At 31.4% G+C, this 56,129-nt stretch overlaps 4 protein-coding genes across 5 annotated transcripts; all 4 read left to right on the forward strand.

Annotated features, from left to right (window-relative positions):
- The first annotated feature begins 190 nt into the window (after window positions 1-190).
- Window positions 191-2,400, forward strand: LOC106415765 (auxin-responsive protein IAA9-like). The gene is made up of 5 exons (XM_048760918.1): window positions 191-1,308; window positions 1,383-1,605; window positions 1,700-1,841; window positions 1,929-1,990; window positions 2,078-2,400. The coding sequence occupies exons 1-5, from the start codon at window positions 901-903 to the stop codon at window positions 2,119-2,121; spliced, it is 879 nt and encodes a 292-aa protein (XP_048616875.1). The 5' UTR covers window positions 191-900; the 3' UTR covers window positions 2,122-2,400.
- A 4,131-nt stretch (window positions 2,401-6,531) lies between these two features.
- Window positions 6,532-9,271, forward strand: LOC106405841 (probable E3 ubiquitin-protein ligase WAVH2). The gene is made up of 2 exons (XM_048760919.1): window positions 6,532-7,034; window positions 7,253-9,271. The coding sequence occupies exons 1-2, from the start codon at window positions 6,636-6,638 to the stop codon at window positions 8,978-8,980; spliced, it is 2,127 nt and encodes a 708-aa protein (XP_048616876.1). The 5' UTR covers window positions 6,532-6,635; the 3' UTR covers window positions 8,981-9,271.
- Window positions 9,272-13,565: 4,294 nt separating this feature from the next.
- LOC125588937 (phosphoenolpyruvate carboxykinase (ATP) 2-like) lies at window positions 13,566-19,440 on the forward strand. Of its 2 annotated transcripts, XM_048760922.1 has the most exons (10): window positions 13,572-15,745; window positions 15,879-16,173; window positions 16,424-16,596; window positions 16,690-16,843; window positions 17,115-17,199; window positions 17,307-17,880; window positions 17,965-18,209; window positions 18,288-18,457; window positions 18,550-18,718; window positions 18,833-19,440. In XM_048760922.1, exons 2-10 carry the CDS (start codon window positions 15,884-15,886, stop codon window positions 18,974-18,976), a joined length of 2,004 nt encoding a protein of 667 aa, XP_048616879.1. In that variant the 5' UTR covers window positions 13,572-15,745; window positions 15,879-15,883; the 3' UTR covers window positions 18,977-19,440. The 2 variants fall into 2 exon arrangements, with proteins under 2 accessions (XP_048616878.1, XP_048616879.1); XM_048760921.1 differs by having other exon boundaries at window positions 13,566-15,745; window positions 16,424-16,843.
- A 5,946-nt stretch (window positions 19,441-25,386) lies between these two features.
- LOC125588939 (transcription factor RAX3-like) lies at window positions 25,387-27,495 on the forward strand. The gene is made up of 3 exons (XM_048760925.1): window positions 25,387-26,241; window positions 26,362-26,491; window positions 26,591-27,495. Exons 1-3 carry the CDS (start codon window positions 26,106-26,108, stop codon window positions 27,438-27,440), a joined length of 1,116 nt encoding a protein of 371 aa, XP_048616882.1. The 5' UTR covers window positions 25,387-26,105; the 3' UTR covers window positions 27,441-27,495.
- Window positions 27,496-56,129: the final 28,634 nt, after the last annotated feature.

Below are 56,129 nucleotides of genomic sequence, written 5' to 3' on the forward strand. Positions count from 1 at the left end.
CCTTTACACTAGATTTGGGAAAAAACAACCGGAACCAAAGAACCAAACTAGAACCGAACCGAAATATCCGAAACTAGAACAAGATACTCGAACAGTTCCTATAATTTTATATCTGAAATAGCCGAACTGAACTAAAAACCGAACATGTACCCCAATATATAAAAATATTAATTATATAGACATACATAACTATATATATATATATTTTTAATTTAAAGTATATGAAAATGGTTGAGGATAACTAAATTATTATAAAGTATCTGAACTATCCGAAACTACCCGGATAATTTTATCTGAAATATCCAAAATATCCAAAAAAATTGTCTAATTCATCCTAATTATTTGATATTTTACCCTAAATAGCCGATATTATATCCAAATTATCTGAACTCTGAATCCGAACCGGATCCAAATGAGAACCAAAATTTTCCGAGCATTTTCTGGTTCCTAGTTTTACTATCCGTACCGAACCGAATCTGAAACTATTTGTACCGAACCGAAACTATCCGAACCGAACCGAACTGAAAATAGGTCAAGTAGTAAATGAATCTTTTAGCCCCCTACTCAAACTACCCGAAATATCTGAACCGAACCGAGTCCAGGCCTAGTTCACACTACGCTTCTCCAATCCCCTTCACAAGGGTAATATCGTCATCAAAGCAAAAGGGCAGGATCGGAACCATCCCCTTTCGGGTGGAGCAAGAAAGTGGTTTAATTAAAAGAGGATCCGACAATAAATCAACGGCTCAAACAACTCACCACAGATCCTACGGTCCTCATCTCTCCTCTCGATTAAATCTCATCCGTCGGATCAGAATCCATCACCATTTAGATTCTGAAGCGTGATTTAGGCGAAGAGTGAATCCTCGCATTTCTATTTTAGGAAACCCTAATTTTGATATGGTTTCTATTTTAGGAAACCTTTTAAAGAAATGTTACTGGAGGAAGAGCTGCAGAGTTCATCACCAGCTAGCGTCTCGGGAGCATAACTACCTGGGCCTCTCTGACTGTTCCTCTTCCTCTGTTGGAAGCTCGACTCTCTCTGGCCTTGATGACAAAGCTGCTATTAGCCTGAAAGCTACGGAGCTGACGCTTGGCCTTCCTGCCAGAGAGACCGATGAGAAGCCTTTCTTTCCTTTGGTTCCTTCCAAAGATGAGGTTTCCTTGAAGAAAAGAGGCTTCTCTGATGCAATGGATAAGTCTAAAAGTTCGGTTTATACTGAGAAAAACTGGATGTTTCCTGAAGGGGTAGCAGCTAACCAATGTGTAATGAAGAAGGAGGCGACGCAGAACATGCCCAAGGGACAGGTAATGTAGCTTCTTTTGCTTGAGTTTTGATATGCAGAAGGGTAAGTTTTTGATTTCTTTTCTTCAGGGCACAGATTGTTGGTTGGCCTCCAGTGAGATCCTACAGGAAGAACACGTTGGCCACCACTTGTAAGAACAGTGATGAGGTTGATGGGAAGCCAGGTTCCGCGGCGGCCCTCTTCGTGAAGGTCAGCATGGATGGTGCTCCTTATCTGAGGAAAGTTGACCTGAGGAGCTACACTAACTACATGGAGCTTTCTTCAGCCTTGGAGAAAATGTTCACCACTTTTACTCTTGGTGAGATGTTTCTCTGTGATTTTGCTAATGATTGCCTTGTTAGAATTCTCATGGTAGATCGATTAGTGAGTGCAATGGATTATTTTGTGTTTAGGTCAATGTGGAGCTAACGGAGCTGCAGGGAAGGATAAGCTCTGTGAGACCAAACTCAAGGATCTTCTGAATGGAAAAGACTATGTGCTCACGTATGAGGACAAGGATGGAGACTGGATGCTTGTTGGAGATGTTCCATGGGAGTAAGTTTTATGTTTTTGGAATAAAATCTAAACATGCATTAGAAAGATACTAATTGGGATTTGATTATTCTGATAAAAAAACTACAGGATGTTTATTGATGTCTGCAAGAAGCTGAAGATAATGAAAGGCTCTGATGCCATTGGTTTAGGTGAGTCTTTGTTTCCACTTGTTAACATGTTTAATGTGATAATCGCAATGTCTTGTTATATGATCGATATCGTGATGTTTTTTGCAGCTGCAGCTCCGAGAGCAATGGAGAAATCGAAGATGAGAGCTTGAAAATGAGAAGCTTTCAAGTTATACTGATTATGTGCGGTTGAAATATCTCTTTTGGTGGTGTTTTAAAAAATTTCAAAACATCTTTAGCTTCTGAATTTTTTTTCTATTATAAAAACTACGTATGTAAGAAATGAAGAAGAATTGACTACGCTTTAGCCGAAACAGTAAAGTGGTCGCTGTTTCTACTTTCTAGAGTCTGGTCTATGTTTGGTTTGATTTGATTTCGATGTGTGGTTTGACTTTTCTATTTTGGGATATTAATGTAATGTTATTCTGCCTCTCCGCCTTCTTTAGTTATCAGCTTCGTTTTGTTATAATTATCCGGCTTTGTCGTAAACAGAGTTATGTTTAAGTTCAAAAATAACTTAAATTAGATAGGATTATTTTAAATATGAAACACCCAATTAGAATTTATTCAATTTGGTTCGGATACACTACATTTGGTTTCAGGTCAGATTCTCAATTAGTGAAACTATTCAGGTGACACAAAATTTCGGTTTAGTTTGTTTATACGATAGCATTTTTTTCTTGTCCACCTCCAGTTACGTATTAGGATTGATGCAGCAGACGACATGTTATTTTTGTCTGGTTTGAAAAGCTGATTGTCAAGAATGGAACCCGCAGGTTTTGTTTGCATGCATGCATTCGCAAAAACAATTTTGAATATCGATCCCTACTTAAATCGTGGAGGTGGGTTATTAAATTGTAAAACATTTACATGTGGAAGAGCGTTAAACCAAAATGCATACGTTAAACCAAAAGCATATATAGGATGGAAGGCATCACCAATGGAAATCAATTAGCTGTTCAAGTTAACTATCCAGTTCTAAACTTCTAATTGGTTTTCTCAAATCTGCCACTATAACTTTTGTGGATATCTACGTCTATCTTATTATATCAAGAAAAGATGCAGAGAAATTAATGCCTATATCTTCTGGCAGTCGGTTTGATATGCTGCTAAATTATTGGCGCAAGTAGATCCTTGAACCAACATTAATAATCCTCCTCGAAGACCCAAATGCTACGAGACAAAGGAAGAAAGGTTTGCGCAGGGAAGTGTTTGATATCGTGACTTAAAAATTTAACTTTCCATGAAACTCTTGACCAAACCTAAAAAACAAAACTTCATGAGTGTTAAACTCGTGAAAGTTAAACTCTCCAAGATGAATATATCATAGATTTCAAAAGCGGTATCAGTTTGAAATTCAGTGAGTACATTTTACCCAGATTTTAATAGTGCATTGAACTCCATCGTTTCACAAAATAATCAAAGATACATGAACATATTGATGGGATATGGACTGTATTATAATAAATACTCTCTCATCCTTCTCAAATTATTTTCTGTACCCAAATTAAGATGCGAACGTAGTGCGCATTAGACTTTGGCAATGGTGGTTTGCTTATTAATAATTGTTTTATAAACAAATATTTCCATGATATCATTTATTGCCCATTTTTATAATTTCCATTAGCGTTGACAAAACAGCATATAGGTTATAGTTTTATCATCCTTTGAAATAAACCCTACCCCAATGATAGGTTATATTCCAAGTACCAAATTTCAAAGATGCATTAATTAATCAATTCCAGCGCATAAATTCGATCGAGATAATTAAATACTCATATACTCTAATAACAAAAGAATCTACTGGTCGAATTTAAATCGTTCTTGTTACTTTTATCCAAAGAATTGGATAGATGTGTGATTCTTATAGCTTCATGTGAAGCCTAGCAGTATGCGCATAAACAAATAGTCATTGCTTGTGAATCTCATTTAATTCGATTCGATGCACTGACTTCGAATGGGACGGACTATATAGTTTTATATAAGTTGATCAACTATATAGTATTACTGAACATTTCTAAAATTAAATATGACAAAGACTTAGGGAATGACATGTCAAATTTGTCTCCAAAAATATGAAATGAAGTATGCTTCTAAACGATGGAACGTGGCGTTACCTTTAACACTCATTTATATTGGTTTCCAAACTATCTCTATGTACACAACTATTTATATACAGATGAAACCAACAATCACAAAATGCCAACTAAAATGTTAAAATGGTAACTTGTGAACATATTGTTTTGGTTGATACTAGGAATGTATTCAAACCTTGTAGCAGTAAAAGGGTAAACTCAGACATATCAATGTCATTATCAGGTGTTTAAAAAAAATTATAGTACATTAGATTTATCAATCAATCTCACATGAATCTAATAATACATATACATACGAACATATAAATCAACACAGATAAACTATATACAAACGAACAAATTGTTTACACCTTTTCCCCACGTAAGCGGTACAAATCGCGTTCTCTCACCTTGGCTCTTCTCATTTGATAATAATATATATGTATGGTTAGCACTAGGCGTTCCATTAACCACCCAATATGTTTGACCCAAAGTTTAGAACATAACAGTTCAAACGCACACTGTTGGATTCAAGTTCTAGAAAAACATATTAACTTTGTATTCGCTCTGGGATGAACCTAGTGCTAATAAGTGCGTATAAATCATATAAATGAATTTTCATAAATGCATATACGATCAACAGAATGAATGTGTGTTTTTATTTGGTAGACCTTCGACAACCCACCGAATTGATGGTATCCATGTATTTCTTATCAGCTATCAATCATGGGAGGTCGTGATCTATTTATTTATGGACAAAATAGTATCAGCATTATTATTGTTCAATTTTTCTTTTTCGTTTTGGAAGGTTTGATTATCAACTTTGTCCGGATAGTAACCAAAGTGTGTATACTTGTGATGTGTAGCGCATTAAAAGATCTCATTCAATTTTATAAAACCTAGTTAAGTTATTTACGAAGTAATATTTTCGTTTTCTAATGGATAGTCAATAATTCCATGGCGTGCACGCATGAAGTCATGTGATGTTCATACAAGGGTAGCAACTTAACCTACCAAGCAATTTACAAATCCTTACTTAGTATTTTAATTTAGCCATAACTAGTTAGTTTTAATCCGTATTGTTTCCTTCATTCATTCATGTGGCTCATCTGCAAAATTCCAAAATACTCAAAGCCACAAACTTTAATAATGTATGCTTTGGAGTTTATACCACTGATCTAGTAATATGGAGTTAGTTTAGGCACTGATCATCAGCCAGTAGATCTAATGGGTATTCGAAAAGATTTTAAAAGGGATAGTTAGAACTTAGAACTATCCCAGTCAAAGGAAACCACCATTTTTGCCATAGCAAGAATTCAAAAGTTTGCTGGACCAGTCTAATCTTTATGTCATATCATTAGCTCTTGTCGTCACCATATAATTTATTATTATTTGGAGCATTCGAAATGTGGACAAATTTAAATTATTTTGTTTGTAATAATAAATGCACTTCTACCTTTCTCCTTCAAACATACAAAATTTTCACATATAGTCCAAAACCAAAAACGTTAATTAAGTTAATCTGTTCAGTCAGTATATAGATGCTATATAATATAGTTAAAGTTAGATAAGCTAAACTCAAATGGAAGTAAAACAGTAGAAGTGAATGTGGAAAGATACTTGACTTTGACAGAGGGTACAGACACAGTCAGAAAAATAAATGACTCTAGACCTACAGAACTCTGGTCATCTGCTAATTACGACGCAGTTCTGAAAAATCTCTCTGCAATCTTCATTTTTATTTATATATTCTTTTGTAATTTTTAGAACATGCTTCACCGTTTGTTGCTCAGATTCTATTTCTAACATCACGTGCCACATGAACAATGTTTGACTTCTCTTTTTTCGGCAAAACAAAATATCAGAACAACTAGACAAAGTCGAGAAAGTAAGGTTTAGTTTCTTCTACACTGAACCACATTGGAAGGTAAATATGAATCCAAATACGTCAGGTTATAATTGTTTAGTGTTGAGATATAATAATCAATTCATCAAGTTAAATTTGGTTATCAAAAAAATAAGTGAAAATTTTACAAGCAAATGGAACAAAGATTTACATGCATGCAATTTTTTTTTCCATGCAAATGGAACAAAGATCGCCGGGTCTTTAGTCAAATGAAAATCCCATATGCATATGGTCGGTTCCATCGTTGACCTTTTTTTATTTTATCGTCCATCCCAATGAAAACCATTTGAAAGATCAAACCCAAATATAAAAGTATGTAATATGACCTTCATAAACAAAGATTATAGTTTAAAAAATAGGAAGGGGACGTAACAAATCAGTGATTATTTTTCTTCGAGGCAAGAAACTATGAAAGATTTACATGCAAAATGCAAACAAAAGCCATTTCAGACGCATGAAGTCATAATTTTCACCTTTTAATATTGCTTACAATAAAAAATAATTAAATGTTTCTAAATGTCAGTAAAGAAGAAATATCTTTCTCTCTCTCGTCTTTATCTTATTTAATATCTCCATCTTCCTTATGATCAATGCCCAAAGCTCCCTTCATCTTCTATATAATCACTTAGAGAAAAAAAGAGTGGAAGATAGAAAGAACTTTTTTTCTTCATTTGTTTAGCTGAAAATGGTGTTTGGTTGGAGAAAAGCGTTCTGCACATCCTTTCCTAGTAATCAAGACAAATCTCATCAATCATCATCAGACCTTCTCCACACTGATCCACCTATTCCCACACCAAGACTCCGATCAAAGTTCGGTTTTTTCTCAAACCCATCAACTCCCCGCCTCCGATCTCGCGGCGGAGGTGGTGGAAACGGATGCCGCTCCGTCGCTTCAACCGCAGCCGCTACTCCATCTCTTCCCACTAGTCCCAGACTCCAATGCAGGACTACAAGCAATGCTACTCCGAGGACAAGTAACCCCTCGACTCCTAAGTTTCTCTCTAACCCTTCTTCTCCCAAATCATCTTCTCCTTCCTCCCACGCCGGCGTCTCTCTCCTCCGTGCTACACTTCTCCTCAACCACGTAAGAAGCATTATGATTTTTTTTTTAAAAAAATTTCTAATTAGTTTTATTTTCTTTTTAATTTTAGAGTCTTCAGCATACTAATCTAAATCTCTGTTTTGTAATAAGTATACTAATCTAAATCTCTGTTCTGTAATAACTATGCTAAATAAAGGCTGTTTTGTAATAAGTATATTAATCTAAAAGTACTAATCTAAAGCTCTTTGTTTGGGATGCAGAGTAATAGTAACAGATGTGGGATATGTCTACAGAGAGTTCACTCCGACCAAATCAATTCGACGGCGATTTTCACGGCGGAGTGTTCACATTCGTTCCACCTCTCTTGCGCCGTTAGATTACAAGACAAGCGCTGTCCTTTCTGTTCCACCGCGTGGAGTCACGCTCCGAGGAAAGATCCCCCGACTGCGAATTTCGGATCCGACCCGATTAGAAAACCCGGGATCCGAGAAATCAAAACCGGGAAGTCGCTGAGAGTGTACAACGACGACGAGCCGTTAGCTTACTCGCCCGTCTCTCTCGCTCGGTTCAACACTATACTAGAATCAGACGAAAACGACGACGTAGAGGAAGACGACGAGTTCCCCGGATTCTTCCCCGATTCTTCGATCACGCCGGCGGCTTCGATCTCCGGGAACCTCGAGGTTCAATTGCTGCCGGAATCCGCCGTGGTGGAGACCGGGAAAAGGATCGAGACGCACGCCGTCGTCATGAAAGTGAAGGCCTCGCCGATGAGGGACGCCGTTAGAGCGCGGCGGCCGTCGATTGATCTGGTGACGGTTCTCGATCTGAGCGGCGGCGGAGCGAATTTGCCGACGGTTAAGCACGCGATGAGGCTGGTGATCTCTCTCCTCCGGGAGATGGATCGGCTCTCGATCGTCGTGTTCTCGGCGGGGTCGAAACGGTTGATGCCGTTACGGCGGATGACGGCGAAGGGACGGGGGTCGGCGAGGAGGATCGTGGACTCGCTCGGCGGAGTTGAAGCCACCGGCGGCGGAGGGATGAGCGTTAGCGACGCGTTGAAGAAAGCGGTTAAAGTCGTTGAGGATCGGCGGGAGAGGAATCCAACGGCGAGCGTTTTGGTTTTATCCGACGGTCAGGATCAACCGGAGGCGGTTTTGAAAGCTAGGCTAAGCTCCACGCGCGTGCCGTTCGTCGTTTCCACCACTCGCTTGTCTCGTCCAATGATCTTTGTTCACTCGGTTTGGATCGCGTCTCCAAGCGCGTTGCAGTACGCGCCTCTTCGGGACGCGTTCACGGAGCGAGTCGCTGCTTTGTTCAACGTGGTTTTGCATGACGTGAAGCTTAATCTAGGTTTGGTCTCCGCATCCCCGTTGACCGAGATCTCAGCGGTTTACTCTTTAACGGGCAGACCCGAGAGTTTCGGATCCGGGTCGGCCGTTGTCGTCGGGGATCTGTTCGCGGAGGAGGAGAGAGAATATCTCGTTGAGCTCAGAGTACCGACTTCTTCGAGCGGGTCCCACCGTGTGATGTCCGTACGGTCTTCGGTCGTTGACCCCGCGACGCTTCAGCCGTTTCCTTGTCCGAACGAAAAACGGTTTTTGATCCCGCGGCCACAGACCGTCCGATTCGTCTCTGCTAGCATCGAACGGTTGAGGAGTCGACACTCTGTCTGCCGCGCTGTAGCTGAGTCACGTAAGATGATTGAGCGTGGTGATTTAGCCGGAGCCTATGAGGTTTTAACAGCGGCTCGGTCAAACGCGTTGGATGAGAATGATAGCTTAAAGAGCTTGGACGCTGAGTTAGCCGAGCTAAACCGGTTGAAACCGAGAGACGGTACAGCAAACCGAGCCGAAGAGGAGAAAACCGAGCAACTGACGCCGACTTCGGCTTGGAGAGCCGCTGAGAAATTGGCGAAAGTGGCTATCATGAGGAAGCATTTAAACCGAGTCAGCGACATGCACGGCTTGGAAAACGCCAGATTTTAAGTTGATTATTAGTTGGTATGTAATTATTTTAAATATTAGTAACCAATAATTGAGTAAGATATCATAAATAAAATTATAGAAGCATGATTTTTAGAAAGGGACCCTATAGGTGCATGACAGCGACAAGCAGTAGCCGACGGGTGTGGCCTTTTTTGTAATGCAGAGATTGGTACATTGAGAGAATTAATTGGTCTTGTAGCTTTTATCATCTCCCTTTTTGTAATTTTCAGAAAATCCAAATTTGTGACAGAAAAAGTTGGAAGAAAATAAATGAAGTTTGATTTTTTTTTATATACTATAAAAGTAGGGGTGGCACCCAAACCCGATCCGAAAAACCCGAACCGAAATCCGAAGTGGCACCCAAACCCGATCCGAAAAACCCGAACCGAAATCCGAATCGAAGTAGCAAAATATCCGAACGGGTATTGAATTAGGAGAGATTGGATATCCGAACCCGAACGGGTAATATCCGAACCCGAATGGATATCCGAAGATAACCGAACATATGTATAATTAATCTTATATTTCTAATTTACATCTTTCATTTTATATAAAATATTTATATTGATACTACACATACTTTAAATTCATATGATATACATACAATTACGTAGAAGATGATTTGCTATGCACTTAAAATACATGTCAAACTTTTTATTTCAACAATTAACAAAAAGTTACATCAAAAATTTAAAAACAATAACCAAATTAATGTCTTTTTATTTTGAAAATGTTATGTCCAAATCTATTAACCATTCAATCTTTTAAAAATACAAAAAATAGTTAAGTGAAAGTTATATATTTAAATACAAGAAATTTGAAAAATGAAAATTTTAATTTTTTTTTTTCAAAATCTAAATATCCGAACCCGATCCGAAATAACCGAAACCGAACTAAAAATACCCGAACCCGACCCGAAGTACAAAAATACCCGAACGGGTTCTACACCTCTATACCAAAATACCCGAAAATCCGAAATACCCGACCTGAACCCGAACGGGTACCCGAACGCCCACCCCTATATAAAAGTGTAGTGGATAATCAGAGAGTGGATGCAATGCTGGACTTCAAAATCAAAAGTAAGTTTGTACTTAGTTTATATTATCGTGCCGTTTAAATTTCATGAACTTATTATACTTTATATCTTTACATACGAAAGATCATGATTAGTCATGTGATCATCATTATAGGCTAGCATATTGTTATAGAAAACTTTAAAGGTTTACCAGAATAAAAAAATATATTCCCAGTGGTTGTACTTGTATTATAATGTATGTCTTGTGACAACAATGAAATATAGAAAACTAATGATTAATATCATGAGAGACCCAAAAAATTGATTGGTGCTTTGCTGTATTTTTAGCTCAGTAGGGCCAAATTTTGTAAAACAAAGATGAGAGAATTAGGTATTGCCAAGCCTGTTAAGATAAAAGATTGATGTTGGCCCATCAATCCTAAACCTTTCATGCCACCACTCCATGTCCGATATGTCAAAAGATATAAACTATCTACCAGCAAGAAACATAAAGACCCACAAATAATTTAGTGAAAATAACATTTACTCTACACTAAACCGGCCCAACAAAATGCCCTTTTTCAAAAAAAAAAAAACAAAATGGACATATCCACCAAATCATGTAATTTAAGACTAGCCAGGAATTAAGAAAGTTAAGCCTTTTTCTAAACACTAGAGATTTTTTCCGCGCTTCGCGCGGATTGTGTCTTATAAATTTATTTTATTTATAATATTATTTGTCAGTTTTTTTCTTTTATATTAACTTCTTGTTTTTCTTTTAATTTAAATTTATATGTTTATAATTTTTCATTTTTCTTGTCGTAGATGGAGAATTATATTTTTTATTGATGGTTTTTTGTATGTGACAATGAGATAAACTTTTTGAAATTTTAAAATAATGTTATATATAGTACGATTAACACATTAAAGAAGAGAAACATATTCAGACACATTTTACACAGGTTTTATATGCATAATTTTAAACATTATATATGTATATATTATAAGTTTGAAACATGTAAATGCTTTCTAAAACTAAATACTTGTTATGAGTTTACATAACTTATCGAAAGTTTTATCTATTTTTAAATTCAAATTACAGAAAAAATATCAAAAAGTCAGTATAGATTGATTTTTTGGGCTTTTAAATCAACACTGAAAAATTACATGAATCAGATAACGACAGTTTTATAAACAACTGGATAAAATTTGACCGAGCCAAAGATTTTCACACCATATGTTCTTTCTTCTTCAAATTGCAAAGAGCCTATAAGCACAAGAAAAAAAAATCATAATTTTTGTTTTCACTTATATAACATTTTTTCTCCTTTACACACGGAGTTTATTACACTGCTATAAGCAATGGAGAACTCTATTCATATAAGATTCACATCTATGCATTTTGACAAAGAAGAATTTTAGCCATCTTTAGTTTCAGAATGGACTAACTTCAGTCATATACACTATATTTTCTCTATGATTCAAAACTTACAATTTTAATATATGTGCAGATTTCCATGTGAAAAGGCACGCACACCATCTATCATTCAACCTATTACTTTATCCAAAGTAAACACTATAATCTTCGTTTGGTTAGCGCCACAAACTAATCTCTTTGGATCAGTTTACCAAAAAATATGGATACTAATGTCAGAAAAGAATATAAACACAATCAACAATAAATATTGGCACAAGACTATTTGGTTCAAGGAACATATTCCACGTAATGCGTTTATATCATGGTTGGCTTTGCGGAGAAGACTGCCAACCAAGGATCGCTTGAGGCGTTGGGGGTTAAATGTCTCCGGAACATGCGTCCTTTGTAATCTGGAAATAGAGACTCACCATCATCTCTTCTTTGAGTGCTCTTTCTCTCGCTTGATATGGGAGTCTTCTGCTGCTGAAGTTTGGATTTCTCCTCCAGCTGATCTACACTCTGTTGCAGCCTAGATCAATCAACCTCGCGTCAATGCAGATGCACATGCTACTCCAGTCATCAAGCTCTACTTTCAGTCAGCCATCTACCTGTTGTGGAAAGAGCGTAATGCTCGTGTGTTCACAGCTGTCTCCTCACCTTCATCAGTCATCCTTGCCTCTCTCGACCGTATGATGCGTGACTGTCTCCTCTCTTACCCGGCAAGTTCTTCTTTCTCCTCTTATCTACTTCTTTTTTATATTTCTTGTATAAGATCTCCTTAAGGCTTTTTTTACCTTGAGTTGTTGTTGGTTGTTTTTGTTTCCTTGCTGTAATAAATTGTTTAAAAACAACAGTGTAACCTTTCAGAAAATGATAATCTTAATATCTTACCAAAAAAAAAACAACAAATATTGACTTATTTATGTGAATATATATTTTATTTAAAATCATTATAGTGGACGAAGAAAGCACCAAAATTTTTACAACAAATTTTCTTAGATTCACCTCATCATACTCACCATTTTACCATTTTAATTACATAATTTTACATGAGCTTATTCACTCTTCCCAATTATTTTCTCTTTATTTATAACTACAATATAAAGTTATAAACTATATATATTATAAATTAATAATTTATTTACCCTTGAAGTCTAACGATTAAAAATAGAACATAATTCAATATAGATATATGATTCTATTAATAAATTAGCAGTTACAAATTTGAAATTTCTAGAAATATCAAAAGTTGTATGTTAGTTAATTATTTTATAAATGACATTTATTTTTAATTCTTTTTGGATGAGAATATTTTGGCTGAGGTGGATAGTCTCAAAAACCTTGAATTTAGTCTCTTTTATATAGTAGGATTTTTGTTTTGCTGAAGCCTTTTAAAATTTTAATTTATTTCATGCTGAATACCAGTTGATTTTTATTTTTTACCAGTGGACGGCAGATAAAATGTACTACCTCCATTTTAAAATGTAATGTGTTTATAAAACAAAATTTTTCTAAATATAAGATGTTTTCAATAATCTACGAAACTTTCAACTTCATTAAAAACTGTACACCCAATTATATTTTATAGTGTATTTTATAATTGGATAGCTTAATTTAATATATATTTTATTGATACTTTTTTAGAAAAAATCAACTTTTTTAATATGATCCAAAAATACTTGTATTTTGGAAGAGAGAGAGAGAGAGTATCTGTTTATTGAAATTTTATCATTATTTTCTTTCTGAATGTAGTATTAGTGGTATAATTATTTAATTTAATTACTTGAATTTTAATTATTTGTAAAGCTTGGTCAACTCTAAAAGACCCACGTCTCATAGATAAGGCACCTGATCTGGTTGTGATTAGGTCTGAAACTTTTATCCGAGATCGGGATTTGATCCGAAATTCAATCCGGATCCGATCCGAATCCGAAGGGGCCGAATCCATATAGTAAAATGTTGGATTCGTCAAAGTCGGATCCGAATCTAGATATTTTAATTTTTTCGTCCAGATAACTGGATCCGTAAGTTTTATTAATAACTATTTCAAAAATATTAATATCTATATATAAAAATTAATTTTATTGAATATGTTTTTGTTTTTATAATAGTATATATAAATTTTATGTAAATTTTGTAACATTATACATAAAAATAATTAAAACATTATATATATATTTAAAAATTATTGTTAATATTTTATATATATTATATTATTATTTATTTATTTTAAAAATCCAAATCCGGATATCCGCTGGATATTACAATTTTCAGAAGGACACTTGGATATCCAAGAACTCCAGATCCAAATAAGATAGTAAAATTATGGATCCGCCGGATAAAGATCTGGATCCGGATACTTTAAAATTGCTCGGATACCTGATCCGTCCGAGGCTTGGTTGTGATATGCGAAAAATTGTCCAACGTTGAAATTCCGATCACCGTCCCTTGAAATCGACTTCTCAGATCAAATACTGACACTTGGCTTTCTAAAAGGTTATCTATATCTAATTTACTCGAATTTTAAAGTAAACTTTTCCTAACTACAGCCCACGATTAATTATTTCTGGATATTTCTTTTTGATGACTTGTGGTTTGCAACCAGCGGTATAAACAATAACCATGTTTATATTTATTTATTACGCTAAAACAAATGAAATGCCATACATACTTACAAGTAAAAGATACGGGTTTCAACTTTCGCGTAATATTATAAATAAATTTATAGGGAAAACAATCCATTTTGCATTTGAAGTTCAAAAAGTCTTCACTCACTATTTTTGTCTAGAGAAAGTAGTACAGTTTCAATTTTGTTGTTGTTTTGGCAGTGGACTTTCCAAAATAATTAAATTATATTACTCCTTAAGTTGTTTTTATTACATATACACGCATAATGAGTTTAACAGTTGATTTGATAGTATATAACCTTGTTTCCCTTATAACTGGTCGTATCAGTAAATCAACAAGGCCAAAATCAGATTATATTTATAATACATTAACAAATATTTCCACTTCAGCATGTTAAATTATCCACAAAATTATCGTATAAAAATGTGCCGTACCTTGAATAAAAACAGTATATATTATTTCAAGTCAAACAGCTGAAGACATGATCAATCATAAAAATCGAGCTTAAAATATGTTTGTAATTTGCACGGATAAGATTTTGGAAAACGACATTATACATTTGAAATACAAACATTGTGAAGATAAGAACTTGATGAGCAAGTCTTACCAATATTCAAATGCTAACCAAAGAAGAACTCAGGTTAAAGTAAGGTTTACTTGGGGTTGAGTTAGCAGACTTTGGACCAAAGAGAAGCTATTGGTGTATAGGTCTGAGAACAAAGCAGGACCGTTTGTCTCTATGCGTTTGACCTTATCACAATTAGCGTTTTGTAGCTGCACAAGACCAAGGTTGCTTCATCCATAAATAGAAACATTGGTCCAGAGAGAGAAAGTAGAGTAGAAGCGAGAGTGTGTGAGCACACAAGAAGCATTGTAAGGGTGAGAGAAACAAGATGTAAAGGCGTAAGCCTTGAGTAGTTTCTAAGGGGTTTTACAGAGTGGTTTCCTTAGCCATTCTTAGGAGAATCACTTGTAACCTCTTGTAATCCCTTTGTTCTAGTGGATTCCGAGCATAGTCTCGGCGAGATGTAGCGACCCTCGTTAATGGGCGTGAAATCGTTAAATGTCTGTGTGTTTTCCTTCTCTTAACTCTCACACTCTCTTATCCAAAGCTCTCTCTGTTTCATTCATCTCAACATAAATCTGTTATGTATCTTTAAGTTAACACATAGAGTCTTGTCTGTTGAAGGAAATCTTAACAAACATATTTTCATACTGTTCTACCGGAGTGTATTAGTTGAATGTTACAATAGTTACCCGAATAGTTTCACGATTACCAACGTAAGACATGAACATATTCGTCGGTCAAAACGGATATATGTATTATGCAAATTGATCTACGGTAGATCATCTACCATGTGCATGCACAAGTTAACTATGTGGATAAACCAACGCAACGTCTAGTCATCTTACCATAGTAGACTAATAGTATATAGTAGTTGTAAACAACTGTCTTATCTACATTCTACAATCATGTATACACATTGCTACATGTGTAACGTGATAATCATCATTTAACTAAGTCAAACCACGTTTAGGCAAGTTAATTGAGACGCGTTTTCTGATAGTCAAAGGAAGCCTATAAAACGGCTTCTTCTTCTTTTCCATCATCACCCATTAATCTCTTCTCCTTTCAGACAAATCTTGTTTTTTGTTTTTGTTTTGTTATATATTCTTATTCTTCCACAAAGAAGAAGACATTCCGGTATTTACATTTTCTTCATAACTCTTTTTAAATTCATATACGTGTATATATTTGTGTGTGTGTGTGTGTGCAAATTGTGTAATATTTGTGTGTGAGCTAATTGTATATATTGATATATTCATCCCCACGTTAGCGGACATGGCGGGAAACGGAAACACTGACGGAGAATTCAGTTTCTCGGCTGCGGCTGCGCGTGATGCGCTTCCTCGGATCACCACGGAGAAGGGAGCCAAGTCTACGACGTCGAGTGACGTGTGCCACGACGACACCGCGTCACGAGGCAACTTTCAGACCATCGATCAGCTCCACAGTCTCCAGAAGAAACGATCTGCACCGACCACTCCTCTCAAAGAAGGAGGTGGCGTAGTGATGGGAACCAGTGGCCCTACCACTCCTGTCTCCGGTGAGAGTATGCTTCAATCAGTCAGGTGTGTAAATTTGTTATTAATATAACCCAAGGTCCTAATGTTTTTAAACTTTGTGATATGGAAATAAGAAATGTAATCAAGAAGTCAACAGAAAGTTGGATCTTAATTGATATATTTATAACACACAAAATGGAGGAATAACAAATATTATACGGTGTACGTGATTTATAAATCCAGTATATAATATGATAATATGAAATATGGGAAAACAATGACAATGAACATATATAATTTGTTGATGAATCGACAGTGCATCGTTGGCTTCGTTGACGAGAGAGACAGGACCGAAGCTAATCAGAGGAGATCCGACGTCGGCGGCTAAAGTGGCACACGTGCCACAAACTCCTACGTCAGTTCCTGCTGCTGACGTCAGCGACAGTTCTCTGAAATTCACTCACGTCCTTCACAACCTCTCTCCCGCAGGTAACCATCCAAAACGCAGCCCATCTTCATTAACAAGATTTGATTACATATTTTACAAAACAAAACGTCACATTTTGAATTTTATGGTTGCAGAATTGTACGAGCAGGCGATAAAATATGAGAAAGGATCGTTCGTGACTTCCACCGGTGCGTTGGCCACTTTGTCGGGAGCCAAAACTGGTCGGTCTCCTAAAGACAAGCGTGTAGTTAAGGATGAGACAACTGCGTCCGAGCTCTGGTGGGGAAAGTAAGTCCCTCTCTATCTTAATTTACATAATCAAAATCACCGCATGAAAATTGATAGAGGCTGTGGCTTTATTTTGTTCCCTTAGAATATAGATTGTAAACTTTTCATTTGTAGCTTTAGATTTTGTTGTAGATCTATATCAATAACTTTCAAAGCACTAAATATAAAGTTCTATAAACATGTTTTATTACAGAAACATACATTAAACTATGATATAATTTATTTTTAACATACGTTGACTTTTACATTATGTTTACATTATTTTTAACAGAGGATCACCAAATATCGAAATGGATGAACAAAGTTTTTTGGTGAACCGAGAAAGAGCTGTTGATTACTTGAACTCTTTGGACAAGGTATAACTCAAACAACCATCAAAGACTGCATGTAGTCAAAAAATTTATTTGCACTATTAGGGATAAATACAAACATTTATTTGGTTATATTTATATTATATCGTCAGGTGTTTGTGAATGATCAATATCTAAACTGGGACCCAGAGAACAGAATCAAAGTCAGAATAGTATCAGCAAGAGCTTACCATTCACTTTTCATGCACAACATGTGTATCCGTGCAACACCTGAAGAGCTAGAGAATTTCGGGACACCTGATTTCACGATCTACAACGCTGGAAAATTCCCATGTAACCGTTTCACTCACTACATGACATCATCGACAAGTGTCGACATAAACCTAGGAAGAAGAGAGATGGTGATTCTAGGGACACAATATGCTGGAGAAATGAAGAAAGGACTCTTCGGTGTGATGCATTATCTGATGCCTAAGAGAAAGATTTTGTCTCTTCACTCCGGTTGTAACATGGGGAAAGATGGAGATGTTGCTCTCTTTTTCGGTTTATCTGGAACCGGAAAGACTACATTGTCTACCGATCATAACCGATATTTGATTGGAGATGATGAGCACTGTTGGAGTGAGACTGGAGTCTCGAATATTGAAGGTGGTTGTTACGCGAAATGCATTGATTTATCGAGGGAGAAAGAGCCTGATATCTGGAATGCTATCAAATTCGGAACTGGTACGCACATCATTAAAACAAAAACTCTTTTTACAAAACTTTTTTGCCCTAACGTATAGCTCACGTTTCACATTTTGGGGACAGTTTTGGAGAATGTTGTGTTTGATGAGCACACAAGAGAAGTGGATTATACAGACAAATCAGTGACGGAGAACACACGTGCGGCTTATCCTATTGAGTATATCCCTAACTCAAAGATACCGTGCGTTGGACCACACCCTAAGAACGTGATCCTATTGGCTTGTGATGCTTTTGGTGTGCTGCCGCCAGTCAGCAAGCTGGATCTTGCTCAGACTATGTATCATTTCATCAGTGGATACACTGCTCTCGTAAGTCTTCTATCATCATATAACACACAGCCAGATACGACTTTCAGGTTGATGAGCAACGAATCTATGGTTTTGTAGGTTGCGGGAACAGAGGAAGGAGTTAAGGAGCCAAAAGCGACTTTTTCGGCTTGTTTTGGTGCTGCTTTCATTATGCTTCACCCAACCAAATATGCAGCTATGTTAGCCGAGAAAATGCAAGCTCAAGGAGCCACCGGTTGGCTTGTTAACACCGGCTGGTCTGGTGGAAGGTACAACCCATCCATCTCTACTTCAAGCTCTCAGAAAACCACAAAAAAACATGTGTCATTGTTATAACTTTGAAATGTTGATAATTTTGCAGCTATGGATCTGGAAGTCGAATCAAGTTGGCATATACAAGAAAGATTATTGATGCTATACATTCGGGTAGTCTCTTGAATGCAACTTATCAGAAAACTGAGATTTTTGGTTTGGAGATTCCAAATGAAGTTGAAGGAGTGCCTTCTGAGATTTTGGAGCCTATGAATGCAGTAAGTTAGAGAGATCAAATTTATATTTTATTTAACATGAGTCAGAATAAACCTCATATATATTATAAAAACTATGAAAATTGACATTATTTGGTTGTGTGTGTTTTGTTGCAGTGGGAAGACAAAGTGGTTTATAAGGACACATTGTTGAAGTTGGCTGGTTTGTTTAGAAACAATTTTGAGACATTCAGAAGTCATAAGATCGGAGAAGATGGAAAGTTGACTGAAGAGATTCTTGCAGCTGGTCCAAACTTCTAAAGTGATGAAGATTATGATGATGAACCAACAATGTTTTCAAAAAGTACAACAACATATAAAAAATAAAGTGAATAAAAGAGAGAGTCGACGAATTTCAAGAAAACTCCATTTGATTATCAATCATATATTTTTCCAATTGAAGTGAGAACTATAATTATTATTTTCTTTTCATGAATGTTTGTTTACTCACAAAATAAGTTTACATGCTTTGTTCAACCAAACTAATCTAAGTATCCTTTTTTTAAATAGCTGCAATGGCAGCAAGTATTTTTTTGGTTCTTGTATTGTTGATTTAACTTGGATTCAAATTGTTGCAAAGGTAACAATTATGAAGTGTGTATGAAACAATGATTGGTTTTCAACTTTTGAGTTAAATGTAAGAAACTGAAACAGTGAAACCTATCATCCACATGCAAAATATCTATAAATCAAAAGTCTTCAATGTTTTTCTGATGAGATCTTTTGCTAACTCTTTTCCCTTTTCATGAAGCAATCTCTAGTCTACAAGATGCATTTATGATTTCTGCATCATAAATATAAACCACACCAACTTGTATTTATCTGGTTTCATTTGGGTGTTTATGTCGATTTGTATAGATTTATATGAATCTTATACTTCATCTAGGTTTCTTATTGAAATTTTTGGGTCAAGCATACAAAATTGTTGCTATCATAATGTTTGCTTCCATCTGAGCAACAAGATTTTGGTTTTGATCAAAAAGTTCAAGTATGAGACGACACAACACCCTATGCATGATAACATATAACATATGGCTATTGTACTAAATTTTGATTTAGTTTACTGGTTAAGTTTGTAAGTACTGATGATGAAGGATCCTACATTTCTTTTAGCAATTAGCAGGCAATATGCTTCAGTTTTGAAATGTACAACTTCTTGTTTTGTTAATTGTATATTGCCAGTTTGATCGTATATATTGATGTTTTGTTTATTGTGTGTTAAGGATTTGTTTGAAGGTCTAAAGCTTACAGAAAACAAGATGGTAATATCTTCTCTTCCATCTAGTTTTGTTAGGCTACATACAATGAGGGTGTTTTTTTTTGTAACACAATATTTTCATTAAAACAGGTTAAAACCCGATGTTTGAAACAAATGATACAACAGCGAACAAAGCTTACTTAGCAGGAGCATCAACATCTTTGTTTCTGTTGCGATGAATCCAAACAGAGATAAAATCAAAAGTTGACATAAGGTACAAAATATCTGACAAAATGCCATACACTTCTGAAGGAAGCACATTTGATTTAGGGTTTGTACGATTTGGACTGAGTATGAGGAAACTTGTAGGCGTTGAATAAGTGCAATGAAGGTGTTGGAAAAAAAATGACATGGAGTTTTTGGTATTGAATCTTTTCAACATTTGAAACAAAATTAAATGGGACCCATATTATTGTTGTGTTAACTTTGTATACTTTTACGAGAGTAGAAGAAACCACAAAGTATTTAAAAAAAACAAAAAGAAAGAAAACAAATGATTGGTACAAATGTATCTGTTTTATTGGTTCACGAATTTTCAGATTTTTATTTCATCTTATCTATCTAAGATCAATTATTTTGTACTAAATTATATTCTTAGAAAATAATATTGATACCATAATTCATTAATTTTTGTGTTCTATAAAATAAGATTTTTTTTATGTGGAAATAAAATATTTTTTGTGTTTTTGTAAGTTATAATTATTTGTTTTAATATGTGGAAAATAAAAAATGATGTGGAATGTTAAAATGGTAAAATAGGGTGTTGAATAATCTTAACCATTGTACATAGTCATAAGACTATAGTTTGCGAAAAAAATCTCTTATCAGTATTTCTTTTTTGAGAACTAAATCACTATTTAATTTTGAATTGTGTTTTCCTTTAAACTAAACTAGATCATGACCCGCGCTTTGCAAGCGCAGATTATTTTATGATGAAAATTTTCATTAATAATTAATAAATATTTTGATAATTTGTAAGAATTTTGTTTATTTGAATTTTATTTGCATTTAAATCAATGCTTTTAAATTTGACCCGAATCCGCAGTCAAATCGGTTAATCGGGTGATTCGATAATTCAATTTAAGTTTTAAAAATATTCATATTTATAAAAATCACTATATCCAAGACTAACCAATTGAACCGATGGATGCCCGATATGTTAACATATCCAATTTGATTTAAATTGCTATAGTTTCATAATTTGTCACCTTTTAAATCCAAATTTAAAAGTTTATTGTTTTACAATTTTATTAAATTATGACATTTTTACAAAATTTTGATAGAGAAAATAATAGATATAATTAACAACTATAAATGTCTTGATCATATTACTCCATTTTATATAACTTAATTAATTTTATTATAATTGTTTTGTGTAATTTTTTTTGTTAATCATTTATATTATAATCGCTTTAAATTTTTTGTTAACAATTAGTATTAAGCATTTTTCTTTAGATAACATATATTTTGAACATTTTTTCATAATTATTTTTGTTATTATAGTTATTGTACACTGTATAATCTTTTAACTACTTAAATCACTATTTAATTTTGAATTGTGTTTTCCTTTAAACTAAATTTTAATTTTGAATTGTTTTGTCTATGGAATGTATGAAGAGTGATGTGGCTAAAATCAGAAAGGCCAAGGATTGAAACTAAATAACGTGTGAAATAAGTGAACAAATCCGCATTGATTTGCCGGTTTTTTTGCTTAATGAGTGACAGCTTAATTCTACTTTACAAGTTGTTTACTGATTATACTAATTACTATTGTTTAATACTACCAAAATAAGTATAATCTAAACTCCACTATCTTTGTCCTTGGACCGACACATTTCCCTCCTAATCCTGTTCAAACCTAAAAATTACCAATTCATGAAATCAACTCCTAATCCAATTGTGTTTCATGAGTTTTTTTCTGAAATTTATTGGGAGTAAAAATTATAAATGCTATGTACGGATATACTTGTGGAAGATCTTATCAAACACATTAACCTTCTAGCGACATGAGGAAACGTTGAACTTTATGCAAAAGGATGTCATGATTATCTCATGATTACGATACAACAACATGTTTTATGGAGTATTAAATTATTATTAGATTAGTCATCAGTGTAACAAAAAGAGGGTGTATACTTGTCACGAGAGTCTTATCATAGAAGTAGGATTCACCTTCTTTTGCATAGAATACTTCCAGAAAGTAAATGAATCCTAAAAAGTACCATCAGGGAAAGAGAAGATAAAATCGTGGAAGAAAGAAATATGCCTTGAGATATATATTGTAGTGATCTTCCTCTTCTGTATCTTTACCTGCTGTTTGACAATTATTTTCCTCCTCTTTTCACTATTTTTAAAGCTGTTTAGTAGATCATTCAATTTTAGTCAATCTTGTACGTGTTATCATCAAAAATATTTTCTAGATGGATTTCATTTATTAAGATAATTACTTAAATCAAACTAGAATGCATATGATATAATCATGGATGGATTTCGCAGATCCTTGATTACTAGGTTGAAAAAAAAACATGGATGGATTTCGCAGATTCTTGAATAGGGTCCTTTCATAGCTTGAAAACGAAAATAACATAGACATGACTTTAGAATATCAAATCCAATATATTTTTTTCGCTAAAAATCGCTCATTCAGCAGTACGTCTTAACTCCTAACTTAAAGCAAACCACATTATTAATATATGTTTTAAACATAATTACTGATATATGTTTAACACAAAAGTTTTGGTTATTATTGAAATTTTAAGACACTAAAAAGAACCGTAGGCTTCATTGAGCAAAAAAAAAAGGGGGGGGGGGGATTGAATTAGCGTAAATGTCATATATAAGTATGGAAAATTCGCAATAACATTATAAAAATCTCAAATAGTGTATTTTTTTCTAAGTTTAACATTATAGATGCCATGATCCACAAAGTTTATTACTATTCTTATGGGAAATTTGGAAAAGAAGGGACGGCCTACGCTGCAAGACCAATTCCTGTTTCCTACTAGTGTTGTTGAAATCTGAATACAATTTTTATTTTATTTTTATCACCCTTAGCTTCAAAATTCAGACTTTATTTAACCTTTCCATAAATAAAGATATTTTACCCATGATGGTTCATATTTTATTCCACAAAAGCATATAAACACAGTGAATAATACCTCAATAATTTGAAGACTTTATATTTCCAAGTGCTTTGACTTTTAACCCTTTAGTAACCATCACAAGTCAAGTCAAATTTTTTTGTTTCCTCTAGAAGCTTTGGCTCATTTAAACTTGAAAAATGAACCCATTCAAAGTTACATTTCAAATCTTATTTGTTTGTTTATGAGTATTCAATAGTATTTCACTTGTTTTGCAATATACTAAATTATTATAAACAATACATCCAAATTGACCGATATTTATTTTAATAAAAGATTAGGAGAAAAAAAAACAATATTAACCATATACGTTTGTATAAGAACGTCCAAAATTGTGACGATACTTAATAAGAGACTGTGGGTTTTCTTGTTCCTTAATCTCAGCTGCCGTGGAAAATGTGTTAATTAGTAAATTACTATTAAGTTATGCTATGTTCTTAACATACCTATCAAATCTTTGATTAAAATTTAATTATGGGTCCATGAGACAGTCGTCATTATTAGGTTCAGTAGCTATACTGCATGATTACTAATTAAGTAGCTATATTTTTAAAGAATTAAACAAATCTATCAATATATCACCACTTCATTATATTACCGTTTAGCTATATTTCTATAAGAATTAAACAAATAGATCAAACAAATGTATATATACATATATTTTTTTTTGTAACAAAAAAGGGTTAAATCCGGATCTATTAAAGACACAGACCTAATCCCCGAGTGGAGGTACAACTCACGGATAGACCCTCTTCTGGGCATTCAAATGAGCCGAAAGCAATAGCTCATATCCTTGTAGCCAGCAGAATTCGAACCAAAGTTCGCCGTATTAAGTTTCTTCCCTCAAGCGTCACTAGACTACCACCACTGGTTTTATATACATATATTTTGTGTTAAAAAAATGTTCATCTTATAATGCCTTTAAAATTCGTTAGATGTAAATTTTCTCCGAGGGTTGGCAAAGTTTTGTTCACCAACCATAACGGAATTCCCTCTCACAAATTCCGATATCTCTATTATACCTTTCATTTCATCTCTTTTGGTACATATCAATAACTCATATCCTTTTCAAAAGGGTAATATTATATTAACAAGTGATTCATCGATCATGCACCAAATCCTATATATGTTTGGTGATGATTTTTGACAGTTAATTTCATGGATTTGATTATTTATCTTGAATATTTTGGTATACTATAGATAAGTTGTTTGTATGTATCAAAGAGCGTTTAGTTACAATTAATTAACGAACAGCAAAGGACGTTATACGATGCTACTCTTTTGTTAAATCCACGCTTAATTAGTTTTGATCTAAGAAAACTTTGTATGCCAAAAGTTTTTTTATTGGTAACGACGATGGTCTACATCCTTTAGCGAACTTCAAATATAATAGGCGATACATGAAAATACCAGTGTTCTCATATATTATTTTCTTGAGAAGTATTAATATATATTTTGATGAGTGAGATGTTGTTCAATACGAGTTTCTGTATATTTATATTTTTAGATGGTTCACACATTTCAATCACCAAACATTCGAAGTATTTGTCTCTATCTCGACAACATGTATATACTCCTCTGTACTATATATACTACAACATCAATTACTAAAAATATATTAATAATGTATATAATCGTACGTACTACGTACAAGTCTCATTTTGACACTAATTGATTCAATTTTTGAAAATATTGAATTATTTTGTTACTCTTGATGACCAAGTCTATCACATGCATGTAATAAAAGTACACATAATCGGTCTTTCTTCTTATTCGTAAGCTGCCATGCAAGTGGGCCTTCAAGCTTCCGTGAAGTCTTATGTAATAATTACATACACACGCACACGCGCACACACGCTATATATAAGTATTTATGTATATGCATATTAATTAATCCATATGTAACTCCATTATAATCAAATCGAAGGTATTTGTGATTTTGCATGCCATTTACTATTTATGTTAATCATACTCCTAAACCGCAGATCGAAGACTAAATAATAATTATAAAATCCATTACTCGCTAGGACATGAATCATGAGGAAAAGCTATATATAGCGTGTAATATCTAATGATATGCTTGTTGCTCCACAAAAAAAGTGTGTAATATCATACAATAATCATACATGTTTAAGCGTACATTTTACTAGCAACACAGAATGGCGGATAAAATATAATTACAATAACTTTTGATCAAAATAATAATAATTATTATAATAACTAACTGCAAAAACTCTACAGTGATAACACAACGATTAATTTCCACTCTTTCAAAAAAAAAAACTCAAAAGTGATTATAAATTTAGAACTAGATGCAACTCATACAATAAATTACAAAATATATTTCATAGTTTTCAATCTTGCTCTTCCATCCGGAAACTTATTTAGTAATAAACTGTTCTGAAGTTAGATGAATACAGCCTAAAATCGAGAATATAGAAGGAAGAGACAAAAGAGTCAAAGGGTGGCGGCCGGCTAAGCATTATAATTGACGGGGTGTTTTACATATAATTGGTGGGGTTTATAATTAACAAATTTTCCGTAAGACTAAATATACTTCATTAGTATTGAATCTCTAGATGCTGATGCAGGAGCAAAGACAAATGAGAAAAAACATTAGTCTCCCCCTTCTCTGTCATTCATTTCTAAATTCTACTAATATTTTATCACATAATTTATATCATTAAATTTCCAATTCCATAAAGTAACTTTTATTCATTTTTTAAACCCTAACTTTTGACATCTTCATCACAACTATCTCCTCCAGCTATTATATACTATCTCCTTTAATTTTTTCTTCATTCACATATACTTTTCTCCATTATACACATTTCCAAGTATGTATATATAAAAACCTCACATACACGCACCATCACACAAACATCCTCCTCCTCCTCTTCATCATCAACATAGTTGAGAAAGATAAAAAAAATAAAGAGGGAGAGAGAGAGAGAAAGAAACACATCGAGAGAAAGAATCACGAATCAAGAGGATGGGAAGAGCACCGTGTTGTGACAAGGCTAACGTGAAGAAAGGGCCTTGGTCTCCTGAAGAAGATGCAAAGCTCAAAGATTACATCGAGAGTAGTGGCACAGGAGGCAACTGGATCGCTTTGCCTCAGAAGATTGGTATATAATTATGATTTAAAATAGTTTGAGACGGTTTGAATATTCTATAGCAAATAGAACTTTCGTGTACATATTTTCGCGTTGATATTTTGTATATATTTTATATGTACATGTATATAGGTCTAAGGAGATGTGGGAAGAGTTGCAGACTAAGGTGGCTTAACTATTTGAGACCTAACATCAAACATGGTGGCTTCTCTGAGGAAGAGGACAACATCATTTGTAACCTCTATGTTACTATTGGTAGCAGGTACTATACTCTACTTGCGTCAAGATTATTAATTAAGACACTTGTTTTGAATTAGAGAACCATTATGTTTATATGTTCAATGGGGTTTTTTTTAAAAAGGTGGTCTATAATTGCTGCACAATTGCCTGGAAGAACAGACAACGATATCAAGAACTATTGGAACACGAGGCTGAAGAAGAAGCTTCTTAACAAACAAAGAAAAGAGTTCCAAGAAGCTCGGATGAAGCAAGAGATGGTGATGATGAAACGACAGCAACAAGGACAAGGACAATGCCAAAGTAATGGTAGTACGGATCTTTATCTGAACAACATGTTTAGATCATCACCATGGCCATTACTGCCTCATCTTCCTCCTCCTCATAGTCAAGTACCTCTTGTGATGATGGAACCAACAAGCTGCAATTACTACCAACCGACACCGTCTTGCGCATTAGAACAAAAGCCATTGATCCCACTCAAGAACATGGTCAAGATTGAAGCAGAACCGGAGAGATCAAACCCTGATCATCATTATCCGGAAGACTCAATGACAAACTCTTTTGATCTTTCCTTCTCTCAGCTTTTGTTAGATCCTAATTACTACCTGGAATCAGGAGGAGGAGAAGGAGAGTTTGCTCTCATGAGTAGAAGTACGAACTCTCCATTACCAAACACAAGTAGTGATCACCATCAACATCAAAAAGAGATTACTCAATGGTTTGGGAGTAGTAATTTTCAGACAGAAGCTATCAATGATGTGTTCTTAAACAACAACAACTTAGCGAATTTTGAGACCAACGACGAGAACGCAAAACTATATGCAAACTCATCAGTAGCCGGAGCTGGAGCAGCGTTTGCCGGAGGAACGACGAGTACATCGGCTGATCAAAGCACAATAAGTTGGGAGGACATAACCTCTCTTGTTAACTCCGATGATGCAAGATACTTCAATGGGCCAAATAATGTGTAATTTTTTTCTGCAAAATTTTATTTTTACTTATATATATAAAGAGGTTTTTGTATAAGCTTATGACTTAAGAGAGTGGTAAAAAAATCACATGGATTGAGATTAATATTCTCATATTTGTTTATTTTAGTTTCAACTTAGCTTTATTCACGAAAAACAATATATATGATCTTTTGAGTTTTTCTTTTTGATTAATGCTTTTATAAATTTGAAAGAGATTCTACCTTTTAGCTTCTTCCTTTTTCCCTAATAATTAGGTCTTTAGAAAATCTATAAATATTTTCAAATTACAATACATCTGACACATAAGAAGAAAGAAACAACTATGAATATAAATTTGAAAGCCTAAAAGAGGACTGTCTTTTAAACGCACCAACATCCACCAATATAAAAGTTCTTATTTTTAAAAGATAACACTGTTAATCATCTTATATATACGACATGGTCGTGTATATAATACACATGAATTGTTGGGTGCCTATAGTATTCATAAAGAATCCAAGGATGATTTCCTTCCCTGTTTCCTATGATCAACTCCACTGGAGTATATAATCATGCATGTAGATATGCATGATTATGATAAATTTGTCAATATTTATAACAGTAAAAACATTTATGACAGTCAAATTTGCTAAATCAGGTCATAAATAACAATCCAAATTTTATTGTTTTATAAATTAAATCACCAATGACTTCGAATACTTTATCAATTAAAAAATATAATGTTGTTTAGAAGCATATATAACAATATATTAAATAAAAAAAGTAATGGGTTTATGTTATAAAAAAAAATTATAAATTCATTATATTATGAAAACTATATATATGGACCAGCTTTAAAATATACGAAAATGGCAGACCCAATCTAATTACCTAAAAACATATTTGTCTAAAATAATCATAAAATAAAATTTAAATTTTATATACATATTTCAAATCAAAGTATTAATTTAAATTAATTTATATCAAAAATTGATTCAAAAATATACATATATTCAAAAATTGATTTTACTAAAATGTTTTTATAACCATTATAAAAATGTTTTAAATATATTTAAGAAAAATAAAATACAAAGCAATTTCAAACACCAACGTAAATTATGATTTTTATATTTCATATTAAGTTTTGAAAATATAATATATATGATTATTTATATGATGGTACATATAAAATACTATTAATTATATGATTACTTATATGATGGTAGGTAAAAAACACGATTAATTATATGATAACACATATATAATATTTAATAGTGACATGAAAAAAAATAAATAACAACATATTTTTGCAATATTATATCTTCTATCTTATTAAAGTAGAAGTATCTTTGGGAATGTTTGAAAACAAGAAATTAAAATTTTTTTTGATGTCCATTATATTCTTATAAATTATCTGTTTGTACCAGATTTAAAATATAAAAAAATGACTCAATCTAATTACTTTTTTTGTGCAACTGGTCATCTAATTAACTAAAAACATATTTTGTCTAAATTAATCATTAAACAAAATTCAAAACAAAAATTGATTCAAAAATATATATGTATTCAAAAATTGATTTTTACTAATGTATTTTCTAGTAACAATTATAAAATTGTTTTCAATATATATATAAAAATACAATACAAAGGAACTAATAAATTGAGTAAACCTTATTTCTAATTTTCTTTATGGACCACCGAAACAGAATTAGATATACAATACTAGAAATAACTATAATATTTGAGTTACAATATCAAATAAACAATGAAACAAAAAATTAATATATGAATGTATTAGTATTCCTTTATTCGTATTACAAATGCAATAGTAGTCAAACAATAATATATAACGAGACCATAATTTTTAAAATCCAACAATTACCGATTAGTTATGAATTTATAATGTTTTTGCAAATTAAAAGAAACACCCGCATGATCTAGTATTTAATTAAAAAGGATGCAGCAATATGGACACGTACATGGTCGGATCTATATGGCTTCGTCTGATAAGAGATATTATGACAAACACTCAAATACACATATGCAAATGGGTATGCACAACTATACACATGTTCATTTTTCTCAACAAAATATATGCTAGTTGTCATTTATTATATACTAGATCTCGATTCGCGCTAACGCGCGGGTTTTTGTTTTCGTTTATTCTTACATAAATATTTTGTTTTCAATTCTAAATTAGTATATATTATAATATATATGTGTCTATCAATTTTTAAAACATAATAAATTTACTTTATATTTTTTTCATTGAATAGATTGTTTCAAACTTTCACATGTATTTGTATCTTCTTCAATATATATATTTTCGGATTATTATTTCATTATTAAAATTGTAACTATATATATAAAGATTAGTAAAATATTATTTTTTGTCATATTGAAAGATATTGTAACATTTCACAAATTTAGAAAGTTTTGAAAAAATTAAAATTTTCGCTTCATAGATTTATATTATCGAGTAAATAATTAAACATTTAGTTTTTAAAAAAAAAATTTAAAATAAACTATATAGTTTAAATTTTGTTTTCATTGGTTTAAGGTAGTAAAGATTAATCATTGTTAGCTAATATTATTTTTGTTATTTAAAAAAAATCTTTATAATTTTAAAAGTTAACATCGATAAATATTTAAATATTTAGCATATAGAGGTATAGTATTACAACATTAGATTATATCTATTTAATTTATACTATCTATAAATTCAATAGATCATCTATTGTTTAAATCCAATTACTGATATCCCAATAAATTTTTTTGGTAGACCCAAAATTTAAATGATAAGATTAGATATTAAATGTAATATGACTTTCTAGGAATAAGTCCATTATGTCTATTTTTTTTAAAAATCACACATGAATCAAACTTGTGACTTCTGTTTTAATATATAAGACTAGATCTCGACCCGTGCAACCATGCGAGTTTTTGTTTTCATTTATTTTGTATAAATATTTTGTTTTCAATTCTATATTGGTATACATTGTAATATATATGTGTCTATCAATTTTTAAAACATTATAAGTTTACGGTATATTTTTTTCAATGAATAGATTGTTTCAAACTTTCACATGTATTTGTATCTTCTTATATATATAGATATATCTATATATATATTTGGATTATTATTTCATTGTTAAAATTTTAACTATATATATAAAGATTAGTAAAATATTGTTTTATTGTCATATTCAAAAATATTGTAACATTTCAGAAATTTAGAAAGTTTTTTAAAAATTAAACTTTTCGCTTCATAGATTTTTATTATCAAGTAAATAATTAAATATTTAGTTTTTGTTTAATTTTTAAAATAAAATATATAGTTTAAAATTTGATTTCATTAGTTTAAGGTATTAAAGATTAATCATTAATAGATAATATAATTTTTGTAATTTAAAAAAATTCTTTATAATTTTAAAAGTTAACATCGACAAATATTTAACATATGGAGGTATAGTATTACAACAATAAATTATATCTATTTAATTTATACTATCTATAAAGCCAATGATAAGAGTAGAGATTAAATGTAACATGATTTTTTAGGAACATGTCTAATAAGTCCATTTTTAAAAAAATTACACATGAATCAAAGTTGTGACTTCTATTTTAATATATAAGATATATATATGTGTGTGTTGGAAACAACCATTATTGTGTAAGAATGATTAAAAATATACTGTTAATAAATAACGAATAAATAAATATATGATTCAAAAAAAAAATCTAACAATGTAGAAGAGTTTTTTGTGATAATAAAATGAAGAGGAGTTGTCTTACCAATTCAACGAAAGAGTACGTACAGCTTCGAAACTCTTTCTAGTCAGTTTGGTTTTGAAGATCACAAAATCAAATGATGTCATTCAAAATTCTCTTTCTCTGATCGAGTTTAGCACATATCTTTGCCCATTCAAACCTCCACACGAAATCATGTTCACTTTCACACTTCTTTTGGTAAAAGATTTTTTGCACCCATTTTTATCTCGAGTGAACAATACAATGTTATATCTTTATATCTACCAATTTGAAAACAATATACATATACACATATATTTATATATTAAACAAAATTACTAAAGATGTTATGTACATGCACTAACTACACACAGGGAAAACGGTAATGATATGACGACCTGCTAACCCAACAATATATATCTAACAGTCCACTACGTTTTAAATCTTTAAATCTTTTCCTAGAAAATGACATATTATCTACGGTTTATACTTATTCAACCGTGCCTGATTGATTACTACTATACGTAAATAAATAATAGTTCAGAGGAAAGATTATTGTTTATTTCGTTTTTGTATATACATACACGTAAGGACAACAGAATAAAAGTATGTTCTTTGTTTAAAAAAAAAGGCTGTTTCAAAGAATAATTGAAAAATTAGTCTCTGAAAGACGAGTCATTTTGCATGTTTCCAAACATTCTCTACAAACAGAAACCGACAAAACTTATGGAATTATCCGCTTCTAATTAATACTTAACTTAAATCCAAATTATGATAAAATTATTTAGTTAAATAGTCGTAATCTAGGGGGAAATTGAGGAGATTCTAGAGATAGTGATGCAGATTATGTATGTAAGCATTTGCATTAGTGGATGGCAAGACGTGTCATATCCATGTACGTGTATGCTATACTTAGCCATATAACTTTTTTAGTTGTATTAAATCATTCCTCATCTACCTACAAAACGCCATACCATAGAAAATAATATGGGTATATTTGTGTATATAAATATAATAACAAAGTTAATGAAAAAGAAGTATATGCAATAAATAGACAAAAATAATTTGAAATGATTAATAAATTACCATAGCATATTTTTATCCTTATTGTTTAAAAATAAAGCATTAGTATATGAACAAGGAAGACGGAATAATTATCGTTGAGAGGAATTCAAGGAACAAAACGATATACGAACGAGGGAGAGACTATTGATTCATGAGTATACGACTCACTTATATGATTTATATTAAATCCATTGATTAGTGGTACATTCTGTCAAACCTTTAGACGATAAGTAAAACAAAACCATATGAAACCTTGATTAGCTTCGCGACAATTCGCCCCGCGACGACCTTGTTGTATATTTTTGAAGCTTCTTATATATTTGTTTAACCATTAATATTGGACCATTGTCAAAAAGCAACCAACGTTCTTAATATTTTGATAAATGCATATAATGCAGCTGATGCTGACACTCACTAACACGTTAACATTATTCACCCTGATTTTTTGCCTTTTATAATGTCAATGATCATCATCTTTTCAACTTTGTGTTTCTGTTTTCTGTCCGTTTTAAAAGTTAGGAATTTGGTTTTTTATTAACATAAAATAATGAATGAGATGTTGTATTGTGAAAATGGGAGTAATGTCGCGTCGTTTGATTGTTTTCTACGGGCTCTTAGCTTTTTATCAATTAATCTATATTATATTATTTTTTGTCAACATATTATATTGTTTACATCACATATATAAATTTTGTCTAATTCTTGTTATCTGCTATGGAGAAACATATTAGATAGTCGACAATTTCCGCTACTTTAAATAAAATAATGAAAAAAATTTCCACACAACAATAAAAAATATATTATATATTTCTTCCACTCTCTTATTATATTAGCATATCTTTCTTACCGTTCACCTTTTAACAAACTCTCCTTCGATCAAAACTATTAAAGCCCAATAACCCATGTAACGGAAAACATATAGGCCCAGTATAAGATATGAACAATATGTTTGAATGTTTCTCGTAAGGTCCACAAAGGCAGTGACTTAGCAGAAATACTCAAGTGGTGGCTTTGAATTTGAGAATTAAGCATCATCATGTCATTTTTACTTAGATTGAAAGGCATGAAGAGCCGACTAATTTTATTATCTTTGGAAGAACAATACACAAAAATTCAAATAATAAAAATAGATTTAAAAGAGAGATTAATTTTAACAATGTTCAAAAAGATGGGAAGAGGAGGATGAACGTTGATAAACTCCATGAGCATTAATCAGTAAACTTTATATTATAATTCCTGCCGGTGCATCTAAGCTAAAGAAACGAATCTTTGTGCGATTTAATTCTTGCTTTTTTTTTTTAACGCTGATTTATTACGATCTTACAATTATGATATATGAAAGATTATATAGGCGATTCGACAACCGACAATACTACCTGCCTTATGAAGACCTACGCCTAACTGCATCACCTGAGCCGTCCTATGAAGATCCACGCCTGGCGAGATTTTTACTTGCACCATGTTGAAGATCCCTTGCAAGCCTTTCCTCTGTAGTCTGCATAATTGTTTAATAAACTGCTCTCTCCGGGACTTGAAACCTGGATTTCTTATAATCTGCAATAAATTGTATAGTCTGGGATTCGAACCCCAGACCTGGGTGTAGAAGCCTTTAAACCTTAACCAATAGGCTACGGTGCTTCCACTCTGCGATGAATCTTTCTTAATCGTGTACATATTAAGTGGATGTATTTATACACGAAGCACAACATTAATCAAAGTTCTACTGTTATTAAAATATAATAAAAATAAAATATGCTCTTTAATAAAAAAGTTAAAGTGACTTCCCGATTCATAAGCTTTGCATCAAGTACGAGAAAGGCTAACGTGACCCACATGCCATATCAGAGCTTACAATATATGAAGTTTTAGTTCTTTTTTCACTATGTTTATGTACGCATCAAGTATGTGTGTGTGTGTGTGATGTAAGTAGCAATGCCATACGTAGATGGCCCCTCATGCATATATGGACATCAAACGGGTCCACGCGTATGTTTTTGTAATTTGGAAGCCAAGTGATTTGTCCCATTTTCGAAGTCAAATATGGATAAAACCAAATCGTTACAATTCATTTTGTTATGCATATGAATTTGATCAATATATAAATATGTACAAGCAGGACTGCAGGAGATGTTATATGGTTTTGTGTCACGGCATGTGCAGTTATATGGCCTTACTTGTGAAGCCCACGTGACTCAAAGCTTGGTTCAAACTTGACATGTTAATCCATCTCTTATTTAGTAAATTGCGTACGCTCAACGTTTCTTGTGATTATTTATTGTGGGGGAATTTTATTTTCAAATTATTTTCATGACATTCCATTAAGCTTTTGTTTTTCTAACATAATTTTACTTGAAATTCTATTACGTGTACACAAATCTTAGAACTTATACATTCACCCAATTGAAATAAATCACATTTTAAGATCATAATAATGATATAGCATTAAAAAACATATTATCATATTATCTTTCCATGTTGCTTAATATATTGCGAGTAGTACTACGGCCAAGATAAAGACGAAATTTATTTGGTACAACGACTACACAAATCTCAGTTTGTGTAGTTATGGTCGGTCATATGCAACTAGGACTTTTAAGTACAATACTCAATCAGTATTACTCATCAGGGATTCTGAAATCCAACCAAATTCTCAATCTCATATCTCTCAGAGTACATACATATCTCCATCACATTTTTAATCGAATTGTTAATTAATTCAGAGATTTTTCGGGACTCAACCACCAAATAATGCTCTTCACATGTAAGGATCATTTGCCGTTACGGCCGGTATAGCCGCGTATCATGCTTAAATTAAAAAGAAATCGGTTAGTAAAGTTGTATATATATCTATATATATAAAGAAATGTTCGCCTCTCTCCCGTGAAGCCACGTCATCAATTTGTGCGTTCTGGGAGTGACACGTGTCTCATTTTATATTTAGGGCCAAAATAAATGAATGCAGTTAAGGGTAATTGAACCCAGCACCTCTAGCACTGGTAATTTCTCTTAGAACCACTAGGCTAAAGTCAATATTTATAAATATGTGGCCGCGAAAATACTTATTATCGTGTCAGCTGGAAGCCCAAGCTTTTTCTGCTTGTGGCCAGGGCCGACACTGAACTGACGTCAAGATGAAGATCGTGAAATTAAAAACTTTGCTCCAAACAGTTTTGCAATGTTTCCAACCTTTATAACTCGATACATATAATATATATCAAAATACATTTGTTGTACACGCTTTTATTAGTTTTGCTTTTAAAAGAAGGTATTTACAGTTATAAATGTTTTGTGTCAGTGAAGTAATGGTTGAAAAATCTATATACATATGTCATTTTAAAAGAACACTCAACTTCTATATATAGTCAATACATGTGTCCATGTTATATTTTAGACTAAATATTTTCTCTTTTAAAAATATAGAAAACAATTTTTTTAGTCTACAAGCAAATGTTGTAGAGCAAGTATGCATTATACAAAATAATATATATTTAAAATCCATACACAAAAACATAAAAATTGTTATAGGTCTCTTTCTGACACATGCACACTCCACTATGAATAATAATTAAAAAAAAACAGTATTGTCATCAAACTTTATCACAAATCCACATTTGTACATCTATAATTATGAGTCGGACAATTAGTTAATTTGATACAATACCAAAGCAAGAATAATCGAAAAACAACTATACCACCGCATACTAATAAGTAAGACATAAAAGATAACCAAATTCTTGAATTTTAAAACAAATTTCAACTCGAGCATTTAGTGAATATCAAATTAACTAATATCCCGCCCGTGGGCCGACCCTAGTATATATATATTTCAAAGTCTTCGTAGTACCAACAAAGCTCATGGCATTTTCAATATTCTTATTTTTTAGATATTATAAATTCGATCTCTAATATGCTTAGCATAATAACCTTTGACCGGATTCCTATATAATGATTAGGCAATTATATGAACACTAGCCTACTTTACCCAATGCCTTTTCTCTTCAAATTATTGGGGCCTTTTAATCTCCAAATTATCAAAATTATTGATTTCGATAGCTATGATTGGAACTGTATCGTATGTTTAAATCTCTAATCATTGCAGTCACTGGACCATGGTGTAGTATTTGTTAGCATCGCTTTGAAAGTCGGTCATTGTACAGGTTTTAGACAGTTGTAAAACGATCCAAATATATATTTTAATGGAGTAAAGATCGATTGTTCAGCTCACCAATGTTCTATATACTGAAGCATATGATCTTTAGTGTTGTTTTAAAAATTTTAAATACATTTTACATTTGTATTAATGTATATTAAACCCTCTTTCATGGTACATAAGCATTTTTTTAATTTTTTGTCAATTAATTTAATAAAACATCATAATACTTCCTAAATTAGTAGACTAACCACTATAAAATTGCTATTTTCTAGAAAAACGGAGACAACAAAAGTTTCAAACCACTTTGATCTTCATCATATGTTAATAAATGATGCAATTATGCATTAAAATAGTATTTTCATATTTTTGATTTTTTTTCTCAAAATCTATGTATTAACCTCCCTATGAAAATATTGAATTTTTCAGTAAATGCTCTATATACTAAAACCTATGATCTTTAGTGTTGTTTTAAAATTTCTAAACACATTCTAAATTTTTGAATTAATGTATATTAAACTCTCTTTCATGGTACATGGACATCTTTTTAATTTTTTGTCAATTAATTTAGTAAAACTTCATAATAATCATTAAATTGGTGGACTAACCACTATAAAATCGCTATTTTCTAAACAAACAAAGACAACAAAAGTTCCAAACTTCTTTGACATTCATCATATGTTAGTGAATGATGCAACTATGCATTAAAAAAGTATTTTCATATTTTTGAATATTTCTCAAAATCTATGTGTTAACAACCCCTACGAAAATATTAAAGTTTTCGGTAAATGCTCTATATATTGAAGCCTAAGATCATTAGTTTTGTTATAATATTTCAAAAACAATTCTACATTTGTAGTAATGTATATTAAACTCTCTTTTATGGTACATAGACATCGTTTTATTTTTTTTGTCAGTTAATTTAGTTAAACTTCATAATAATCCTTAAATTGGTGGACTAACCACTATAAAATCGCATTTCTCTAGAGAAACGGACACAACAAAGGTTCCAAACCTCTTTGACCTTCATCATATGTTAGTGAAGGATGCAACTATACATTGAAACAGTATTTTTATATTTTTGAATTTTTCTCAAATCTATGTGTTAACCCCTACGAAAATATTAATTTTTTTGGTAAATGCTCTATATACCGAAGCCAATGATATTTAGTGTTTTCTAAAATTTCTAAACACATTCTAAATTTGTACTAATGTATATTAAACTCTCTTTCATGGTTCAAGGGCATCATTTTAATTTTTTGTCAGTTAATTTAGTTAAACTTCATAATATTCCATAAATTAGTGGACTAACCATTATAAAATCGCTATTTTCTAGAGAAACGAAGACAATAAAAGTTACAAAATTCTTTGACCTTCATCATATGTTAGTAATGATGCAATTATGCATTGAAATAGTATTTTCATATTTTTGAATTTTTCTCAAAATCTATGTGTTACTAACCCTCTACGAAAATATTAAATTTTCAGTAAATGCGCTATATACTGAAGCCTATGATCTTTAGTGTTGTTTTAAAATCTCTAAACACATTCTAAATTTGTATTTATGTATATTAAATTCTCTTTCATGGTACATAGACATCTTTTTAATTTTTTGTCAATTAATTTAGTAAAACTTCATAATACTCCCTGAATTGGTGGACTAACCACTATAAAATCGCTATTCTCTAGCAAAACGGAGACAACAAATGTTCCAAACCTGTTTGACCTTCATCTTATATTAGTAAAGGATGCAACTATACATTAAAACAATATTTTAATATTTTTGAATTTTTCTCAAAATCTATGGGTTAACCCCTACGAAAATATTATTTTTTTGGTAAATGCTTTATATACTTAAGCCTATGATCTTTAATGTTGTTTTAAAATTTCTAAACCTATTTAACATTTATATTAATGTATATTAATCTCTCTTTCATGGTACATGGGCATGTTTTTAATTTTTTGTCAATTAATTTAGTAAAACTTCATAATACTGAAGTTATTGGTAGACTAACCACTATAAAATCATTATTTTCTAGAGAAACAGAGACAACAAAAGTTCCAAACCTCTTTGACCTTCATCATATGTTAGTAAATGATGCAATTATGCATTAAAATAATATTTTCAAATTTTGAATTTTTTCTCAAAATCTATGTTAACCCTAACCCCCACGAAAATATTGAATTTTCAGTAAATGCTCTATATACTGAAGCATATGATCTGTAGTGTTGTTTTAAAATTTATGAACACATTCTAAATTTGTATTAATGTATATTAAGCTCTCTTTCATGGTACATGGGCATCTTTTTAATTTTTTATCAATTAATTTAGTAAAACTTTATAGTTCTCCATAAATTGGTAGACTAACAATTATAAAATCGCTATTTTCTAAACAAACAAAGACAACAAAAGTTCCACACCTCTTTGAACTTCATCATATGTTAGTGAATGATGCAACTTTGCATAAAAAAGTATTTTCCTATTTTTGAATATTTCTCAAAATCTATGTGTTAACAACCCCTACGAAAATGTTAAAATTTTCGGTAAATGGACTATATATTGAAGCCTAAGATCATTAATGTTGTTATAATATTTCAAAAAAAAGTTCTACATTTGTAGTAATATATATTAAACTCTCTTTTATGGTACATGGACATCGTTTTAATTTTTTTGTCAGTTAATTTAGTTAAACTTCATAATACTCTTTAAATTGGTGGACTAACCAATATAAAATCGCAATTCTCTAGAGAAACGGAGACAACAAAGGTTTCAAACCTCTTTGACCTTAATCATGTGTTAGTGAAAGATGCAACTATGCATTACAACAGTATTTTCATATTTTTTATTTTTTCTTAAAATCTATGACTTAAACCATACGAAATTATTGAATTTTTTGTTAAATGCTGTATATACTGAAGCCTATGATATTTAATGTATTTAAAAATTTCTAAACACATTCTACATTTGTAGTAATGTATAATAAACTCTATTTTATGGTACATGGGCATCGTTTTAATTTTTTCTCAATTAATTTAGTAAAACTTCATAATACTTCCTAAATTGGTGGAGTAGCCACTATGAAATCGTTATTCTCTAGAAAATCGGAGACAACAATGGTTCCACACATCTTTGAACTTCATCATATATTAGTGAATGAAGAAACTATGCATTAAAACAATATTTTCATATTTTTTGAATTTTTTTCAAAATCTATGTGTTTAACACCTACAAAAATATTGAATTTTTCGGTAAATGCTCTATATATTGAACCCTAAGATCTTTAGTACTATTTTAAAATTTTCAACACATTCTACATTTGTAGTAATATATATTTAACTCTCTTTTATGGTACATGAACATCGTTTTAATTTTTTGTTAACTAATTTAGTAAAATCTTATAATACTCCCTAAATTGGTGGACTAAACGTTATAAAATCGCTATTCTCTAGAAAAACGGAGATAACAAAGGTTCCAAACCTGTTTGACCTTCATCATATGTTAGTGAAGGATGAAACTACGCATTAAAACAATTTTTCATATTTTTGAATTTTTCTCAAAATCTATGTGTTAACCCGTACAAAAATATATTTTTTTTTTTCGTAAATGCTCTATATACCGAAGCCAATGATATTTAGTGTTTTCTAAAATTTCTAAACACATTCTAAATTTGTACTAAATTATATTAAACTATCTTTCAGGGTACAAGGGCATCATTTAATTTTTTGTCAGTTAATTTAGTTAAACTTCATAATACTCCCTAAATTGGTGGACTAACTATTATAAAATCGCTATTTTCTAGAGAAACGGAGACAACAAAAGTTCCAAACCTCTTTAACCTTCATCATATGTTAGTAAATGATGCACTTATGCATTGAAATAGTATTTTCATATTTTTGAATTTTTCTCAAAATCTATGTGTTAATAACCCACTACGAAAATATTGAATTTTTCGTTAAATGCTCTATATATTGAAGCCTATGAACTTTAGTGTTGTTTTAAAATCTCTAAACACATTCTAAATTAGTATTCATGTATATTAAATTCTCTTTCATGGTACATGGACATCTTTTTAACTTTTTGTCAGTTAATTTAGTTAAACTTCATAATACTCCTTAAATTGGTGGACTAACCATTATAAAATCGCTATTTTTTAGAGAAACGGACACAACAAAATTTCCAAACCTCTTTAACCTTCATCATATGTTAGTAAATAATGCAATTATGCATTAAAATAGTATTTTCATATTTTTGAATTTTTCTCAAAATCTATGTGTTAACCCTAACCCCCCCCCCCCCCCCCCCCCCACACGAAAGTATTAAATTTTTCAGTAAATGCTCTTTATACTGAAGCCTATATGATCTTTAGTGTTGTTTTAAAATTTTTAAACACATTCTAAATTTGTATTACTGTATATTAAATTTTCTTTCATGGTACATGGACATCTTTTTAACTTTTTGTCAGTTAATTAACTTAAAACTTCATAATACTCCTTAAATTGGTGGACTAACCATTATAAAATCGCTATTTTCTAGAGAAACGGACACTACAAAAGTTTCAAACCTCTTTGACCTTCAACATATGTCAGTAAATGATGCAATTATGAATTAAAAAAGTATTTTCATATTTTTAAATATTTTTCAAAATCTATGTATTAACAAGCCCTACGAAAATATTAAATTTTTCGGTAAATGCTCTATATATTGAAGCCTAAGATCATTAGTGTTGTTATAATATTTCCAAAACAATTCTACATTTTTAGTAATGTATATTAAACTCTCTTTTATGGTACATAGACATCGTTTTAATTTTGTTTCAGTTAATTTAGTTAAATTTCATAATACTCCTTAAATTGGTAGACTAGCCACAATAAAATCGTATCTCTAGAGAAACGGAGACAACAAAGGTTTCAAACCTCTTTGACCTTCATCATGTGTTAGTGAAGGATGCAAATATGCATTAAAACAGTATTTTCATATTTTTGAATTTTTCTCAAAATCTATGTGTTATAACCCTACGAAATTATTGAATTTTTTGTTAAATGTTCTATATACTGAAGCCTATGATATTTAGTGTATTTTAAAATTTCTAAACACATTCTACATTTGTAGTAATATATAATAAACTCTATTTTATGGTACATGGGCATTGTTTTAATTTTTTTTCAGTTAATTTAGTAAAACTTCATAATACGCCCTAAATTGGTGGACTAGCCACTATGAAATCGCTATTCTCTAGAAAAACGGAGACAACCATGGTTCCAAACCTCTTTGAACTTCATCATATATTAGTGAAAGATGCAACTATGCATTAAAACAATATTTTCATATTTTTTGATTTTTTCTCAAAATCTATGTGTTTAACCCCTACGAAAATATTGAATTTTTCGGTAAATGCTATATATATTGAACCCTAAGATCTTTAGTACTATTTTAAAATTTCCAAACACATTCTACATTTGTAGTAATGCATATTAAACGCTCTTTTATGGTACATGGACATCGTTTTAATTTTTTGTCAATTAATTTAATAAGACTTGATAATACTCCCTAAATTGGTGGACTAACCACTATAAAATCGCTATACTCTAGAAAAACGGAAGCAACAAAGGTTCCAAACCTCTTTAACCTTCATCATATGTTAGTGAATGATGCAACTATGCATTAAAACAGTACTTTCCATTTTTTGAATTTTCTCAAAATCTATGTGTTAACCCCTACGAAAATATTGAATTTTTCGGTAAATTCTCTATATACTGAAGCCTATGATATTTAGTGACACATTCTAAATTTGTATTAATGTATATTGAACTTTCTTTCACGGTACATGGACATCGTTTTATTTTTTGTCAATTAATTTAGTAAAACTTCATAATACTCTTTAAATTGGTGGACTAATCACTATAAAATCATAATTCTCTAGAGAAACGGAGACAACAAAGGTTTCAAACCTCTTTGACCTTCATCATGTGTTAGTGAAGGATGCAACTATGCATTAAAACAGTATTTTCATATTTTTGAAATTTTCTCAAAATCTATGTGTTCAGCCCTACGAAAATATTAATTTTTTTGGTAAATGCTTTATATACTGAAGCCAATGATATTTAGTGTTTTTTTAAATTTCTAAACACATTCTAAATTTGTACTAATGTATATTAAACTCTCTATCTTGGTACAAGGACATCGTTTTAATTTTTTGTCAGTTAATTTAGTTAAACTTCATAATACTCCCTAAATTGGTGGACTAACTATTATAAAATCGCTATTTTCTAGAGAAAGAGAGACAACAAAAGTTCCAAACCTCTTTGATCTTCACCATATGTTAGTAAATGATGCAATTATGCATTGAAATAGTATTTTCATATTTTTGAATTTTTCTCAAAATCTATGTGTTAATAACCAACCCCCTACGAAAATATTGAATTTTTCAGTAAATGTTCTATATTCTGAAGCCTATGATTTTTAATGTTGTTTGAAAATTTATAAACACATTCTAAATTTGTATTTATGTATATTAAATTCTATTTCATGGTACATGGACATCTTTTTAATTTTTTGTCAATTAATTTAGTAAAACTTCATAATACTCCCTGAATTGGTGGACTAACCACTACAAAATAGTTATTCTCTAGAAAAACGGAGACAACAAATGTTTCAAACCTGTTTGACATTCATCATATATTAGTGAATGATGCAACTATGCATTAAATTAGTATTTTCATATTTTTGAAATTTTCTCAAATTTTATGTGTTAACCCCTACGAAAATATTAAATTTTTCGGTAAATGCTTTATATACTGAAGCCTATGATATTTAGTGTTGTTTTAACATTTCCAAACAAATTCTACATTTGTAGTAATGTATATTAACCTCTCTTTTATGGTACATGGGCATCATTTTAATTTTTTGTCAGTAAATTTTCATAATACTCTCTAAATTGGTGGCTAACCACTATAAAATCGCAATTCTCTAGAGAAACTGAGACAACAAAAGTTTTAAACCTCTTTGACCTTCATCATATGTTAGTGAATGATGTAACTATGCATTAAAACAATATTTTCATATTTTTGAATTTTTCTCAAAATCAATGTGTTAACTAACCCCTACGATAATATTGATTTTTTCGGTAAATGCTCTATATACTGAAGCCTATGATATTTAGTGTTTTTTAAAATTTCTAAACACATTCTACATTTGTAGTAATGTATATTTAACTCTATTTTATGGTACATGGGCATCGTTTTAATTATTTGTCAATTAACTTAGTTAAACTTCATAATACTTCCTAAATTGGTGGACTAACCACAACATATCCGAGTGTTGGTACGAGTTTGCCGCAAGAAGCTTCAGAGGATTCTAGTATGGGAAAGAGGAAGAAGAAGACATCGCCTGCGTGGGAAAACTTCACTGTGGTCACGAGAGTTGTTGTGGTGTCTCAGAGTTAAGAGCCAAATGCAACCACTGCAACAAGGACTATGCGTATGAACCACTCAAGCAAGGTACTTCAAACTACAATAGGCATTCACTAGTATGCATGGGAACGCTAGAGTGGGAGAAGTGAATCCTTTGTCCCTTACTGGACAAGGAAAACTACAAGTTAGGAAGCCTGATCAGAATGTTTTCCGTGAATTGGTTGTTAAATGCATAATAGAGCATGATCTTCCATTCTCCTTTGTTGAGTATACTAGAGTTAGGCTGCTCTGCTCTTATCTGAATGCTGATGTGAAGTTCATAACAAGGAAGACTGCTGCTTCAGATGTGTATAAATTCTATGAGTTGGAGAAGGCTAAGTTGAAGATAGTGTTGTCTGAAGTCCCTGGTAGAATCTCCTTTACATCAGATCTTTGGACTGGTGTAACAGTGGAAGGGTACGTCTGTCTGACTGCCCACTACGTTGACAAGCATTGGAAGCTGAAGAACAAGATTCTTGCTTTTTGCACAATGCCTCCTCCTCACACTGGTATAGACTTGGCTATGAAGATTGTAGAGCTGTGGAAAGAGTGGGGGATAGAGAGAAAGGTATTCTCGCTGACTGTAGATAATGCCAGCAACAATGACAACATGCATAACATCTTGAAGAGCCAGCTTGTGATCCAGAACGATATGCTATGTGGAGGAGAATTCTTTCATGTAAGATGCTCTGCCCATATTCTAAATCTGATCGTTCAAGAAGGGTTAAAGGTGATGGGTGATGCCTTAGGAAAAATCAGAGATAGCATAAAGTATGTTCAAGCTTCAGAGTCTCGCCGAAAGTTGTATGCGAGTTGTGTGGAATCTTCTGTGCCTGTGAATGATCAAAGGCCCAGGTTGACATTGGATGTCCCAACCCGTTGGAACTCAACCTTCAAGATGCTAGATAGAGCTATCAAGCACCGTGCAGCCTTTGGTAGTTATCGAGGGATTGATCCAAGTTACAAGCTTCTTCCCACAGAAAGAGAATGGGATTTGGGAATTCAAATCTGTGAGCTGCTGCAACCGTTTGATGAGATAACCAAGTTGATCTCAGGTTCGACTTACCCTACCTCTAACTTGTACTTTATGCAAGTGTACAAGATTGAGTTGTGGCTGAAATCGCATGAGAACAACAGTTCAGAAGTCATTGTCGAGATGGTTGGGGCAATGAAAGCTAAATTTGACAAGTATTGGCGTGAGTACAGTGTGATTCTTGCAATGGCAGCAGTGTTTGATCCTAGGTTTAAGTTGTCTCTACTCGATTATTGCTTCACAATGTTGGATGATGGTACTGCTGAGCAAAAGGTGGTTCATGTCTCAGATAAGCTGGAACTTCTTTTAAAGCATATCTAAACCAGAAACAGAAGCTGCTCCATCAACTGGAAACAACACAGACGATTCAGTAGCTGGAGTTGAATCATCACAGACCTCTCTATATGATGTAAGTGCCGATTTCTTGTCTTAGGATTATCTCTCAGACTTAGTTTATATTGTTCTTACACAACCTATTTCTTTGCATTTTGTAAGACTTCTACAACTTTCGCAAGAACAGTGTGAATGCTAATGGAAAATCTGCATTGGATATGTATCTGGAAGAACCACTGGTGGACGTAAAGGCTTTTCCAAATTTGGATGTTTTATCCTATTGGAAGGACAATTCTCATCGCTTTGGTGTGTTGGCTACTATGGCTTCAGATTGTTTGAGCATTCTTATAACTACTGTGGCCTCCGAGTCCTCATTCAGCATTGGCTCACGAGTTCTAAACAAGTACAGAAGCTGTCTCCTCCCTCGAAATGTTCAAGCACTGATATGTGCTCGTAATTGGATCCGCGACTTTGAACCATATGACAATGGTAAGTTGCTTCCACTTATTTATTCTCGTTTTAGACTGAAACTGTGAAACAAATAGGCTTAGCGTATATTTTTCTGGTGTTGGACTGAAACAAATAAGCTTAGCATATATTTTTCTGTTTTTGGACTGAAACAAATATGCTTAGCATATATTTTTCTGGTTTTAGACAGATACTGATCGGCTTAGCATATATTTTTCTGGTTTTGGACAGATATTGAGGTGGCTGATTCTGGTGATCAAAATGAGAGCTTGCCTCCGATTCAGGTGGTGATGTGATGTGTTGTGGTGTGGCAAGAACAAGAAGAAGAAGACCCTATGTAATTTGTTTTCAAATTTGCTGTGTTGTGTGTTAAAACTTAAAACTTAAACTTATGGTTTGGTGTTTGTTGAACTTGTATATTGTTGCTGTCTTGCTAAAACTTAAAACTATCTGTTGTTGCTGAAACCAAAATCAATTTCCGTTTGTATTGATATTTTTTTGTCATTTGGATTTTTTTTTATATTGGCGGGTTACCCGCTTGACTCGCTTGATTAGTGCGGGGTAGGTGCGGTTAATCGTTTCAACTCCTAGCGGGTCAAGCGGGTAAAATTTTAAACTGCAAAATTGATATCAACCCGCAGCGGGGCGGGTCATGCGGGGCGGGTCCGACCAGTTTCCCAGGACTAAGTATGCATTAAAACAGTATTTTCATATTTTTTGAATTTTTCTCAAAATCTATGTGTTAACCCCTACGAAAATATTGAATTTTTCGGTAAATGTTATATTTACTGAAACCTAAGATCTTTATTATTGTTTTAAAATTTCCAATCACATATTACATTTGTATTAAACTCTCTTTTATGGTACATGAGCATCGTTTTAATTTTTTGTCAGTTAATTTAGTTAAATTTCATAATACTCCCTAAATTGGTGGACTAACCACTATAAAATCGATATTCTCTAGAGAAACAGATACAACAACGGTTCCAAACCTCTTTGACCTTCATCATATGTTAGTGAATTATGCAACTATGCATTAAAACAAACTTTTCTTATTTTTGAATTTTTCTCAAAATCTATGTGTTAACCCCTACGAAAATATTGAATTTTTCGGTTAATGATCTATATATTAAAGCCTAAGATCTTTAGTACTGTTTTAAAATTTCCAACCACATTCTACATTTGTAGTAATTTATCTTAAACTCTCTTTTATGGTACATGAGCATCGTTTTAATTTTTTATCAATTAATTTAGTAAAACTTCATAATACTCCCTAAATTGGTAAAACTTCACTGTAAAATTGCTATTCTCTAAAAAAATAGAGACAACAGATGTTCCAAACCTCTTTGACCTCCATGATATTTAGTGAAGGATGCAACTATGCATTAAAACAGTATTTCATTTTTTGGAAGTTTTCTCAAAATCTATGTGTTAACACCTGCGAACATATTGAATTTTTCGGTAAATGCTCTATATACTGAAGCCTATGATATTTAGTGTTTTTTAAAATTTCTAAACACATTCTACATTTTTAGTAACGTATTTAAACTCTATTTTATGGTACATGGGCATCGTTTTAATTTTTTGTCAATTAACTTAGTAAAACTTCATATAATCACTATAAAATCGCTATTCTCTAGAGAAACAGAGACTACAAAGGTTCCAAACCTCTTTGACCTTCATCATATGTTAGTGAATGATGCAACTATGTATTAAAACAGAATTTTTGAAGTTTTGAATTTTTTTTTCAAAATCTATGTGTTAACCCATACGAAAATATTGAATCTTTCGGTAAATGCTCTATATATTGAAACCTAATATCTTTAGTACTGTTTTAAATTTTCCAAGCACATTTAACATTTGTAGTAATTTATATTAAACTCTCTTTATGGTACACGGGCATAGTTTTAATTTTTTGTCAATTAATTTAGTAAAACTTCATAATATTTCCTAACTTGGTGGACTAACCACTATAAAATCGCTATTCTCTAGAAAAACGGAGACAACAAAGATTCCAAACCTCTTTTACCTTCATCATATGTTAGTGAAGGATGCAACTATGAATTAAAACAGTTTTTTTATTTTTTTTTTTTGAATTTTTTCTCAAAATCTATGTGTTAACCACTCCTACGAAAATATTGATTTTTTTCGGTAAATTCTCTATAAACTGAAGCTATGATATATAGTGTTTTTTTAAAAATTTCTTAACACATTCTAAAGTTTTATTAATGTATATTAAACTTTCTTTCCTGATACATGGGAATCGTTTTATTTTTTTGTAAATTAATTTATTAAAACTTCATAGTAATCCCTAAATTGGTGGACTAACCACTATAAAATATCTATTCTCTAGAGAAACAGAGACAACAAAGGTTCCAAACCTCTTTGACTTTCATCATATATTAGTGAAGGACGAAACTATGCATTAAAACAATAATTTCATATTTTTAAAGTTTTCTCAAAATCTATGTGTTAACCCCTGCGAAAATATTAAATTTTTTGGTAAATGCTCTATATACTGAAGCCTATGATATTTAGTGTTTTTTTAAATTTCTAAACACATTCTACATTTTTATTAATGTATATTAAACTCTATTTATGGTACATGTGCATCATTTTAATTTTTTGTCAATTAACTTAGTAAAACTTCATAATACTCCCTAAATTGGTGGACTAACCACTGTAAAATCGCTATTCTCTAGAAAAACAGAGACCACAAATGTTTCAAATTTCTTTGACTTTCATCATATGTTAGTGAAGGATGCAACTATGCAACAATATTTTCATTTTTTGGAAGTTTTCTCAAAATCTATGTGTTAATCCATGCGAAAAAATTGATTTTTTCGGTAAATGCTCTATATACTGAAGCCTATGATATTTAGTGTTTTTTTAAATTTCTAATCACATTCTACATTTATAGTAATGTATTTAAACTCTATTTTATGGTACATGGACATTGTTTTAATTTATTGACATTTAACTTAGTAAAACTTCATAATACTCCCTAAATTGGTAGACTAACCACTATAAAAACGATATTCTCTACAGAAACGGAGACAACAAAGGTTCTAAACCTCTTTGACGTTCATCATATGTTAGTGAATGATGCAACAATGCATTAAAACATAATTTTCTTATTTTTGAATTTTTCTCAAAATCTATGTGTACGAAAATATTGAATTTTTCGGTAAGTGCTCTATATATTGAGGCCTAAGATCTTTAGTACTGTTTTTAAAATTTCCAAGAAAATTCTACATTTTTAGTAATGTATATTTAACTCTCTTTTATGGTACATGAGCATCGTGTAAACTCTCTGGAAAAACTGAGACAAAAAATGTTCCAAACCTCTTTGACCTTCATCATATGTTAGGGAAGGATTCAACTATTTATTAAACAGTATTTTCATTTTTTTGAATTTTTCTCAAAATCTATGTGTTAACCCCTACGAAAATATTAAATTTTTCGGTAAATTCTTTATATACTGAAGCCTGTGATATTTAGTGTTTTTTTTTAATTTCTAAACACATTTTCAATTTTTAGTAATGTATATTAAACTCAATTTTATGGTACATGGGCATCTTTTTAATTTTTTGTCAATTAACTTAGTAAACTTTCATAATACTCCATTAATTGGTAGACTAACCATTGTAAAATCGCTATTCTCTAGAAAAACGGAGACAACAAATGTTCCAAACATCTTTTACCTTCATCATATGTTAGTGAACGATGCAACTATGTATTAATACAATATTTTTATTTTTTGGAAGTTTTCTCAAAATCTATTATTAACCCCTACGAAAATATTGAATTTTTTTTGTAAATGCTCTATATACTGAAGCCAATGATATTGAGTGTTTTTTTTAATTTCTAAACACATTCTACATTTGTAGTAATGTATTTAAACTCTATTTTATGGTAAATGACCATCGTTTTAATTTCTTGTCAATTAACTTAGTAAAACTTCATAATACTCCCTAAATTGGTGGATTAATCACTATAAAATCGCTATTCTCTAGTGAAACGGAGACAACAAAGGTTCCAAAACTCTTTGACCTTCATCATATGTCAGTGAATGATAAAACTATGCATTAAAACAGTATTTTAATTTTTTTGAAGCCTATGAAAATTCTATGAGTTAACTAACCCCTACGAAAATATTAAATTTTTCGGTAAATTCTCTATATACTGAAGCCAATGATATTTAGTGTTTTTTTAATTTCTAAACACATTCTAAATTTGTGCTAATGTATACTAAACTCTCTTTCATGGTACATGTGCATCGTGCTTTAATTTTTTGTCTATTAATTTAGTAAAACTTCATAATACTCCCAAAATTGGTGGACTAACCCCTATAAAACCGCTATTCTCTATAAAAACGGTGACAATAAAGGTTAGAAACCTCTTTGACCTTCATCATATATTTGTGAAGGATCCAACTATGCATTAAAACAATACTTTCATATTTTTTGAATTTTTCTCAAAATCTATGTGTTAACTAACCCCTACGAAAATATTGAATTTTTCGTTAAATGCTCTATATGTTGAAGCCTAATATATGTAGTTCTGTTTTAAAATTTCCATGCACATTCAACATTTGTGGTAATGTATAATAAACTCTCTTTTATGGTACATGGGCGTTGTTTTAACTTTTTTGTCAATTAATTTAGTAAAACTTCATAATACTTCCTAAATTGGTGGACTAACCACTATAAAATCGCTATTCTCTAGAAAAACGGAGACAACAAAAGTTCCAAACCTCTTTGACCTTCATCATATGTTATTGAAGGATGTAACTATGCATTAAAACAGTATTTTCATTTTTTGGAAGTTTTCTGAAATCTATGTGTTAACCCCTGCAAAAATATTGTATTTTCCGGTAAATGCTCTATATACTGAAGCATGTGATATATAGTGTTTTTTAAAAATTTCTAAACACATTCTACATTTGTAGTAATGTATTTAAACTCTATTTTATAGTACATGGGCATCGTTTTAATTTCTTGTCAATTAACTTAGTAAAACTTCATAATACTCCCTAAAAAGGTGGACTAACCACTATAAAATCGATATTCTCTACAGAAAGGGAGACAACAAAGGTTAACCTCTTTGACTTTCATCATATGTTAGTGAATGATGAAACTATGCATTAAAACATAATTTTCTTATTTTTGAATTTTTCTCCAAAATCTATGTGTTAACCCCTACAAAAATATTGAATTTTTCGGTAAATGCTCTATATATTGAAGCCTAAGATCTTTAGTACTGTTTTAAAATTTCAAACACATTCTACATTTGTAGTAATGTATATTAGACTCTCCTTTATGGTATATGATCATCGTTTTAATTTTTTGTCAATTAATTTAGTAAAACTTCATAATACTCCCTAAATTGGTAGACTAACCACTGTAAAATCGCTATTCTCTAGAAACAACGGAGACAACAAATGTTCCAAACCTCTTTGACATTCATCACATGTTATTGAAGGATGCAACTATGCATTAAAACAATATTTCATTTTTTGGAAGTTTTCTCAAAATCTATATGTTAACCCCTGCGAAAATAATAAATTTTTCGGTGAATTCTCAATATACTGAAGCCTATGAAATATAGTGTTTTTTTTTTAATTTCTAAACACATTCTAAATTTTTGTTAATGTATATTTAGCTTTCTTTCACGGTACATGGGCATTGTTTTATTTTTTTTAATTAATTTAGTAAAACTTCATAATACTTCCTAAATTGGTGGTCTAACCACGATAAAATCGCTATTCTCTAGAAAAACGGAGACAACAAAGGTTCCGAACCTCTTTGACCTTCATAATATGTTAGTGAAGGATGCAACTATGCATTAAAACAGTATTTTCATTTTTTTGAATTTTTCTTAAAATCTGTGTGTTAACCCCTACGAAAATATTAAATATTTTGGTAAATTCTCTATATACTGAAGCTAATGATATTTAGTGTTTTTTTCATTTTCTTAACACATTCTAATTTCTTACTAATGTATATTAACCTCTCTTTCGTGGTACATGGGAATCGTTTTAATTTTTTGTCTATTAATTTAGTAAAATTTCAAATTACTCCCTAAATTGGTGGATTAACCACTGTAAAACCGCTATTCACTATAAAACGGAGACAACAAAGGTTCGAAAACTCTTTGACCTTCATTCTATATTAGTGAATGATGCAACTATGCATTAAAACAATACTTTCATATTTTTTGAATTTTTCTCAAAATCTATGTGTTAACCTATACGAAAATATTTAATTTTTCGTTAAATGCTCTATATATTGAAGCCTAATATCTTTAGTACTGTTTTAAAATTTCCAAGCACATTCAACATTTGTAGTAATGTATATTAAACTCTCTTTTATGGTACATGAACATCGTTTTATTTTTTTTTCAATTAATTTAGTAAAACTTCATAATACTCCTCTATATTGGTAGACTAACCACTGTAAAATCGCTATTCTCTAGAAAAACGGACACAACAAATGTTTCAAACCTCTTTGACAATCATATGTCATTGATGGATGCAACTATGCATTAAAATATTATTTTTCATTTTTTGGAATTTTTCTCAAAATCTATGTGTTAACCCCTGCGAAAATATTGAATTTTCCGGTAAATGCTCTATATATTGAATCCTAAGATCTTTAGTATTGTTTTAAAATTTCCAAGGACATTCTACATGTGTAGTATTTATATTAAACTCTCTTTTATGGTACATGGGCATCGTTTTAATTTTTTGTCATATAATTTAGTAAAGCTTCAAAATACTTCGTAAATTGGTAGACTAACTACTATAAAATCGATATTCTCTTGAGAAACGAAGACAACAAAACTTCCAAACCTCTTTGACCTTCATCATATGTTAGTGAATGATGCAAGTATGCATTAAAACAAAATTTTCTAATTTTTGAATTTTTCTCAAAATATATATATTAACCCCTACAAAAATATTGAATTTTTCTGTAAATGCTCTATATATTGAAGCCTAAGATCTTTAGTACTGTTTTAAAATTTCCAAGCACATTCTACATTTGTACTAATGTATATTAAACTCTCTTTTATGGTACATGAGCATCGTTTCAATTTTTTGTCAATTAATTTAGTAAAACTTCATAATACTCCCTAAATTGGTAGAGTAACCACTGTAAAATCGCTATTCTCTAGAAAAATGGAGATAGCAAATGTTCCAAACCTCTTTGACATTCATCATATGTTAGTGAAGGATGCAACTATGCATTAGAATAGTTTTTTTCATTTTTTGGAAGTTTTCTCAAAATCTATGTGTTAAGCCTGCGAAATATTGAATTTTTCGGTATATGCTCTAAATACTGAAGCCTATGATATTTAGTTTTTTTTTAACTTCTAAACACATTATACATTTGTAGTAATGTATTTAAACACTATTTTATGTTACATGGGCATTGTTTTAATTTCTTGTCAATTAAATTAGTAAAACTTCATAATACTCCCTAAATTGGTGGACTAACCACTATAAATTCGATATTCTTAGAGAAACAGAGACTACAAAGATTCCAAGCCTCTTTGACATTCATCATATGTTAGTGAATGATGCAACTATGCATTAAAACATAATTTTCTTATTTTTGAATTTTTCTCAAAATCTATATGTTAACCCCTACAAAAATATAGAATTTTTCTGTAAATGCTCTATATATTGAAGCCTAAGATCTTTAGTACTGTTTTAAAATTTCCAACGCATTCTACATTTGTAGTAATGTATATTAAACTCTCTTTTATGGTATATGAGCATCGTTTTAATTTTTTGTCAATTAATTTAGTAAAACTTCATAATACTCCCTAAATTGGTAGAGTAACCACTGTAAAATCGCTATTATCTAGAAAAACGGAGATAGCAAATGTTCCAAACCTCTTTGACATTCATCATATGTTAGTGAAGGATGCAACTATACATTAAAATAGTTTTTTTCATTTTTTGGAAGTTTTCTCAAAATCTATTTGTTAAGCCTCCGAAAATACTGAATTTTTCGGTAAATGCTCTATATATTGAAGCCTATGATATTTAGTTTTTTTTTTAACTTCTAAACACATTATACATTTTTAGTAATGTATTTAAACACTATTTTATGGTACATGGGCATTGTTCTAATTTCTTGTCAATTAAATTAGTAAAATTTCATAATACTCCCTAAATTGGTGAACTAACCACTATAAAATCGATATTCTTAGAGAAACGGAGACAACAAATGTTCCAAGCCTCTTTGACATTCATCATATGTTAGTGAATGATTCAACTATGCATTAAAACATAATTTTCCTATTTTTGAAATTTTCTCAAAATCTATGTGTTAACCCCTACGAAAATATTAAATGTTTCGGTAAATTCTCTATATACTGAAGCTAATGATATTTAGTGTTTTTTTAATTTTATTAACACATTCTAAATTTGTACTAATGTATATTAACCTCTCTTTCATGGTACATGGGCATCGTTTTAATTTTTTGTCTATTAATTTAGTAAAATTTCAAATTACTCCCTAAATGGTGGATAACCACTGTAAACGCTCTCTATTCACTATAAAAAACGGAGAAAACAAAGGTTCGAAAAATCTTTGACCTTCATTCTATATTAGTGAAGGATGCAACTATGTATTAAAACAATACTTTCATATTTTTTGAATTTTTCTCAAAATCTATGTGTTAACCTCTACGAAAATATTTAATTTTTCGTTAAATGCTCTATATATTGAAGCCTAATATCTTTAGTACTGTTTTAAAATTTCTAAGCATATTCAACATTTGTAGTAATGTATATTAAACTCTCTTTTATGGTACCTGAGCATCGTTTTATTTTTTTCAATTAATTTAGTAAAACTTCATAATACTCCCTATATTGGTAGACTAACCACTGTAAAATCGCCATTATCTAGAAAAACGGACACAAAAAATGTTTCAAACCTCTTTGACATTCATCATATGTTACTGATGGATGCAACTATGCATTAAAATGGTATTTTTCATTTTTTGGAATTTTTCTCAAAATCTATGTGTTAACCCCTGCGAAAATATTGAATTTTCCGGTAAATGCTCTATATATTGAAGCCTAAGATCTTTAGTATTGTTTTAAAATTTCCAAGCACATTCTACATGTGTAGTAATGTATATTAAACTCTCTTTTATGGTACATAGGCATCGTTTTAATTTTTTGTCAATTAATTTAGTAAAACTTCATAATACTCCCTAAATTCGTAGACTAACTACTATAAAATCGATATTCTCTAGAGAAACGAAGACAACAAAAGTTCAAAACCTCTTTGACCTTCATCATATGTTAGTGAATGATGCAACTATGCATTAAAACATAATTTTCTTATTTTTGAATTTTTCTCAAAAGCTATATGTTAACCCCTACAAAAATATTGAATTTTTCTGTAAATGCTCTATATATTGAAGCCTAAGATCTTTAGTACTGTTTTAAAATTTCCAAGCACATTCTACATTTGTAGTAATGTATATTAAACTCTCTTTTATGGTACATGAGCATCATTTCAATTTTTTGTCAATTAATTTAGGTAAAACTTCATAATACTCCCTAAATTGGTAGACTAACCACTGTAAATCGCTATCTCTAGAAAACGAGACAGAAATTGTTCCAAACCTCCTTGAACTTCTTCATATGTTAGTGAAGGATGCAACTATGCATTAGAATATTTTTTTTCATTTTTTGGAAGTTTTCTCAAAATCTATGTGTTAACCCCTGCAAAAATATTGAATTTTTCGGTAAATGCTCTATATACTGAAGCCTATGATATTTGTAGTAATGTATTTAAACTCTATTTTATGGTACATGGGCATCATTTTAGTTTCTTGTCAATTAACTTAGTAAAACTTCATGACCACTATAAAATCGCTATTCTCTAGAGAAACGGAGACAACAAAGGTTCCAAACCTCTTTTACCTTCATTATATGTTAGTGAATGATTCAACCATGCATTAAAACAAAATTTTCTTATTTTTGAATTTTTTTTTCTCAAAATCTATGTGTTAACCCCAACAAAAATATTGAATTTTTCGGTAAATGCTCTATATATTGAAGCCTAATATCTTTAGTACTGTTTTAAATTTTCCAAGCACACTCAACATTTGTAGTAATGTATATTAAACTCTCTTTTATGGTATATGGCATCGTTTTTTTTTTTTTTGTCAATTAATTTAGTAAAACTTCTTAATACTTCATAAATTGGTGGACTAACCACTATAAAATCGCAATTCTCTAGAAAAACGGAGAAATCAAAGGTTCCAAACCTCTTTTCCTTCATCATATGTTAGTGAAGGGTGCAACTATGCATTAAAACAGTTTTTTTCTTTTTTTTTTAATTTTTTTTCAAAATCTATGTGTCCCTACGAAAATATTAAATTTTTTGGTGAATCTCTATATACTGAAGCCTATGATATTTAGTGTTTTTTAAAA

The sequence above is a fragment of the Brassica napus genome, chromosome A2 (genome assembly GCF_020379485.1).
Source record: "Brassica napus cultivar Da-Ae chromosome A2, Da-Ae, whole genome shotgun sequence".
Classification (NCBI taxonomy): domain Eukaryota; kingdom Viridiplantae; phylum Streptophyta; class Magnoliopsida; order Brassicales; family Brassicaceae; genus Brassica; species Brassica napus.

Coding starts and splice junctions, on each gene's coding strand:
- LOC106415765 (XM_048760918.1), top strand. CDS start 901: ATGGTTTCTATTTTAGGAAACCTTTTAAAGAAATGTTACTGGAGGAAG. Junction 1,309..1,382: donor AGAACATGCCCAAGGGACAG/GTAATGTAGCTT, acceptor TTCAGGGCACAG/ATTGTTGGTTGGCCTCCAGT. Junction 1,991..2,077: donor CTCTGATGCCATTGGTTTAG/GTGAGTCTTTGT, acceptor TGTTTTTTGCAG/CTGCAGCTCCGAGAGCAATG.
- LOC106405841 (XM_048760919.1), top strand. CDS start 6,636: ATGGTGTTTGGTTGGAGAAAAGCGTTCTGCACATCCTTTCCTAGTAAT. Junction 7,035..7,252: donor CTACACTTCTCCTCAACCAC/GTAAGAAGCATT, acceptor TTTGGGATGCAG/AGTAATAGTAACAGATGTGG.
- LOC125588937 (XM_048760921.1), top strand. CDS start 15,884: ATGGCGGGAAACGGAAACACTGACGGAGAATTCAGTTTCTCGGCTGCG. Junction 17,881..17,964: donor TGCTATCAAATTCGGAACTG/GTACGCACATCA, acceptor TTTTGGGGACAG/TTTTGGAGAATGTTGTGTTT. Junction 18,210..18,287: donor TCAGTGGATACACTGCTCTC/GTAAGTCTTCTA, acceptor ATGGTTTTGTAG/GTTGCGGGAACAGAGGAAGG.
- LOC125588939 (XM_048760925.1), top strand. CDS start 26,106: ATGGGAAGAGCACCGTGTTGTGACAAGGCTAACGTGAAGAAAGGGCCT. Junction 26,242..26,361: donor CGCTTTGCCTCAGAAGATTG/GTATATAATTAT, acceptor ACATGTATATAG/GTCTAAGGAGATGTGGGAAG. Junction 26,492..26,590: donor TATGTTACTATTGGTAGCAG/GTACTATACTCT, acceptor TTTTTTAAAAAG/GTGGTCTATAATTGCTGCAC.